Raw genomic sequence first — 70,883 nt, 5'->3', positions numbered from 1 at the left:
TTAATTTCGTTCTAGAACAAGGTTACCCACCTAGCTGACCACGGGAAGCCTGTCAATGTGATCTTTTTGGATTTCAGTAAAGCCTTTGATGCCGTCTTTCAGAGTCTCCTCCTGGACAAGATGTCCAGCGCACAGCTGAGTAAACACACAATGCAGTGGGTGAGCAATTGGCTCACAGGCTGGGCTCAAAGTGTTCTAGTAAATAGGGTTATGTCGGGCTGGCGCCCAGTCACTAGTGGGGTTCCACAGGGATCCATCTTGGGGCCAGCACTCTTCAATGTCTTTATAAATAACATAGACTCGGGACTTGTGGGATTGCTTAGTCATTTTGCTGATGACACAAAACTGAGGGGAGCTGTCAACACTCTGGAGGGCAGAGAGGCCCTGCAGGGGGATCTGGACGAATTGGAGAACTGGACAATCACCAACTGCATTAAGTTCAACAAGAGCAAGTGATGGATTTTGCACCTGGGACACGGCAATGCTGACTGCACATATAGACTAGGGGACAAGATGCTGGAAAGCAGCTCCGCGGAGAGAGATCTGGGCGTTCTGGTCAATGGCAAGTTCAACATGAGCCACCAGTGTGCCCTGGCAGGCAAGAGGTCCAAGTGTGTCCTGGGACGCATCAAGCACAGCATGGCCAGCTGGTCAGAGAGGGGATTGTCCTGCTTTGCTCTGCACTGGTGTGGCCTCACCTGGAGCACCGTGTGCAGGTCTGGGCACCACAGGATAAAAAGGATATAAAGCTATTGGAGAGTGTCCAGAGGAGGCTACGAAGTTGATGAAGGTTTTGGAGAGGAAGCCATATGAGGAGCAGCTAAAGTCACTGAGTTTGTTCAGCCTGGAGAAGAGGAGACTAAGAGGAGACCTCATTGCAGTCTACAGCTTCCTCACAAGAGGAGGAGGAAGGATAGGTGCTGATCTCTTCTCTTTGGTGAACAATGACAGAACCTGAGGGAACGTCAGGAAGTTCTGCCAGGGAAGGTTTATGTTGGACATTAGGAAAAGGTTCTTCACCTGTAAGGTGGTGGAGCACTAGAACAGGCTCCCTGGGGAGGTAGTCATGGCCCCAAACCTGTCAGTATTCAAGAAGAGACTGGATAATGCCCTCAGACACATGGTGTGAACTGTGGGGTTGTCCTGTGCAGGGACAGGAGTTGGACTCGATGATCCTTGTGGGTCCCTTCCAACTCAGGACATCTTATGATTCTGTCCTCTGCAGCACTTACCCATAGGTGCACACACCCACACTCCCTCCAGTGTGGGCCTGAGTTTTGATTCTGCCCAAGTGTCCTACCTACTCTTGGAGTCGTTACCCATTTGGCAACTTCAGCCTTGGGTCTCTCTACACCCTGGTGTCCTTCTCTTCCAACCAGCCCCCATTGCAGCTGGCCAGCAAAGCACAGGCGTGCATTCACACACACACACTAATGAGCTCACACAGCTAATAGCCAGGAGCAGAGTTTAATAAAAAGACAGGACACACTAATGTGATCAAGCCCAGGCTTTGGACAGATCAGCACCAAGCAGCCCCTCCCCAACTGCATCTGGCCCCTTGCATTCCTCTCCCCATTCACAGGCTTCTTCCTCCCTGTCCACCTGGGTCCCTCCCTTTCCATGCCCCAGTCCGCTCCCCAATTAACAACTGCCACCAATTACTTTTTTCCCAGTGAGGATCCCCTGTGATCACAGTGGTGCCAGCAGGGAAGGCAGCTCTTACGCAGTCGTTCACATGGCCTCGTCCTGCCCACAGCCTCATGGACACTACTGTAGAGACAACAAGACTGTAACAAGCTACACGAGTGTCCTGGGTCATTGGGGAGAGCAACGAGAGGAGGTGGTCTGAGTCAGGTGATCACGAATAGACCAATTGGAGTATTCCATCCCATTCACGACTTCCTGGAGAAAAAAGGTGGAGACCAGAAGGACTCTCTCTCCTCTGCTGGGTCTTCTGCTGCTTTGCTTGGCTTCTTTTTTTCCTGCCGTCCCTGCAAGCTGAGGCCTCATGGCTGTCCCTGCAAGCTGAGGCATCGTGACACACTGAATCTAGTCCTGGTTGGCTGCAGGATCCTGCCGGAGTAGCTGCTGGGAATTACAAGACTGGTTCTGTAATATTTGTTCTGCTTTATTTTTCTCTGTGTTCATTTAGTAGCATTACTAAAATGCTTTCAAATTTTCCAGCTTTCTTCTCTCTGTCCTTCTTTTCCTTTCCTCTCAAAATCGCCTGTCCTTAGTGAAAAAGGGGGATGAAAGGGGGGGGCGGAAAATGGGAGGGGGGAAGAGGGTTAAGGAAAATACATCTGCCGTGGTTTTTGATTGTCTCCTCGTGATCGAACCATGACAACGAGACCTTAGGGGTAGCAGAAATGCAAGAGCACAAGAGAACATTGTGGAAGGGAGGAGAGACCAGCACTGCAAAGCCATGTCCTACTGCTGTCCATGGCCATGGCTCCAGGGAAGCAGCAGCCACAATGACAATCAGGCAGCAGAGAGACAGCCCCTGCTGAGGCAGCAGGATGCAGCCTCTGGTCCCACGGGCTGCTCCTCCGTGTGGCAGCTGGAATTTTGACTCCATAACCCTTTCTTCCTGCTGGGGTTGTATCCCCAGCTCAGGAGAAGATTGGAAGAGATGAGAGCTCAGACAAATTATTTCATGCTGGCTTCTTGATTTACAGAGTGTCAAGGATTGATTGCAGGGCAACAATAAACCATGTCAGATGCTTTGTTAACTGCCTCTCCCCACCAGACCCTTTCGGCCCCCCTCACCACTAAGTACAAGTGATAGGAAGGCAAAGAGAAACAAAGAGATAGAGTGTTGAAAAAAGTTAAAAATGTTTTACTAATGCTACTAATAAAATAGAGAAAATAATACAAAATATACAAAACCAATCTTGAAATTCCCAGCAACTCAGCACCGGCTGCTTCAGCAGCAGCAGAGCAGACATCCAGAAGTCCTGGGTTGGACTCTGCAGCAAACCAGAACTGGATTCAGTCTGTCCCTAGGCCTCAGTTTGCAGGGACGACTTGCAGGGTCCTTTCCAGTTGCCGGCCATAGTCGAAGAGGGGAAAAAGGGATGAGACCCTCATGATCTCCCACTTTTATATGAAGTATCACGTGAATGGGATGGAATACTTAGTTGGTCAGTTTTAGTCACCTGTTCACTTTACTCCTCCTTGCCCCTCTCACTTATGGAACGTGCATCCTTATTAGCAACCTTGCATTCCACTGCTATGTCTACCAAAATGTGTATCCAACTTCAGAAAAGTGCAGTTACTAAGAAGGGCTTAACTGAAAGAAAAATTCACTAGAAGAGAAACTTGTCTTGTTTTTAACAGAACCAGGACATTCCACCCCTTATTACATGCCATTCACAGCATGCTTAGGCCTTATCAATACAATCTAATTAATTACTACGACCATATATACATACGTGTATACATATGTACATATATACATAGATGTAATTCATCATTCTCTTAGCCCATGGACCATCCTTTTGAGAAGTTCATTAAGTTCATTTAGTTAATGACTTTAAGCTTCATTTACCATAACAGCCTCCCAGGGCAGGAAAAATGGTATATTTAGTGCATCTCATGCCCATGGTTTGTGGGTTAAAGACATCAACTTCGAAGAAGTTGTCAGGTCCCACTCGAAGAAGCTAGCTCTGGTTTCATCATCACTGTCTTGGTCTGAAAGACACCTATTGAACACTGTTAGTATGGCATATAGCATCATGTAGCAATTAACAACATGCAGTTCAGTATTGAATATTCTCACCTAAAATCAAATCCCCTTGAGGTACACACCGAACTTCTCCATCCTTAAGCATCACCCACCAGGTGCTACCAGGACCTTGGGCAAAAAAAATCCCATGAATGGGCTTGCCTTTGCCTGAGGCAGGAGTAACCCAGACTGCCTTTCCTAACATATTTTTCATGTGTACTACAGGGACTTTATCTCCTTCTACAGTATGTAGAATTTCCGATTGTGCAGGCCCAGCTCGATTAGTTGATCCTCTAGTGTTGACCAACCAAGTGGCTTTTGCTAAATGTGAATCCCAGTTTTTAAAGGTTCCACCACCCATTGTCTTTAGTGTAGTTTTTAACAGACCGTTGTACCTTTCAATTTTCCCAGAAGCTGGTGCATGATATGGAATGTGATATACCCACTCAATACCATGTTCTTTGGCCCAGTTGTCTATAAGACAGTATTTGAAATGGGTGCCACTGTCAGATTCAATTCTTTCTGGCGTACCATGTCGCCAAAGGAGTTGCTTTTCAAGGCCCAAGACAGTATTCCGAGCTGTAGCATGGGGTACGGCATATGTTTCCAACCATCTGGTGGTTGCTTCCACCATCGTAAGTACGTAACACTTACCTTGACAGGTTTGCGGAAGTATAATATAATCAATCTGCCAAGTCTCTCCATACTTATATTTTAACCATCGCCCCCTATACCATACAGGCTTTAACCGTTTGGCTTGTTTGATTTCAGTGCATGTTTCACATTCATGAATAACCTGTGAAATAGTGTCCATAGTTAAGTCCACCCCTCAATCGCAAGCCCATTTATATGTTGCATCTCTACCTTGATGCCCTGAAGCATCGTGGGCCCATTTTGCTAAGAAGAGTTCATCTTTATGTTGCCAGTCCAAATCCACATCAGCTACTTGAATCTTAGCAGTCTGATCTGCTTGCTGGTTGTTTTGATGTTCTTCAGTGGCTCAACTTTTAGGCACATGAGCGTCCACATGACATACTTGTACGGGCAGGCTCTGTAGCTGAGCAGCAATGTCTTGCCACAGTGTGGCAGCCCAAATGGGTTTACCTCTGCGTTACCAGTTGCTTTTCTTCCATTGCTGTAACCACCCCCACAAGGCATTTGCCACCATCCATGAGTCAGTATAAAGATAAAGTATTGGCCACTTTTCTCGTTCAGCAATGTCCAAGGCCAGCAGGATGGCTTTCACTTCTGCAAATTGACTAGATTCACCATGTCCTTCAGTGGCTTCTGTGACTCGTCGTGTAGGACTCCACACAGCAGCTTTCCACCTCTGATGTTTTCCTACAAGACGGGAGGATCCATCTGTGAACAGTGCATACTGCTTTTCCGTCTCTGAAAGTTTATTATACAGTGGTGATTTTTCAGCACATTTTACTTCCTCCTCGTCTGGCGACATCCCAAAGTCTTTACTTTCTGGCCAGTCCGTAATCACTTCTAAGATTCCTGGGTGATTGGGACTCCCTATTCGAGCTTGTTGTGTGGTCAGTGCAAACCATTTACTCCACGTAGCATCGGTTGCATGATGCGTAGAGGGAACCTTCCCTTTGAACATCCAGTTCAGCACCGGCAGTCGAGGTGCCAGGAGAAGCTGTGCTTCAGTACCAATCACTTCTGATGCAGCTCGGACCCCTTGATATGCTGCTAGTATCTCTTTTTCAGTCAGAATGTAGTTAGCCTCAGATCCTTTGTATCCTCAACTCCAAAAACCTAAGGATCGACCTTGAGTTTCTCCTGGTGCCTTCTGCCAGAGGCTCCAGGTAGGACCATTATCTCTGGCTGCAGTGTAGAGCACATTTTTAACATCTAGTCCAGTTCGAACTGGTCCAAGGGCCACTGCATGAGTTATCTCACGCTTAATTTGTTCAAAGGCTTGTCGTTGTTCTGGTCCCCACTCAAAATGGTTCTTTTTATGAGTCACTCAATAGAGAGAGCTCACAATCTGGCTGTAGTCAGGAATATGCATTCTCCAAAAACCTACAACACCCAAGAAAGTCTGTGTCTCCTTTTTATTACTAGGTGGAGACATAACTGCAGTTTTGTTGATCACCTCCATTGGGATCTGATGCCGCTCATCTTGCTGTTTTATTCCTAAAAACTGGATCTCTCGTGCAGGTCCCTTGACCTTACTACGTTTTATGGCAAAACCAGCATCCAAAAGAATCTGAATTATTCTCTCACCTTTCTCAAAGACTTCTTTCTCTGTGTCGCCCCATATGATGATGTCATCAATATACTGCAAGTGTTCTGGAGCTTTACCTTCTTCCAGTATGGTTTGGATCAGCCCATGGCAGATGGTAGGACTGTGTTTCCACCCCTGGGGCAAGCGATTCCACGTGTACTGGATGCCCCTCCAGGTGAAGGCAAACTGCGGCCTGCATTCTGCTGCTAAAGGAATAGAGAAAAATTCATTAGCGATGTCAATGGTGGCATACCACTTGGCTGCCTTTGACTCCAGTTCAGATTGCAGCTCTAACATATCAGGCACAGCAGCACTCAATGGTGGTGTAACCTCATTCAGGCCACGATAGTCTACAGTTAGTCTCCACTCATCACTAGACTTAAGCACTGGCCAAATCAGTCTGTTAAAAGGTGAGCGAGTCTTACTGATCACACCCTGACCCTCCAGCTGACGAATCAACTTCTGAATAGGAATCAGAGAGTCTTGATTAGTGTGATATTGTTGACGATGCACCGTCGTGGTAGCAATTGGCACCTGCTGATCATCAACCATCAGCAGGCCTAAAACAGAAGAGTCTTCTGAGAGACCAGGCAAAGCAGACAGCTGTTCAATATTCTCAGTGTCCACAGATGCTATGCCAAATCCTATCGATACCCTTTTGGGTCCTTAAAATATCCTCTCCTCAGATAGTCTATGCCAAGGATGCACGGAGCATCAGGGCCCTTTACAATGGGATGCTTTTGCCAGTTTTTCCCTGTTAGGCTCATTTCAGCCTCTACTACAGTCAGTTCCTGGGATCCCCCAGTCACTCCAACAATATTGATAGGTTGTGTTCCCTTATAGTTGGAAGGAATTATCGTGCACTGAGCACCAGTGTCCACCAAAGCTTTGCACTCCTGGGGGTGTGTTGTACCAGGCCATGGTATCTGTACAGTCCAATAAGCTCTGTTATCCCTTTCCTCCACCTGGCCTGAGGCAGGGCCCCTCTAATTTCTGTTTTGCACAGTCTCTGGGTGTGAATTAGAGGTTCCTTCATGAGTATCAGAATCTCTTCTGCCTTTTCTGTAAACTGGAGCAGTCATTTTCCTAGGAGTTTTTTCTTTTAACTCACGTACTCGTTCCTGAAGTTCTGAGGTATGTCTTCTATCCCACCTCCTCATGTTTTCTCCCTGGTCATGTAGGAAGAACTACAGTGTGCCTCTCTTTGTGGACTTCTTCTGTCCTCTCTCTTGGGATTGGAAACACCTTTTCCTAATAGCTGAAACATAGGTTTGTACAGGCCGTGAGTGGAAACTGTCTTCTCTGAGTGCTTTGATTTCTTGCTTTTCAAACCAGTCATCAGATTTTTCACACAGTTTCTCCACAGTCGAGACACAAGCCCGTAGAGAACCAGCAAGGCTGTCCTCAAAGTCCTGGAGCTGCTCAATCACATCAGAAATCCTTTGTCTACCACTAGCTGTCCAGATCATTGATGCTAATGACTTAGCATATGCAGGCGGTGTGCTTTGTAGAAACCCGTGCCACACAGGATTTTATCTGGGTCTGTCCCCTCTTGGCTGTTTGGCTCAAAAAAGATGATCTCCCATGCAGCTAATTCTCTCAGGAACTGGATACCTCTCTCCATAGTATTCCATTTCCCTGGATTACATATAACATCTTCCTTGAAGGGAAACCTTGCCTCCATAGCTGTCAGAAGTTGCCTACAGAGCGTGGAGGAGTCATTCTCTCTTGAAATTGTCTTATCAAGGGTGGCATCCCTTGACAGAGATACCAGCTGCCTGGCTTCCCTACCTTCTAGTTGCAGACCATCAGCTCCATTATCCCAACATTGGAGCAGCCAGGTTACAACATTCTCGCCTTCACGACAACTGAAGTCTTTTCGCATATCTCTCAGCTCACCTGGAGAAAAGGATCGAGTGGCTATCACTGCCTCTTCCCTTTGTGTTGATGATGCCCCTTGTGTTGGTGATGCCCCTTGGCCATCACCTGCAGCATGAATGGTCTTTTTTGTGACTCTTACAACTGGCAAGTGATGCTGACATGGGCTCACTATCTCTTGATTTATTTCCAGAGCATAAATGACTGTCACTGCCATTGGCATAGTCACAGTGCCTGTTGTGGAGGTTGCAGCAGCAGCAGTGCCCAGTGTGGGGGGTGCAGTAGCTGTCTTGTCAGTCACTGAGGCTGGAGAAGCGGCAGTGCCTGGTGTTGGGAGGGCAGCGGCTGTGAGGGCTGGAGCAGCAGCCTTGGCTGTTTTGCCCTGTGTGAACGGTGGGGGGCAGTAGCTGTAGCAGTTGCCTTAGGAGATGCCATAGCTGCTGAGCCTGTCACCAAGGCTTGAGCAGACACAACGTATATGTCAGGAGTTGAAATAAACACAGTCCTCCTATTTAGCCTCATCTCTCTTATCACTCGCATGAACTGACACACATTCAGCAAATATTCAGCAAACCTGACAATATCAAGAGAGTACGATCAAATCCCCAAAGATACTCAAAATTGTTAAAAACATCTGTAATCCGTCCTAACATAAAAGGAAAGGTGTTGTTAGTTAGCTTTTCAATAGATTGGCTCATCCAAATTGAAAACACATAGGTGTATTTCTCTTTAATCTCTATTGGAAATGTCTCTAAATACAACAGTAATGAATATATATTCATTACCGGCTGGAGTATAATAAAATAAACCAGTGCCTAACCACACAGCAACATCATCACCATATACCAGTTTCCGGACATGACAGAAGGCACGAACCTATTAGTGAAATATGCCCAGCACAAATACAGTACTGCAGAAGACACTGTAGAGAGTAACTCATGCAACTTATGCCACGGTATCTTTAAAACAATGTAATTGAATCTGTTTTAATACTACTAGATGATGTCTGAAGGACAAGGACCTGTGAGTACCTCACCCCTATGAGTTGGCACCGTGCCAAGAAAAATTGAATCTGCATCGCAGCAGTAAAAACCCCAAAATCTCCAAATTCTATCCCCTTTTAGTGCCAAATTTTAGTGTTTTTTTCAAGCCCCACGTTGGGCACTACACAAATCACACAAGCCAGCACAAAGGCCATCAGGTATTCCTGGAAGTTCCGTGAAGGCCAGTGGGACAAACAGTGTCTCTAGGTCACTTCACTTTGGGAGCAACATCCCATGGGAAACCACCTGAATGCAGCACTGGGATGTGCTTCCCTGAATTGAGATCCCTGTGTCCATTCCTCATTACATGGGGCATCTCAGACAAGTGCAGAGCAGGGAGACACACCACAAGGCTGAAGTGCCTCAAATCAGTTGGGAGCGGCAACGGGAAGCCAGAGAGTCACTGTGACTCCTGCCTCTGTGTGGAAAAGGAAAGACTGTCTCTGAACATCCCTGGGTGCACAAGGAGTCCACAAGACCAGCTCAGATGAGGACGCCTGACAGACCTTGGCATTTCTGTGTGTGACTCCAGGAACAAACCCCACTGGCTCAGTGAGATTCATCTCAGCTGCCTTGGGCAGGCTCATTGCAATTGTTCCTGTCTGCTATGTCACCCTTGCCTGTGATTCCAGATTGTCCTCTCAAAAGTGACAGAACAATCAGAGAGGATCTGAAGTCCTTGAAAAAGGCAGCTGTCAAACACATCTTCAGGAAAGTCAGGAAAGAGATTTATGAGAATTACAGGCTGGTCAGCATGTCTCTGTCCCTGGGAAGAGGTCATGTCTTCCTGTAGCCATTTCCAGGCACTTGAGGGGCAAGAAAGGGATTGCTCAACCAAAATTGGCAGGGGAAAGAATTGCATATTGTGTACATGGAAATTTGTAAGGCCTCAGACATGTTGTCCCATGGTGTCCTTATACCCAGATCGGGCCTGTCAGCTGAAGAAGTGGATGCTGGGTGGGAAGTTGGCTGAACGATCAAGCCCAAATATCATCAGTGATACAAAGTCCTTCATGCAGCCAGTTACCAGTGGAATCACTCAGTGACCAGCACTTGGACCAACACAGTTGAACATCTTTATTCTCCCTCTGTATGATAGGATGCAGAGCACTTTCAGTGCCTTTGTGGATGACACAATGCTAGGGAGGGGCTTTGGACAATCTCACCTGGTTCACTATTCCCTGAGCAGGAGAGTGAGACAAGATGATGTTCAGGGCTCTCTTCAAACCTGAGCTATTCTGTGATTCAATTAACCTTTCCCTTGTAGAGTTTTTTTGAAGGCAGGATAGCTGGAGGTAGAAGAAAAAAAGTAAATAAAGAGGTATAGGAGGACATGCAAATTGTGTCACATAAACAGCAGTTTCTATGAAGAATGTTTCTCCACTCAAATTGTTAGTAGGAAATATAATTGATAAATTTGATAAAACAAGCACAATTTTGTCTGGTCAAGTCCTGGGCCATAAGGAGGGTGATGGATCGGTATGGCGTTATGAAGTCAATTCTGTCTCAGGAGCTCATAATCCAGTAAGAAGCATGTGGCTGTGAAGGGGACTGAGAGGTTAGTTCTGTCTCTGGATGTGACAGGCCAGCAGCAGGAACACAGCTGGGAAAGTGCCTCTGACAAATTGCCCATACGACCTACACAGGAAGAGGGCTTGGAGACAGGCTGTCATGTCCGTTCTGCCTGAATACATGATGGGACGGCAGCAAACACATGGTCGTGTCTATCAGAGAAGCTGAAAGGCAAGCAGCGGTCCTGGGATTTAGAAGATCATGGTGAGGTGACTTCTCTCTGGTCAGGTGAAAGACCACAAGAAGCCTAATGGGTTGGGTTCCCTGATTGAAGGTCAGTTTCTGAGATAGTTGAGCTTTCTTTGGAAGTGGGAAAAAGAAGGAAAAAAAGATGTCAAAAAGAGTAACATGGGAGGTTGAGACTGGATATCAGAAGGAAGAAATGTCACTGGAAGGGCAGTGCTGTGGTGCAAGAGGTCACCCAAAGGGAGTCTGGATCAGTCCATGGCTTTGTGTTCCAAAAAACAGTCCGTGAGGGTGGAGACACATCAGTGAAGGTGCAGAAATGCTGGGGTGATAACAGGGTGGGGAAGCAAGATGGGTGTCTACAGCCTGCAGGGAAAGAGGGGCAGATGCAGGACTGTGTAGAACAGCCTGTGGTAGAGATGGCAAAGGGCACTGGCAAGGCTGGAAGGCACCAAGAGAACCCAGGTCTTTGACCCCTTGGCCGTGGCAGTTGTCTCTGTCACTGAGGCCTATGAGATGACATATTGTCCTCATGGAACTGGGGCATCGTTGCCTCCTTGCAGCCCCACAGGGAAGATGGAAGTTGTTGTACCAGTGTTGTCCTTTCCTTGGCCTTGCACACCCACATCCCTCAGTCCCAGGAAGAGCCCTGAGCTCTGGGTGAGGGATAGGATCCCCCGTGCCATTGCCTGGAGGTCATGGCTTCTTTCTGCTTCGGAAAGCAAACCAAGAGCTTTCTGAACATCAGGGCCACCCGCACAGAGTGGCTGTCGTCAGCCTCCAATTATCTGCTCTAACAAGTCCCTGAGGACTCTTTCTCAGTAACAGCCCTCAGTGGGACCCTTTAATGCTTCAAGGAACTTTGGGGTTTTGCTTTTGCCTTTGTCTCCTTGAGAGGTTTCTTCAGTACCTGAGGTTCATGGACTCAGCCTCAAATACACCATGGGCTCATTAAAAAGCCAGCAGCCCTAACAAGCCATGTCTCCTCCATAATTTTCTTTAAATATTGAAGACTTGTAGAGATAATTAGAGAGGTTTCAGGAGGGCAGGTAAAGAGGACATTTTCAATGAGCATTTTGAAGAATGGATAGAGGAATCGTCCCATGGATGCTGATGCAGAATGTCTCCTAAGGAGGTGTGGACAGGTGAGAAAAGCAGTCCCTTGAGGTTAGACATGGGATGGACAACCTTGCTACTCACCTCTCCAACCTCCCTGTTTTGGTTATTGGCCCCCTTGGAGTTACATCACTTTTCTTTACATCAGGCTTCACCGCTGAAATTTGCATCTGATTGTTACAGCTTCTTTACAGAAATTCCTGCCAGCTTACCTTAGACAACTGGACAAGCACAGAGATGACTTTTTTTTATTGGAGGAAAGAAAAAGAAAGAAAAGTTAAAAAGCAATCAAACAAACCAACCAGAATAGAACTGAATGAACAATAAAATACAGTTCTCTGCTGTAGCGCATTTAAGCGACTTCCAGGGAGGTCCATCACCACAACTGAAGAGTTGCCTACAGGGAGTATGAGAGAGACGGCTGAAAGATGATTCTGCTTTACCTCCCTGAAGCTCAAAGCAGGGTGAGAGGGCTTTGAACGTGTAAAAAGTAAGAGGAGGAAAAAATTCTAGAGAACAATGGAAAGTGCAAATGGACAGGCTTCTGGAGAAATGATTTTGGACATTGTGAGTTGAATAAAGACAGGTAGAAACACCTGGAGTTCAGAGACATAAATACACAGCTTGATAGACAGAGTACTGGCAATGAAAGCACAGGCTAAGGTAGGTATTTCTTCAACCACAATTCATATGCATTCTCCTCCTGCATGCTGGGGCTCCTCCCCCAGCACCAGAGGAGATGTGTAGAGATGGGAGCTAAGAGAAATCATTCTCTCCTGGTTTCTTTAGTGAGTTTATCTAAACAGGCAGCCCAGATCCATGTGCACATGGGGTCTTTGGGTCTTGAAAAAAACAGATAGGAAACGGAGAATAATAATATCACAAGTTTAAAAACAACCAACCAACAAACACAAGGCATCCTTTATTTCCTTGTTCCTCATGCTGTACATGAGGGGTTTCAGTGTTGGATGTACCACTGAGTAGAGAACAGACACCATGAGATCAAGAGATGAGGATGAAATGGAAGGGGGCTTCAAGTGAGCAAATATGCCAGTGCTGATAAACAGGGAGACCACAGCCAGGTTGGGGAGGCAGTGTGCCGTCCCTGATCAGACGAATTCCTCAGCACAACCCTTAAGATCTGCATATAGGACAACACAACGAAAACAAAAAAATACCAAAATACAAAAGCACTAAGTGTGATGAGACCAACTTCCCTGAGGTAGGCATCTGAGCAGGAGAGCTTGAGGATCTGTGGAAGTTCACAGAAGAACTGGTCCACAACATTGCCCTTGCAGAGTGGTAGGAAGAATGTATTGGCTGTGTGCAGCAGAGCACTGAGAAACCCACTGGCCCAGGCAGCTGCTGCCATGTGGACACAAGCTCTGCTGCCCAGGAGGGTCCTCTAGTGCAGGGGTCTGAAGATGGCAATGTAGCGGTCATAGGCCATGATGGTGAGAAGGGAACACTCGGCTCCAAGGAAGAAGAAAAACAGAAAGAATCGTGCAGCACAACCCAAATAGGACATGACCCTGGTGTCCCAAAAAGAACTGGCCATAGATTTTCGGACAGTAGTTGGGATGGAGCCCAGGTTGAGGAGGGAGAGGTTGAGGAAGAAGAAGTACATGGGGGTGTGGAGGTGCTGGTCACAGGCTATGGTGGTGATGATGAGGCTGTTGCCTAGGAGGGCAGCCAGGTAGATGCCCAGGAAGTGCCAGGAGTGCAAGAGCTGCAGCTCCCGTGTGTCTGCGAATGGAGGAGAAGAAACTGGCTGATGGAGCTGCTGTTGGATGTTTGTTGTTTCTTGGCATAGGGGCTCTGTTCAAAAAAGGAAAAGACAACTTAAAATTAGGACAGACACCACTAAGCAAAGCCACTCAATTTTTTATGAAATCACCCCAATTTTAATGTATTTCCTTCCTCTGTTCCCACTGGCTGAGTGTGCTGTGAGGAGCAGGACCTCTGCCCCTATGATGCCAAGCAGACAGCTTTGCTCTGCTGCAGTGGGGACATGGGAGCTGATTTATGACAGCTCCGAGATTCACAAACAATGTCAGGTGTAATCCACTATTAATAGAAAAGTTCAATATCTGTACTCATGCCTCTCAAGAGTGTGGGCTGTAGAGGGAAGGATTAGCATGCCTTTATTATAATTTTGTCTCTGTTTTTGTTTTATACTGTCACACCTGGTGAGGGGTAGAAATTTTCCTTTTTATGACTGAAAATATGAAGAGTCTTGAGATAGAATAGGAAAAAGGGCTCAGCTTTCTGTGGTTCTGGGCAGAATTTGGAGAGCAGCAGTGTCCATCAGGATTTTACTCACCTGCCCAATACTGCCTTGAAGATGATGTCACACACAAATTAAAATACCCAGACTGCACTCCTATGGGAGTAAAGGAGTACTGTTTGAAAGGGCAGATCTACAAACTCTTCTCTGTCCCAGCCCAGAGGTGGAGATATGATGGAGAGAGGAGGACATGACCCCTCACCAAGAAACGCAAAGGAATCTGAGAGGACAGTGCTGACCCCCAGGGAAAGGCTCAGCACTCCTGGGATCCTACAGCAGAGCTGGGCCTTTCTGGTGGCAGCTTGTGAGCCCAGCAGGACAGGCAGAGCAGAGTCAAGGCTCCTGAAGATGGCGTGTCCCAAAGGGAGAGTCAGATCATTGCCCAGCAGACAACGCCCAGTAGACATCTCCAGAGAAGGACCAAAAGGGCTCCTGAACACACCCTGCTCTGCTGCCTGGAGCTGTCCCTGCCTGCAGCTGTGTCTCTGTCCCCAGGTATCCTCCCTGTCAGTGTCACAGACCCCATCCCACCGGTTGTGTGCTCAGCTCTGCCCTGCAGACCCCTGCCAGCAGCCGGGCACTGCCCAGGGGCAGCTCTGTGTGGGCCGGCTCTGATGAGAACATCAGACCAGCCCTGATGAGGCTGGAAAACTGATGCTGATCCTACTTGCAAGCCTTGGTGTTTTTGTTTCTGATATACACACATTTATTTACCTCTAAAAGAAATGGATCTGGAATTTCAGTGCCTCCCCTGAGTTGAGACATTCATTTCTATGTCCCATTGCCCACCCAGAGATTACAAATCTGAAATACCATTATCCTGCCCTTTAGAGTAGCCCTCTCCTTGCTGTGCTTCTTTAAATATCGCCTGGGAATGTCCTGCAGTGATCTGGAACTGTGAGCTGCCCTGACCCAGGCAGCACCCTCTCAACAGCAGGATCCTGCCCTACCAGAAGTTGCTCTTTCCACCCAGAGTTTCTTCCCACAGCATTGTGGGGGTCTCCCCGGGCAGGCTGAGCGCTGACCCTGGCAGGCGGCAGAGTCCCTGCCCCGGCACAGCCCTAGGGTGCAGTGACCCTGCTCTGCAGGACAGCCCTGGGCACTCCTGGCTGCAAAACTGGCTTTCAGAGCAAGAACAAGAGCCCCCTCTCTACAAATCCCACAAGGTGTGGATGTACCAGTTTTAGGAGATGCCTCCAGGAGCTACAGCTGCATTGCCCTGCACCCAGAGACTTACCATGGCAAGGGCTGCAAAGATTTCTCCTCCAGTGAGCTCTCAGTCATCCTCCAAATCCTGATCACCTTTAATTTCCCTCTGCCTTGCTCGTCTCCCTGAGACACCCAGGCAGACCCCTCAGCCCTGCTGTATTTTGCAGAGGAGCTGCTCCTGGGCAGAGCTGTCTCTCTGCAGCGCTGCCACTTGCCATGAGACTTCTCTGCCCCAGGAGCCCAGCCCAGCTCAGCAGCAGAGGAATAGCCCAAGACACTTTAATGACCTCTCTGGTGGGTTTGGTGCTGAGTTCGTGAATGTCAGGTGGTGATAGCGAGTTGAAGACACCTCTCAAGAAGTCAAAGTCAGATTCAAACTCCAAAGTTTCTTGTAATGTTAATGGGTCCCACTGAGGAACACTACTGAAAAACTGTCCCAGGGTCCGGTTAGAGCAGAAAACTGAAGGCAGTGATGACAGGTCAGGAAAAGCAAAGTAAATGTGTCTCTGATGCTGAGTAAAGCTGGATGTGTTTCATTAATCAAAGGCCCAAGCCCTGACCCCCAACCCTGGGAAGGGAGATCCTGTCCTTCAGACATTGCCCAGGGCTCTTCCCGGGACAGTGTGATGTGGGGCTGTGCAAGGCCGAGGGCAAGACTATGGTCCAACACCTCCCAGGTTCCTGGGAGGGGACAAAGGGGCCATGAGGCCCCTGTGCTGTAAGGACAAGGTGTCTCCTTGCAGGCATCAGAGTTGGAGACAACAGCCATGGGTAAGCGGAGAAGGAGCTCATGTCTGGTGGAGTCTTTCAGCCTCTTTACATCCCTTGATCATCTCCACGACAGCCTGTCCTATGCTGTGGAATCACCTGCTCGTCTTTCCCTGCAGGCTGGAGACATTCACCCTGCTGGCCCCTCTTGTTCTTGTCTGAGCATCTTCCTTCCTTTGCTGATATCTGTCCAATCCTCTTCAGCTGTTCATTGAAGCACAAAGGTTTGGGCTGATGCAAACTCCCTCTGGGTGACCTGCTCCACCACAGCAGTGCCCTTCCGGTCATATTCCTTTCTCTTCATGCCCAGCCTGGACCTCCCCAGCTGCACTTTGTGCCATTATTTCTTTCTCATGCTGTTTCTCACTATGAAGAAAACCTCCACCATCTCTGAAACCACCCTTCTGGCACTCTCAGGCTACTCCTACGCTGATGCAGTCTCCCCAGCGCTGTTCAGCCAAAGCAGCCCAGGTCCCTCAGCATCCCACACTATGTGTACTATGTCCTGAACCCTTCCTTGGCAGAGCCCTACACTCTCCAGTTCCTCCCTGCTTCTCCAAACTGGGAAGCTGCACACTGGCACACACCTATGTGTGTGGGGTCACACCAGTGACGAATCGAATGGGATGTGAACTCCAGTTGTCTGGGTCCCCACGCTCCTCATAATGCAGCCCCGTGTGCAGCTGCCTTGTTCATGGTGAGTGTGCACCATGGGCTTGTGTGGAGGCCCTTGTAGTGCCCAGGCCCTTTTCCTCAGGGTCACTGCTCAGTGTGTCAGGTCCTGGTCTCTCGCGATGGATGGGGTTATTCTCCTGCCCCAACACAGAACTCACCACTTCTCCTTTTAAAAGTTAACGGATTTCTGATGGTGGAACCCCAAAGTTTCTCAAGGTCTGGACTGTCCCTGGATTGCTGTGGCTGCAGCCCCTCAACTTCCAGGCAGGGCAGGGACCACTCGCCTTGAGACCCCTTGTTGCACTGAAGGAAAAGGGGCCCTGGCCTCCAGGACTCTCCTCAGCCCTTCAAGAGGCCACTACAATGGCAGCAGTAGCAGGGTTCCATCAAGAGTTTATTCAAGAAAAAGGAAATAATTTCCATTTTTCCTAGCACAGTCTTTCAATGCTGCTTTCTCTACCTTCTCCTGGTGCCTCTCTCTGACTACTGTGCCTCACTGTCGGTGGCACCAAACTGTTAGGGGGCATGACCATGTGCCCCCACAGCCCCAGGGCCTTGTCATTAGTGACCTCACTCACAAGGACAAACTCAGCTTGTCACTTGCCACATAAAGAAGCTCCACACATCCAAGCAACTTCTTCACTTTGAGGGAATCCCACTCTTGATCCTTCCAGATTGTCTCTTTGGAAAGCCTGTGCCCACCCATTGCACCACTCCAAACTGTGTGACTTGTCCTACCACACCTTGGCAGTTACTCCATGGATGTCAAACAGCATGGGCTGCAGCTTGTCCTGGCTGTGCCCTTGGCTGATGGCATCAGTGCACATTTGGATTGTGGCACCTCAGGTGTAGCACCAGGCCAAGCTCTGACTTATCGTAGGGAAATCTGGTTGGTACCAAGAATCCAGGTCCCCGTCTGTGCAAAGGTTTGACTTCAGAGCAGATAAATGCCACAGTGCTTGGCAGATAAAAAGTTAGGGCTGAAATTGGATGACAAGAGAGTGAGCAAACCCTGCTGTCCCCAAGGACAGAGAGAAACAGGTCTGGGAATCACAGACCTGGAAGGAAACGTGTGTTTTGTGAGTGGTGTCTCTGCTGCCCCTGAGGAACTTGGGCAGACATGTCACTGATCTCTAGGAATGACAAGGTGCTGCTGACAGGCCCAATCTGAAAGTGGTTTGTCTTTTCCTTGATTGTGTTATCAAGGCGGTGAGTACAGGCTGGTGAAAAGAAAAAAAGGAAATTTGGAAGTGTAGCTTTATGGATGGAAACCCCAGTGTGATGTGCTTCCTATTTGTGGGCTGCCCCACATCTACTGCAAAGAGAAAGGACAGATCTTGCAACTCTTCAGAGGTAGGAACGAGTTTCTTGCACAAAGTCACCGAATCTGTCTGCAATACTATCTGGGGTGTCTGTCCCACACTCACTGTGAATGGGGATGGCTGCCCTGGACAGGACCATCGCTGGCCATGCCAGATGCATGTAGCTGTGTGTGAGAGCCTTGGCACCTCATGTAACAGTACAGGCCTGTAACTGGCATTAAAGGGAATAACTGCCCTGAATTTGATTCGTCAGTAGAATTATAGAATAATTTCGGCTGGAAGAGACCTTCAGGATCATCGAGTCCAACCATAGCCTAACTCTAGCACTAAACCATGTCCTTAAGAACTCCATCTAAATGCCTTTTAAACACCTTCAGGGATGGTGACTCCACCACTTCCCTGGGCAGCCTGTTCCACTGCTTTACAACCTTTTCCATGAAGAAATGTCTCCTAATATCCAATCTGAACCTTCCCTGGCGCATCTTGAGACCATTCCCTCTTGTCCTATCACTTGGTACTTGGCAGAGGAGACCAACACCCTCCATGCTACAACCTCCTTTCAGGCCGTTGTAGAGAGCAAGAAGGTCTCCCCTCAGCGTCTTTTTTTCCAGGCTAAACACCCTCAGGTCCCTCAGCCGCTCCGCATCACACTTGTGCTTCAACCCCTTCACCAGCTCTGTTGCCCTTCTCTGAACTCGCTCCAGCACCTCAAGGTCTTTCTTGTCCTGAGGAGGCCAGAACTGATCCCTGGATTCGAGGTGTGGTCTCACCAGTGCCCAGTATAAACAGGGATGGTCACTGCCCCTGGCCTGCTGGCAACACTATTTCTGATACAAGTCAGGATACTGTTGACCTTTTTGCCCACCTGGGCACACTGCTGGCTCATATTCAGCAGCTATTTACCAACACCCACAGGTCCTTTTCCATGGGGCAACTTTCCAGTCATTCTTCCCTGAGCCTGTAACAGGACCTGGCACTTGGTCTTGTTAAACCTCATACAATTGGCCTCAGCCCAATGATCCATCTGGTCCAGATGCCTCTGTAGACCCTTTCTACCATCCTACAGATCAACACTGCCACCCAATTTGGTGTCTAAGTGTGCACTTGATCACCTTGTCCAGATCATTGATAAAGATATTGAACAGAAGAGGCCCCAATACTGAGCCTTGGGGAACACCACTCATGACTGGCCACGAACTGGATTTGACTCCAATCACCACAACTCTTTGGGCCCAGCCATCCATCCAGTTCTTTATACAGTAAGGAGTATACCTGTCCAAGTCATGAGCAGCCAGTATTTTTATTTTATTTTATTTTATTTTATTTTATTTTATTTTATTTTATTTTATTTTATTTTATTATTTTGTTTCATTTTATTTATGAATAGACATGGTATTTTAAATGTATATGTACCTCTATACATTTATATATGTATATATATTTTATATAGATATAGAAACATGTATAAAACCAGAGAAATTAAATATATATATAGCCACAATAACATACATATAAAATGGATAAAACCTTCTTTAATAAGACTTAATGGAATCAAGAAGCAGAGTTTAAATGAGAGTAGAAAGAAAAGTACAAGGATGGGTTGACATCCCCCACTTTACCAGGTGTAGAAACAGCCCACAGATGTCCGGGCTTGGAGGAACTTCAAGAAGTTTGGGAGGACACAGACAAGCTAGATCATGGCCAAAGGCTATGTGCTCCCCCCAGGAGGCCACCAAGGGGCCATGAGCACAAATCCTTTAACATACAAAGAAAAGCCCAGTCCTGTGAGCTAGACTGAAAGGCCCTCACATCGCAGCCCAGTACAGCAGGACAGGCCATGTGGGATTACTGGGTCAGACTCTGAACTCCTCTTGGTGCTGCGAGACACAGGCAAACTGTCTGCAAACATGGAAAACCAGGACAAAATTCCAGCTTCAGAAGAATGTGTGCATGGGCACAATACGGAAAAGGCCACGTGAAGCAGAGGAACTTGCCGGTGAATTTGTGAATCACAAACTGCATTTTGAGGTGCCAAACAGAGGAAGGGTGGTGGGGAACTGCTTTTCCCCATGACTGCAGCAGATCTTACAGCTGCCTGTAAGGCCACTGTGGGGTGAAGGCTGGTGATAAATAGGTTTCCTTGTCCTTAGGTTCATAACATGATTGAATGTTGCAAAAAGCTCTGACTGACTGAGTGAGGGGAGAAGTCAGAAGTGAGCTGGGACTTGCCCAGGTCCAACTGAGCCACACTAGCCAAACCCAATATGCTGTGTGTGTCATGTCAAGCGGTGGGGAAGGGGGTGGTGTCTTGAACACTGTAGGACTTGAGCAGGGTGCATATGGTGTGGAATAAGGGGTGGAGATTGTACTGGCTGGGATGAAGCTAATTTTCTTGTTGACAGCCCCTGCTGATGGTGCCCAGAACAGCTTTGACAACACACTGACATTGTAGCAGTTGCTGAGCAGCACTGTCACAGCCTCAAGGCCTTCTCTGTTTCTCACTCTACCCTAGCAGTGTGGAGACTAGAAGTGGCAAGAGGCTGGATGGGGCGAAGTAAGGACAGCTGACCCCAGCTGTCTACTCAGACTGACTGCTCTGCTCTAAGAGAGCTGAGGTCTGAACCAAGGCAGGCATCTGCCCCCAGGGCAGCGGCTTAGGGCCCAGCACCATTGCCAGGCTTGGGCTCCATGGGATGAGACCAGGACAGGGCTGTGGAGCTCTGCTCCATCCCAAACAACCTCATCCCATCCCCACAGAGAGCTCTGCGGAGCCTCATCCCACCACCCAGGCAGGAGCTGCCTGGATGTCCCCAGCAGCAGCAGGCCTGGATGTCCCCAGCAGCAGCAGGCCTGGGTGTGAGCTGCAGACAGGGCCTGGGCTTTGCTCTCGCTTCTTGCCAGCACAGGGCTCAATCTTGTCCTGTTTGGTCAGAAAATTCCCCCTTGCCCTCCTCCCTGAAGGCTGCCGTGCTGCCTGGTGCCGCTGATGGCTGTGGCTCCTCTGCTCTCCCCAGGCCCAGCTGACTCTGCATCCCTGCGGCTGGTGGGTGGAGGGAGCCGGTGCGACGGGCGAGTGGAGATCTTCCAGCGCGGGACATGGAGCAGAGTCCTGGATGACCAGTGGGGCGTGCAGGAGGCCAGCGTGGAGTGCCGGCAGCTGCAGTGTGGAGAGGCAGAAGAAGCCTACAATCCCCAAAAGCCTGAGCGAGGGACAGGCCCTGTGGGGCTGCGAGGGGTCCGGTGTGCAGGACATGAGGCCAACCTGACCCTCTGCAACACCTCCCTGCCTGAGAGTGTACTGGCAGAAGGGGTCGTGGAGGACGTGGGAGTCATTTGTTGGGGTGAGCAGTGCCGCACGGGCCTCCAGATGATGGGGTAGGGGAGCAGCCACCGCTGACAGCAACTGGGGTTTCTCCCCACTGCAGGGAGCCGGCAGGTCCAGCTGGTGAATGGGCCTGGGCGCTGCGCAGGGAGAGTGGAGATCTACTACCAGGGCAGCTGGGGGACCGTCTGTGATGATGGCTGGGACCTGTCTGATGCCGCCGTCGTTTGCCACCAGCTGGGCTGTGGAGGGGCAGTGGAGGCAGCCGGCTCTGCTCGGTTCGCAGAAGGCTCTGGGCACATCTGGCTGGACGTTGTGAACTGCTCTGGGGCCGAAGCTGCTCTCTGGGACTGCGCTGCTGGGCCCTGGGGGCAGCATGACTGCGGGCACAAAGAGGATGTGAGCATCATCTGCTCAGGTCTGTGCCGGGAGATGTGCTGGGAACTTGGTTCCTGGGGAGGCCGGGACACAGGGAAAGCCGGGCATGGCCAAGGCTGTTCCTGGCTGAGCCCCTGGCTGAGCCCATCCTACGGACACCCATGCACGGGTGCCCTCAGTCCCACTGGGTGTCCCTGGGGACCTCAGCTGTGCCCCAGGGTTGGCGGGGAGAGCAAGGGTGTGTGTCCATCAGGGACTTCTCTCTGTCCCTGGGTGCAAAGGGGACTTGCTGGCCCTGGTTCTGCCTGGCGGGGGGCCTGGGGAGCACAGACGTGTCCTGGCTCCCGCAACCTAGACCAGCCTGTTCCTCTTGCTGCCTTTCCTCCCAGAGTTCATGGCCCTGAGGCTGGAGAACAGTGACGGCTGCTCTGGGCGCCTGCAGGTTTTCTACAACGGGACGTGGGGGAGTGTTTGCTCCAACTCAGTGACTCCTGACACGGTGTCACTGGTGTGCAAGGAGCTGGGCTGTGGGGACGGAGGATCCCTGGAAACAGGCCTGCCCTATGGCAGGGTGTCTGGCCCTGCCTGGCTGGATTACGTGCAGTGTGGAGAGAAAAACATCTCCTTCTGGCAGTGTCCTTCCACTCCCTGGGACTCACAGTCATGTGATGACCTGCAAGAAGAGACCCATATCACCTGCAATGGTAACTCTGAGCCACTTGGGCACGGGTGTCACTCAGTTTCTGCTCCCCTCTGGGCATGGCCAAATGCAGAGAAAGAACTTGGAGGGGCTTTTCCTTTCCATGTCAGACCCTCTGCTGCTGGTGGTACAAATGTGACCACAACTCTCAGAACCCCGCACATACAGCAGCAATTGCCACCCAGCAGTGTCTGGGGGAGGCAGAGACTTCACCAAGTGAGGTCTCAGGAGAGACCAGAAAGGGTTCAGAAGAGCCTTCCCTCCATGGGCACCCTCCTGCTGCTCTGTGACCAAGATGGCACACAGAGGCCCAAGCAGAGCTCAGCCCCGCTCTCTTCTGCACAGTTCTCTGAGCCAGCCGCTTCACCACAGTGTTTCCTTCTTCAGGGGGACGCCCAGAAATGCCCCTGGAGCCTTCGGCCCCATGCCCCAACTCCACCAGCTGCACAGGTAGGGAGCTGCTCCTCTGTGTGCTCCTCTTGCCTGGCAGGGCTCTGTCTGCTGTCTAAGTGCCATGGGAGCTCTTTGCCTTGTCCAGACAGGGAGGAGATCCGTGCCATGGGAGGAGAGGACAGGTGTTTGGGCAGAGTGGAGGTCTGGCATCATGGCTCCTGGGGGACAGTGTGTGATGACTCCTGGGACATACGGGATGCCCAAGTGGTTTGCAGGCAGCTGGGCTGTGGCCCTGTGGTGTCTGCCCTGCATGAGGCTGCTTTTGGTGTGGGGCAAGGCCCCATCTGGCTAGAGCAGGTCAGGGCAGGGAACAGAGTCATCTCTGCAGGACTGCTGGGCCCGGCTTGGGGACAGACATGTTTGCCGGCATAAGGAAGATGCTGCCGTGCACTGCTCAGGTAGGAGGCAGGGCTGGGACCCCTTGCTCAGGTACTGGCAGGGAGCTGCGGAAGGCCTTTTACCCACTTGGTCCTGGCATGGCCCCTGACATCCTGAGAGCAAGAATGTTCATGTGGAGTGCAGCAGCCTAGTGCCAAGCAGGGAACAGCCTCAGTGGAAATGGGTGTCCTTGGGTCACTGCCCGTGGGGCCCTGCAGCTCCAGGGCCATTCCCCCTGGCCTGCCTGTGTCATCCTGCCTGCCACCCAGAGCACAGGCCCTGGGCCCTGTCCTGGCGTTTCTAGCACTACAGGAGGGGCAATTGGGGTGGGATGTGTCAGGGACACCTACAGACACACACTCACTCTGCTGGAGGGGAGGCTCTCTGGTACGTGCACTCCCACCCTCTAAGCCCAGCTCTCCTTTTCCTCCTCTGCAGCTACACCCAGGACAGCAGCATCCCCACCCCAAGCAGGTAACTTGTCCTCCCCCCAGGGCTGGATATCCCTGGGGCCAGGCTCTCACCCACAGTTGGGTGGAAGGGGCTCCTTGCTGGAGTGTGAAACTCCCAGGAGGAGGCACTGGGTTGGTTGTGGGATGGTGGGGAAGGTTGTAATTTACTCAGCAGGATGGAAGCTTCTCCATCACTCCCCTCTGGGGCTCTCCACCCCCAGCTGCCTTGTGTGATGGGGGTCAGGACTGATGCTGCCTCTACCTCTCCCAGGGCTGGTTCTTCCCCTTCCATGTTCTTTCCCATGCAGATCCCACCTGGGGCCATCCAACCAGCAGTGGGAGAGTTTCAGTGCCCATCATCATCTGCATCATCCTGGGGGCCCTACTCTGCCTGCTCCTGGCCTTCCTGGCTGGGCAAGTGCTAAGTGCCAGGGCTGGACGCAGAGGTGGGTCCTTCCACAGAGGTCCCAGTGATGCCTCCCGGAAGGGCTGTGGGTGCTGCAGGGTGTCAGTAAGGGGCACAAACAGAGCTGAGGGGATGGGGCTGTGTGCTGTCACTTGTCCCACGCACCTCCTCATCGACTGTTTGGCCACAGGGCACCATCAGCAAGGGGTGGAGAGAGCCCAGAGGTGGTGGGAGCTAGCGATGGGGCAAGGAGAGAAATAGCAGAGCAGGACCAGGGGAGATGTTAGCCTGGGGGAGACAACCAAGGCTGGCAATGCTCTGGGTAGTGCCGGAGGGGCTCTGGGGCAAGGGAGAAGATGGGAGGAGCACAGGGAAGCAGGATCCTTCTCCATGGGGGTCAGGCCCCCTGGCTGACCCTCTGCCCAGCCCTGCCCACCCCTTGGCAAGGCAGGGGCCATGCTAGTGGACTCATGGGGCAGATAAGGGTCAGCTCCAGGTGGAGAGGAAACATGGGAACTGCTCTGGGGTCAGACAAGGGGGGCGTGACCCAGGCACCAGAGGGGCCACGAGCACTGTCTCTGAAGGGATGATGTGAGGGTGATGCTGCTCCAGATAATCTCCACAGTAATGTGGCCCTCACTGGGGATGTGACAGCTGTAGTTGGACAGCACAGTGGGGCTGTACTGTTGGAACAGTCCTGGGCTGGTCCAAGGAACAAGTTTGGGGGAGCACAGTGGGGTCTCATTATCCCTCTGCCTGTCCCCATGTCAGCCCTGCCTCTGTCCCCAGGCTCCAGGAGAGCCCAGGAACTCTTCCCTGAGGCTGTGTATGAGGAGATCGGTTACAGCCCAGCGTGGGAGAAGCAGGAGAGGTTTGGTCACTCAGGTGGGTGTTGGTCCTCCCTGGAGACACATCTGTAGGATCCTTTCCCATGGCCCCAGCCCAGGGCTGATCCCCTGATGCCCCCAGCCTGTGGTTCCTGCAGTGCTGGGGCTGTGTGGTCTGTGGGTAGAGCACCCAGGTCCTGGGCTCGGGAGAGGAGCTTCCTCTCAACCAGCTTTGCCCATCGCAGCTGGACAGCCCCTCTCTTCCTACTGCTGCACCCCACTTGACGAAGGAGGGAAAAGCTGTCCTGGGGCAGCCCTGGGAGCACTTTTGAGACAGGGTTTGTCACAGGGGAGCAGGGTGAATTCCCAGCCCTCCTCCCCATGCAGCCCCAGCTCTGTGGGTCCCCCTTTCCCAGCAGCACTGACCACAAACCAGATCAGTGGGCTCGCTCCATAACACCCACTGTGCATCTCTCCAGGCTCCTATTCAGAGCAGTCCCTGACTCAGCTGCAGCCCTACCCTGGGTACCGTGAGGAGGAGGATGGTCTGGGATCAGCACCAGGTAACGGAGCAGGAAGGGGTTGATCTGCCTGCAGACAAGTGATGGACAGAGGTGTCACTTTGTGTCACCATCAGAGATGGGGAGTACCTGAGGGTCTCTTGTGCTGCTGCCAACACCAGTGCCTCCCATTCTCTGCTCTGCACTATCTTCTCACTGTCACCATCACCCCTCTCTTTTCAGATGTTCTTGTTCTGCATGGGGATGACCCAGAAGAGGGCTATGATGATGCCATGGAGGTTTCTGACCCTGGGAAGGACATTGTCCCTGGGCAGGGAGCTTGGGAAATGCCCAGGGTGCCAGAGAAGGGAGCAGGACCCAGGGATGCACCCAGAGGTGAGAGGGAGATTTAGCACTGCTGATTCCTGGGGTTCCATCTCTGCTGCCACTCTAGTTGCTGCTGTACTGAGACAAAAACCTCCTGGGAAGGGGGAACCTGCCCCAGGAATTTTCCATGGAGGGACTGAAGGGTGGGAGAAGGAGCTGAATGTGGTGAGGAGCAGGGAGGAAGGTGATGTACAGACCCCATGGGGTGAACTGCAATGTCCCACCTTGCTGCTTGCAGGTGGAAGCCTGTGCTCCCAGAGAAGTGCCAGGGTCCCTGGAGCTGAAGGAGACATCATGTCTCTGTCCCCGGAGAGCATGGGCTATGATGATGCTGAAGATGTCTCTCTGGCACATCCTTGTGAGGACTCAAAGGCTGTGACACCAGAGATGGGTGCGCAGCAATCCTGAGCCCCCGACCAGGAGAGCCCATCCCTGCTGTGCAGCTGGGTGCAGCTGGGAAGGAGGAGAGGTCTGTGCAGCTGGGAGAGCTGTGAGCACCAGGGTACCAGCTCCCTTTGCCCATGGGCAGCAGAAACAGCCCAGAGTTTCCTCCATTTTTTTCCCATTTTTACACTGTGCATCACATTTGTTCTTATTAAAAGTCTTGGTGGACTTTGAGTTGGTGTGTGTCTGCCCAGGTGTCAGGAAATCGTCCTGAGTTTGATTAGGAGCAGCAGAGAACAAAGACATGGTGGTGGGGAAGGGACTTGTCTCAGGGACGGCAGGCTTGGTGTCAGGCTGTGGGGCTGTGAAAGCTCATAGTCCCTGGGGAATAATCCTGCTAACAGAGATGTTTCCATCCTGCTCGCCACAGGCAGTTTCTAGTCAAAATGGCTCTCTAATAGGTCCCCAGGGCCCATTTCTTCACCCCGAGATCTCCCAGCTGGTCTTTCAGGCCCTGCCTGCGTCATGCTGGTCCCACAGTGCAGAGGCCATGACAGAGCTGCCATGTTAGGCTAAGTCCTGGGCTGTGACCCCACAGAAGTGAACCCTAAGGTGGTTGTGGTGTCCTTTAAACTCCAGGTGACCCCAGAGGTGATGATGTCCCACAGATCTCCTCCTGCAATGGTCAAGAGGCACATGGGTCCCCAAAGCCCATCCTCACCAATGACTCCCCTGTTCTTTCTCGAGAACAGCCTAGAAGGACTCTTTTGGAGCAGTGACAGTCATGCAGGAACTACCCCTGCAGCCAAACATTTTCAAGCTCATGCTCAAAGCTGAAAAGAAAGTAAGTTTGCTTGGACAGACAGTTTCTCCCTCTCCCCTCCTCTCAATTGTGCTCAGTCACAACAAAAGCCAGACTTCCCTGGAATATTTCCCTGGGTCTGGGCTGAGAAGGTAGAGAGCACAGAAGCATGTGCAATGCTCAAGAAATGCAGAGGAAGGTAAACTTGGAAAATAAAAATGACATTTGGTGGTTGAGCTGGGACTGTTTGGAAGTCACAGTGTCATGGCTGGGACCCCAGGGGAGCCACTACTGGTATTCCTATCCTGAACTGTGTGCTGGCAGCAGGGAGGAACTGATGCAGAGGGATGTTCCTGTGGGGCCTCAGATGGATTCCCCTGTGCTTTGCATCTCCCTGCTGATGCCCAGAGAGGAGCAAGTCTGTGTTTCACCAAACATTGCAGCAGGAGGGCGAAAAAGGGAGGCAAGAAACTCTGCTCAGGACAGCGTGTGACTGAACAACACTGGTGCCCATGCTCCACAGGGGACGAACCTCAGCACAGATTTGCCAGCTGTCCTTGGCACATCAGAGGTCTCGCTGTGACAAACCTCCAGTGAGAGGATGCTGCCACTCAGACCTCAGCTCCAGAGAGTATCTGGCCCTGGGGCTGGGGGACGGTGACCTCCCCCATGGCAGTATGCTTTGTTCTGGCAACTGAGGTCCAGGTGAAGGAGATGTATGGGGAGGGGAGCCATCTGTGCACCATTGAGAATGACAAAGAGGAGAGAGACAGGCTCTTTACAGAGACCTCACAAAGGAGAGATCCTGATTGTTGATTAGAAGGAGGGACCTTCCCCAAAAGAGAGACCACCCCAAAAGAGCACTGAATGGAGAGTCCTGCCCAGGGGGAGGCTGGGAACTTGTGGTGCAAGAAGAAGGCTCCCTCTAACCCACAGATCTGTAGGGCATGGGCAGTGCTCTGGCAAGAGCTGGAAGAGCAAGGAGGGCCAGGGCAAGATGGAAGAAGACATATGGGCTCTGCAAAAATCAAAGGGAGAAGATCATTGCTGAAACCCAGGGTTGGTCCAGGGACCTGTATATCTTCACTTTAACTCTCTCCCAGATGAGCTACTTCAGCTCTGCCCCAGTAATCCTTGTGAATGGCTACTGGAAATGGCTAAACCCCTGTCTGCCAACGGGAAGCAGTGAATTAATTTGTTATATTACTTTGCTTGTTAACACAACTTTGCTTTGTTATCAAATTCTCTCTCATCTTGCATGAGAGTTTTTGTCACTCTGCCCTTCCAGTTCTCTTCCCCATTCCTCAGGAGAGAGGAGTGAGTGAGCAGCTGGGTGGGGGCCAAGCTACCAGCTGGGGTCAACCCACCACATTATGGACTTATTTCTACTGTCACTAAAACCAGTTACATGCTCTAAAATACTTCTTCTTGATGTTGATAAACATGATTTCTTTAATTTGGTTCCTGTCATTCAGTCTTACTTGACAAGATAGCTGCACTTTCATGGTATGTAACCTCTGGCGTAGAGGCTTTAGAATACTGCTTTTTCTTTAATTGATGACTGTTATCATTTAGTAGTAACACCTCTCAAAGAGTATTTCCACTAAATCATTTCCAACCTCTATATTTAATGCCCATTAACCATGTGTGAGTATGAAGAGTTGTTTTTTTATCAAAAAATGCCAAGGGACTGTGGGAAACTACGGTGGGTCCATGGATTCCCTGACGGAGGGTATGGGAACAGAGACTGGCCTTGAAGATATTAAGGTCTACCTGTGAGAAAGATGGGAATAAAGGGTTATCTGAAGACATTAAGGTGTACCCGTGAGAAAGAAAGGATGTATTCGTGAGAAAGAAGGGAGTAGAAGAGTAACATTGATGATAGCTAAATTAGCCAATGAGATATTACTACTGCAGCCTGTAACCAATAGCAAAAAGACACACGAGTTGGGAAAGACTATATAAAAATGCACTTATGGCAATAAACGGTAACTACTTGCATCTCAGAACTTGGTCCGCATCATTTGCCTGTCTCAACTGCGACAAGGGACAGACCCCAGATTGGTGAAAAGCACAAAGCAGGCCACTGGCTCTGAGCTCCCTCCATTTGCCCCATATTTCAGCACTGAAAGTGAAATTACGCCCGGTAGTGGCATTCTTTTGATTTGATTTACAGCCTACAGTACAACAAGGGTCACAAGATAGGCTAGGACACCACGAGAGGAATAAAATTCCTTTGGTCAAACAGGTGGGTGCTCCTGGGAATCCCAGGTGCTACGACATGCCAATATTTGTGTTCAGGGAGCTGGTCAAGTGACCCATCTCTGTTTCTGAAATGGTGTCTGAGTTTGCTCAAGTAACCTCTGACTTGATCCCCATCCACAGCTGGTTGTTCTCCTGACTCCTGCCTCCAGGAACAAAGGCCTGAGAGATCTTGCTGTTGAAGACAGAGAAGAACCCATTAGGTACCTGAGCCCCATCTGCTCCTGCTCTTACTAAATTCAGCATTTGGCCCACATTAGGGGAGGAGTGGTTGATACCCCAGAAGTCTGTGCTGCCGTTCAGTGAGACCTGGACATGCTGGAGAACTGTGCAGAGAAGAACCTAATGAAGTTCAACAAGGGCAAGTGCCGGGTCTTGCACCTGGTGAGGAATAACCCCAGGCACCAGTACAGGTTAGGAGCAGACCTGCTGGAAAGCAGTGCTGCAGAGAAGGACTTGAGAGTTCTGGTCGTCAACAGGTTGACTATGAGTCAGCATTGTGGCCAAGAAGGCAAACAGTACCCTGAGGTGCATTAAGGAGAGTGTGACCAACAGGTCGAGGGAGGTGAATCCTCCTCCTCTACTTTGCTCTGGTGGGGCCCCATCTGGAGTACTGCCTCCAGTTCTGGGCTCCCCACTTTAAGAAAGACAAGGAATTACTGGAGGGAGTCCAGCAGAAGGACACAAAGATGCTGAGGTGTCTGGAGCATCTTTCGTATAAGGAAAGACTGAAAGAGCTGGGTCTGTTCAGCCTGGAGAAGAGAAGGCTGAGAGGGCACCTTATTTATGCTTATAAATATCTCAAGAATGCGTGTCAAGAGAAGGGACCAGACTCTTTTCAGAGGTGCCCAACAATAGCTTGAGAGTCAACAGGCACAAAATGGAGCATAGGAGGTTTTATGTAAACATGAGGAAAAACTTCTTTATGGTAAGGATGCCAGTGCAATCTGCTCTAGGTGAACCTGCTTTAGCAAGTATGTCGGACTAGATCATCTCCAGAGACCCCTTCCCACCTCAACGATTCTGTGATTCATAGCTTCATCTGTGATGGCTCTCGAGGGGCCTACTAAAACCCTCAGAAACTTGGAGAATTTTAATCACATTCTAAGTATTTCTTCAGCGATTTGTTCGGTCTTCTTTCAGAATCTGCAGTTCAGGAACCTGCCACCAGAGGGGTCATTGAAATGCAAATACCCTAACTTGCCAAGGCTCTCTGCGTATTTTTCTTTAACTCTTCCATTCTTGTGTGGTTAATTAGAGAGATACCTGAATATAGTCTAAATATGAATATTTCCATAAGAAAGAACATTTGTAAAGGAATTACTCTTTTTGCAATTTTCTATATTTTCTTACTTACAGAATAAACAACATCAACAGTCACCAATTCATATTGACGCAAAGTGTCTCATAATGAAGTCTGGATATGTAGGAAAAGCAAGATCTTTCTGTCAGACTCTCTATAGACACTCTTCATCCCAACCCCCCATTTGTCATTGGTCATGTGAGACTTGCATCACTTGTGTTAAAATCAATGCTTTTCCCACTCAATTTGGAGCTGAACATCTCAGCATCAATTCCCACCAGCTTTACTTGGAGAAGTGGCTGCTCACAAACACAGCATTTCTCTTAGTTAACAGAACAACAGCAACAAAAACAAAAACCAAGGAAAAAGAGTCATTCAACAGAGAATAAAATCCATTCCTCAGCTTTCTCTTAAGTCCAAGTTGCCTCCACTAAATTCCACATGTACATTTGAATGGAAAATCTCCAGCAAGTTTAGTAGGAAAGGGCAGACAGAAGTAATGAAGGAGTTGGCTGAAGACACAGTCAGGCAGACAGGCGCAGCACCTTTAACCTGCCTGAAACTTAAATCAGCATCTAGTACATGAGAGACATCTGAGGGAATGGAGAGTGAGAGGAGGAGGAAAACCAGATGGACACAGGAAAATGCGTATCTGCAGCGAGTCACACAGAATCACAGAATCACAGAATGTTAGGCATTGGAAGGGACCACAAAAGATCATCTAGTCCAATCCCCCTGCCAGAGCAGGAACACCTAGGTGAGGTTACGCAAGAAGGCGTCCAGGCAGGTTTTGAATATCTCCAGAGAAGACGACTCCACAACCTCCCTGGGCAGCCTGTTCCAGTGTTCCGTCACCCTCACTGAGAAGAAGTTTCTTCTCAAATTTAAGTGGAACCTCTTGTGTTCCAGCTTGAACCCATTACCCCTTGTCTTACTCTTGGTTGTCACCGAGAAGAGCCTGGCTCCATCCTCGTGACACCCACCCTTTATATATTTATAAACATTGATGAGGTCACCCCTCAGTCTCCTCTTCTCCAAGCTAAAGAGACCCAGCTCCCTCAGCCTTTCCTCATAAGGGAGACGCTCCACTCCCTTAATCATCTTCGTGGCCCTGCGCTGGACTCTCTCCAGCAGTTCCCTATCCTTCTTGAACTGAGGGGCCCAGAACTGGACACAATATGCCAGATGACGTCTCACCAGGGCAGAGTAGAGGGGAAGGAGAACCTCTCTCGACCTACTAACCACCCCCCTTCTAATACACCCCAGGATGACATTGGCCTTCCTGGCCGCAAGGGCCCAGTGCTGGCTCATGGTCATCCCACTGTCCACCAGCACCTGCATGTCCCTTTCCCCTACACTGCTCTCTAATAGGTCATTCCCCAACCTATACTGGAACCTGGGGTTGTTCCTGCCCAGATGTAAGACTCTACATTTTCCCTTCTTATATTTCATTAAATTTTTCCCTGCCCAACTCTCCAGCCTATCCAGATCTCGCTGGATGGCAGCACAGCCCTCTGGCGTGTCAGCCACTCCTCCCAGCTTGGTGTCATCAGCAAACTTGCTGATAGTACACTCAATTCCCTCATCCAAGTCGTTGGTGAATATATTGAATAATACTGGTCCCAGTACTGACCCTTGAGGCACTCCACTAGATACAGGCCTCCAACCAGACTCTGCCCCATTGACCACGACTCTCTGGCTTCTTTCCTTCAGCCAGTTTGCAGTCCACCTCACTACCCGATCATCCAGTCCACACTTCCTCAGCTTAGCCGTGAGGATGCTGTGGGAGACGGTGTCAAATGCTTTGCTGAAGTCAAGGTAGACCACATCCACCGCTCTGCCATCATCAAGCCACCTTGTTATGTCTTCATAAAAGGCTATGAGGTTGGTCATGCATGACTTCCCCTTGGTGAAGCCATGTTGACTGCCCTTGATGACCCTCTTACCCTTGATATGTCCTAAGATGGCACCAAGGATAAGTTGTTCCATCACTTTCCCTGGGATGGAGGTGAGGCTGACCAGTCTAGAGTTGCCCGGGTCCTCCTTCTTGCCCTTTTTGAAGACCGGAGTGACATTTGCTTTCCTCCAGTCCTCAGGCACCTCTCCCGTTTCCCAAGACTTGGCAAAGATGACGGAGAGTGGTCCAGCAGTGCCTTCAGCCAGCTCCCATGGATTTATGGATGTCCAGATTGCTTAAATGCTCCCTAACCCAGTCCTCATCAACTGAGGCAAACTCCTCCATTGCCCTGCCTTCCTCTGGGGCCTCAGGGCTACGGGGCTCCTCAGGACAGCCTCTGGCAGTGTAGACACAAACAAAGAAGGCATTTAGCAACTCTGCCTTCTCTGTATCTTCTGTCACCAGGGCACCCACCCCATTCATCAGTGGGCCTACATTGCTTCTGGTGTTAGTTTTATCTGCCATGTATTTGAAGAAGCTCTTTCTGTTGTCCTTGACGCCTTTTGCACGTTTAATTCTAAGGAGGCCTTAGCTTTCCTAGTTGCCTCCCTACATTCTTTAACAACAGCCTTATATTCTTCCCAAGTGGCTAGCCCCTCCTTCCATGATTTGTAAACTCTCCTCTTCCACTTGAGTTTGCCCAGTAGTTCCCTGTTTAACCACACAGGTCTCCTGGCTCCCCTCTTCGACTTCCTGCGCGTCAGGATGCTCTGATCTTGAGCTTGGTAGAAGCAGTCCCTGAATGTTAACCAACTATCTTGGGCCCCTTTACCTTCAAGCAGCCTTGCCCATGGCGTTTCCCCCAGCAGTTGTTTGAAAAGGCCAAAGTTGGCCCTGCTGAAGTCCAGGGTTGCAATTCTGCTTGCTCTTCTGCTCCCACCACACAAGATCCTGAACTCCACCATCTCATGGTCGCTGAAACCAAGGCAGCCCTCCACCTTTACTGCTTCAACCAGACCCTCCTTTTACCCTTCAACCAGACCAGATCCAGCAGCGCACCTCTCCTAGTCGGCTCCTCCACCATTTGCATCAGAAAGTTGTCATCAATGCACTGGAGGAACCCCCTAGACTGTGGCCGGCTGACTGAGTCGTCCTTCCAGCAAATATCAGGGTAGTTAAAATCCCCTATAACAACGAGAGCCTGTGACTGTGAGGCCGCTCTCAGCTGCCCGTAGAAGGCCTCATCAACTTCCTCACTCTGATCTGGTGGCCTGTAATAGACACCCACAACAGTGTCACCCCTGCCAGCCTGCCCCTTAATTCTTACCCACAGACTCTCAACTTGCTCCTCATCTGCACCTGGACAGTACTCTATACATTGTAGTTGCTCTCTCACGTAAAGAGCAACTCCACCACCACGCTTGGCTGGCCTGTCTTTCCTGAAAAGGACATAGCCATCCATGACCACATTCCAGTCATGTGAGCTGTCCAACCATGTCTCTGTTAATGCCACCAGATCATCTCCTGACCGAACGCAGGTTTCTAACTCCTCCTGCTTATTCCCCATGCTGCATGCATTGGTGTACAGGCACTTCAGGGAGCAAGCCGAGTACACTGATTTCACTCTAGGGGTATGGGGAGCCTCCCGGTCTTTATGGATTCCAGCATGCTGCCCCACTGATGCAAGCCCAGCTACAACCCCATCCCCCTTCGAATCTAGTTTAAAGCCCTCCAAATGAGCCCTGCTAATTCCTGTCCCAGCATCTTTTTACCCCTGTGGGATAAACCTTTCCCACATATCACTGTCCGGACTGGTGTCTTATAAAACCAGCCATTATCAAAGAACCCAAAGCCCTGCCTGTAGCACCAGTCCTGAAGCCAATCATTTACGGACTTAATTTTTCTATTCCATCCCACATCATCACCCAAAAATGGAAGGAGGGAAGAGAAGATAACTTGAGCCCCAGACTCTTTCACCATTCATCCCAACGCCCTGAAATCTCTCTTCATTTTCCTCAGACTACGGGATGCAGCTTCCTCCCCATCTGTCTGGAAGATCAGTAGCAGGTAGTAGCCCGTTGGGTGCACCAGGTTGGGGAGCACCCTGGTGATGTCCCTGATCCGGGCTCCAGGTAGGCTACAAACTTCCCTATGATGAGGGTCAGCTCTGCATATCGGGCCCTCTGTCCCTCTCAGAAGGGAATTGCCTACTACAATTACCCTTCTTTCTTTTTTATTGGAGGCAGTCTTGAGGCATGGAGTCGATCGCCTCTTCCTATGTGACCTTGTAGGCGGCCCTTGCACCACATCCCCACCTACATCTTCTTCAATATCCAGGGCCTCAAACTTATTACGGAGGGGCACCCGGGGAAGCAAAGCAGGTAGGGAGGGGGGTTGCCCGTGACGCCTAACTGGAACTTGCTTCCAACCCTCCTCAGCTTTTTGGTCCCCTTCCTCTGCCCAACAGCGACAGGGCAGGGGCTATCCAGGGTCTTCCCTCTCTGCCCGACAGGGCAGGGGGTCCCTCACCTTTTGGGGGGTTCCCCCTTGGGGCCTTTCTGCCTGGCACGCCAGGGAGTTACTCCACCAGTCGATCTCCCTTTCACACTCCCTGATGGACCTCAGTGTCTCAATCTCCTCCTTAAGTTTTGCAACCATGCCGAGCAGATCTTGCACCTGCTCACACCTCACGCAGGTGGAATGCTGGCCTCCCTCCCCTGGCAGCAGCAGGCTCTGGCACTCCCTGCAGCCGGACACCTGGACAGCCACGGTTCGAGGCAGTAGCTCTGTCTGAGTCGACACAGCCTTTTTGAGGCAAACTCTCTTCCTGGAGGAGACCATGGTCGGCAGCAGTCTGGGACACTAGCAGTAGCTGAGAGGGTTTAACAAGCAAGGAGTGATAAGCTCTGCGTCCTACTGCACGAGCTATCCCACCCGCCGCTGCAGCACAGTGTGGGTGATACTCACCCGCGTCACAAGCTGGTTGTCTCTCCCAGCGCCTGGTGGGCAGCGACGTGTCCCTTCCCTCCCTGAAGCTTTTTCAAGGGGCGGGGGTGTGATCACCGTCACCGTGGTAACACCCACACCACGTCAGCCGCGCTCGCAAGGGCTGCCGGGTCCCGAAACTGAAACCCACCCCCACGCTTTTCCTTACCTCGAGATCGCTCTGACAGCTCCGGCCGAGCTGGTTCCGATCAGCTGATCTCGACAACTGAGTCTGTTGAGATGATCTGAGAAATGGTCAGTTTAATCAGGCCATGTGGAAATACTGGAAAGATAGTAAGATTCAATATACTCCAGCCTGGATGGAGTAGTGGTTAAGCAAGTGCTGGGAAGATCAAGGTTTATTTTCCTGACAGCAGTACACTTCCTGGGAGGTTCCATGATGGCAACACAGATAAACATTCTCTCTATTAAAAGTATACAACCATTTAAGCTAGTTAAAATTAAAATGTTCTCATACTCTGTAAATGTTGAGAAAAGTCCCTCATCTTTGCAGGTCAATCTCAGTTCCTGGCCAGAAGCCTTCGGTGCCTTTCAGGATGCCCTGGTATGCCTGATGCTCGCATCTGGGATTGGGAGTGATCTCATTGGGCCATGTGTGACTGAACCCCTCCAATTGAAACTGCAGATTCAGAGTGGCACTAGGCATCTGTCCTCCTGAAAGTCAATGCACCCTGATTTCCAAACTTGTTCTTGAAAAACCAAAACAACCACAAAACAAACCCCAAACAAACTAGCCCTTCTGCCTCACAACAAGAAAAGTATTTTCCTGGAATCATAGAATGTACCGAGTTGGAAGAGACCCACAAGGATCAAGTCCAACTCCTGTCCCTGCATATGACAACCCCACAGTTCACGTCATGTGTCTGAGGGCGTTGTCCAGTCTCTTCTTGAACACTGTCAGGACTACCTTCCTGGGGAGCTTGTTCCAGTGCCCCATCACCCTCTGACTGAAGAACCTTTTCCTAATGTCTAGAGTAAAACTTCCCTGGCACATCTTGCTGCCATTCTCTCGGCTTCTGTCATTGGTCACTAAAGAGAAGAGCTCAGTGCCTGCCCCTCCTCCTCCCCTTGTGAGGAAGCCATAGACCACGATGAGGTCTCCTCTTCTCCAGGTCAAATAAACCAAGTGACTTTAGCCGCTCCTTATACGGCTTCCCCTCCAAACCCTACACCAACTTTGTACCCCTCTTCTGGACACTCTCTGGTAGCTTAATTTCTTTTTTATCCTGTGTCCCCAGCCCTGCACACAGTGCTCCAGATGAGGCAGCACCAGTGCAGAGCAGAGCAGGACAATCCCCTCCCTGCCTGCCTGGCCATGCTGTGCTGGATGCACCCAGGACATGGGTCCCTCTTGTCTGGCAGGGACACTGATGGCTCATGTTCAACTTGGTGTCGACCAGAACCTTCCTCTCTGCAGAGCTGCTTTCCAGCATCTTGTCCCCCAGTCTGTATGTACAGGCAGGGTTGCCGTGTCCCAGGTGCAAAATTGGGCACTTGGTCTTGTTGAACTTCATGCGGCTGATGATTACCCAGTTCTCCGATTTGTGCAGATCCCTTTGCAGAGCCTCTCTGCCCTCGAGAGTGTCAACAGCTCACCCCAGTTTTGTGTCATCAGCAAACTTACAAAGCAATCCCTCAAGTCCTGAGTCTAAGTCATTTATAAAAGCATTGAAGAGCGCTGGCCCCAAGATGGATCCCTGTGGAACCTACTAGTGACTGGGCACCAGCCCGACATAATCACATTTACTAGAACCCTTTGAGCCTGGCTCATCAGCCAGTTGCTCACCCACTGCACTGTTTACCCAGCTGTGTGCTGGACATCTTGTCCAGGAGGAGACTGTGAGAGGCAATATCAAAGGTTTTACTGAAATCCAAAAAGATCGCATTGACAGGCTTCCCTTGGTCAACCAGGTGGGTAACCTTGTCATAGAACGAAATTAAGTTGGTTAAGCAAGACTTTCCCCTCATGAACCCATGCTGGCTGGGACCAATGACTGCGTTGTCGTTCAGACATTTTTCAGTAACTCCCAGAACAATCTTCTCCATGATTTTGCCAGGAACAGAAGTGAGACTGACAGGCCTGTAGTTGCCTGGTGTCATCCCTGTTGCCATTCTTGTAGATTGGGACAATGTTTGCCAGCTTCCAGTCTTCTGGGACCTCTTCAGATTCCCAAGAGTGTTGAAAAATCACAGAGAGAGGTCTCACTGTGATGTCAGCCAGCTCTTTAAGCACCCTTGGATGAATCTCATCAGGCCCCTTTGACTCGTTTGGAGCATAAGGAATTTTTAAATCTGTAAAAGCAATAATACATGTATTTTGATTTATTAATTTGTTTTATTTTCTATTTTCTATTGGATTAGTCCCTGTAAGCCCAACCAGCCTACCATTTTTTTACCTGTCAACTTATTCAACCATGCAGAATGCAATGCTCTGACTTGTGATCCAAGAGGACATGCTAAGGAATACACTCCTCAATCAAAGTCAAGCTAAACAGCCTTTAGCTCCTCCGCTCATCTTTTGGGAATTTTGCTGCCCATTAGATCCCAACTAAAAGACCTTGAATAGGCCCAAGTCTTCCCCCTGAGATCTGACACCTTCATTCTGCTCCTTCCGTTCCTCAGTCTGCTGGGACCCCCTGTTTCATGGTCACTACAGCCAAGGATGACACTGGTTTTCACATCCCTGATCGGTTCTGGTTTGCAAAGATGTGATCCAGGTGAGTGTCATCTATGTTGGTCCGGCTGGTGGCTTGGCTAAGAAATTGCTCCAACACCCTCCAGAAACCTACTGGTCTGTTTTCATAATGTTGTGTTCCCCCTCTAGTGAATGTCAGGGTAATTAAAGTCCCCAGAAATCGCCCCAGGTCACTGATCTGGAGATTTGCTGGAGTTGCTTCAGTTACACCTCGTCTACCTTCTCCCCCTGACTGCAGGTTCTTTATCTCCCACCATGGTGTCACCCAAATTGGCCTTTCCTCTGAGCCTCACACACAAAGGCTCACCCAACCTGTTGAATCTCCCAGCGAGGAGCTCCATACATCCAAGCAACTCCTTCACACAGGAAGTATTCCTTTTCTGACAATCCCACCCTTGTCCCTTTCTAGCCCCAGGACTACAAACCCAGAATGAGATGCATCCATTGACTCAGATGAATCCCTTCCCTCAGGATGGTTAAAGGAGATCCCTCTCTGTCACTGTCCAACTGTCCTGTCTAATGATGAGACAAGGAAAAGAGAGTGTCAGACCTAACTGTGTGTCTGAGAGGAGAAAGGACACTTCTGGAAAGAAGAGTCTCTGCAGAGGTGAGAGAGGGGACACCAGTGATTACTTACAGTGATTACCTACTCTTTCCAAGAATGGTCCTCTGGAGTCCCAGTGACACCCAGAGGGAGCACAGGAGAGGGCTGGGGGCAGTGAGGAAGGGCAGTAAAGTGCTGCCTTGGGCTGCTCCAGTGCTGCTGAGCTGGGCTGGGCTCCTGGGACAGAGGGAGCTCATGGCAAGTGGCAGTGCTGCAGAGAGACAGCTCTGCCCAGGAGCAGCTCCTCTGCAAAGCGCAGCAGGGCTGAGGGCACTGCCTGAGTGTCTCAGGGAGATGAGCAAGGCAGAGAGAGCTGAAAGGTGGTCCAGACTGGGAGGATGACTGAGACCTTACTGGAGGAGAAATCTCTGCAGCCCTTGACACAGTAAGTCTCTGGGTGCAGGGCAATGAATCTGTACCTCCTGGAGGCAACTCCTAAAACTGGCACAGCCACAGCTTGTGGGATCTGTAAGGATGGGGCCCTTGTTCAGGCAATTTTGAACATTTGTGAAGCTGATTGTACACCTAGGGGTGCTCAGGGCTGTCCTTCAGAGCAGGGTCCCTGCACCCCAGGGCTGTGTGCCGGGGCAGGGACTCTGCCACCTGCCAGGGTCAGCGCTCAGCCTGCCCGAGGAGATCCCCACGATGTTGTGTGGAGAAGCTCTCGGTAGAAGGAGAGACCCCAAGCAGGGAAGGGTCCTTCTGCTTTTGAGAGAGTGCTGCCTGGGTCACAGCTGCTCACAGCTCCAGATCACTCAAGGACATTCCCAGATGATGTTTAAAGAAGCACAGCAAGATGAGGGCTACCTGAAAGCAAAGGATCCGGGTATTTCAGTCTTCTACTCTCAGTTTTCTGGTTGTACAATGGGACATACAAATTATTTTTTCAGTTCAGGGCAGGTACTGAAATTCGAGATTCATTTCTCTTAGAGGTGAATAAACCTGTGAGACAGCATCAGGATGACTTTTTCAGCCTCATCAGGGCTGGTCTGATGTTCTCATCAGAGCCGGCCCACACAGAGCTGCCCCTGGGCAGTGCCCGGCTGCTGGCAGGGGTCTGCAGGGCAGAGCTGAGCACACAACCAGTGGGATGGGGTCTGTGACACTGACAGGGAGGATACCTGGGGACAGAAACACAGCTGCAGGCAGGGACAGCTCCAGGCAGCAGAGCAGGGTGTGTTCAGGAGCCCTTTTGGTCCTTCTCTGGAGATGTCTACTGGGCGTTGTCTGCTGGGCAATGATCTGACTCTCCCTTTGGGACACGCCATCTTCAGGAGCCCTGACTCTGCTCTGCCTGTTCTGCTGGGCTCACGAGCTGCCCCCAGAAAGGCCCAGCTCTGCTGTAGGATCCCAGGAGTGCTGCGACTTTTCTTGGGGGTCGGCAGTCTCCTCTCAGATTCCTTTGCTTTTCTCGGTGAGAGGTCGTATCCTGCTCTGTCCATCACATCTCCACCTCTGGGCTGGGACAGAGAAGAGTTTGCAGATCTGCCCTTTCAAACACTGCTCTCCTGCTCCCATATAAGTCTAGTTGTTTTGGTTAATTAGATTAATTATTGTCTGAAGTCATTTTCGAGGAGGCACAAACTGAAGCTCAGGAAAGATTATTAAGATCCTGATGGACACTTCTGCTCTCTGACTCTGCACTGAGCTAGAGGAAGCGAAGCCTTTTTGCCTGTCTCGTCTCAAGACTCTTCACATCGTCAATCACAGAAATGAGGATCTCTACCTGCAAAAAAACCCACTCACCTGATATGGTGGTGGAAAATAAAAAAAACACAGATAAAATAATTATAAAGACATGCTGATTGTCTCCACTGCAGCCCAAGCTCTTCAGCGTCATGTGCACAGATATTAAACTTTTCCATTTAAAGTGGATTGCACCTAACATTCATTGTGAATCTCAGAGCTGTCACAAAGTATCTCCCATGTCACCACTGCAGCAGAGCAAAACTGGCTGCTTGGCAGCATGTGGGCAGAGGTCCTGCTCCTCACAGTACACTCAGCCAGCACAAACCAGAGAAAGGATGTGCATGCTATCTGGAGGGCTGGGGGTATTTCTATGAAAAATGGTGTGGCTTTGCTCAGAGAAATATGTAATAATTTTTCCCATTCCCTTCCTTTTTTGAACAGAGACTCTATAGCAAGAAATCAAAAACATCCAACCACAGCTCCATCACACAGTTCCTCCTCCTGGCATTCACAGACACACAAGAGCTGCAGCTCCTACACTTCTGGCTCTTCCTGGGCATCTACCTGGCTGCCTTCCTGGGCAACGGCCTCATCATCACCACCATAGCCTGTGACCAGCACCTCCGCACTCCCATGTATTACTTCCTTCTCAACCTCTCCCTCCTTGACCTGGGCTCCATCTCTATCACTGTGACCAAATCCATGGCCAGTTCCCTTTGGCGTACCATGGCAATTTCCTATGCAGGATGTGCTGCCCAGGTATTTTTTTTCCTCTTCTTTATCTCAGCAGAGTATTGTCTTCTCACCATCATGGCCTACAACCGCTCCGTTGCCATCTTCAAACCCCTGCACTACGGGACCCTCCTGGGCAGCAGAACTTGTGTCCACACGGCAGCACCTGCCTTTGGCACTTGTTTTTTCTATGTCGTGCTTCACTTTGCCAGTACATTTTCTCTACCGCTGTGCAAGGACCAGTCCTTCTGTGAAATCCCCCAGATCCTCAAACTCTCCCGCTCACACTCCTCCCTCAAGGAAGTTGTGCTTATTGCTGTCAGTCTCTTAGTGGGATTTGTGTGTTTTGTGTTCATTGTGCTGTCCTATGTGCAGATCTTCAGGGCCGTGCTGAGGATCCCCTCTGAGCAGGGATGGCACAAAGCCTTTTCCATATTCCTCCCTCACCTGGCCGTGGCCTCTCTGTTTGTAAGCACTGCCATGTTTGCCTACCTGAAGCCCCACTCCATCTCCTCCCCATCCCTGGACCTAGTGGAGTCATTTCTGTACTCGGTGGTGCCTCCAGCACTGAACCCCCTGATCTACAGCATGAGAAGCAAAGAGATCAAGGATTCCTTGAGGAATATATTTGAACGCATACTACCTCAGCATCATTAAGATACCCCATACACCTTATAAGACTCACAGGATATCCCAGGAAAAGTCAGGACTATCTTTAGTTCTTTTTTATATTTTATTATTTTATTTTTATGTTTCATTATTTATGTTTAATTTATTATTTATGTTTAATTTAATTTTATGTTTATTTATTTATGGGTTTTTTTCTTAGCTGTGATAGTATTAATTGCAATGAAACAGTATTATTCATCCCACTTTATGGCATTCAGCGTATTTTTCCTGAGCTACTATCCCAATGTACTGTCATGGTTTAACTCCAGTAGGCAGCTCAGCACCACACAGCTGCTCACTAACTCCCAAATTTAGATGGGGGAGTGAATTGAAAGTGTAAAAGTGAGACATGTCTTGAGATAAATGCACTTTAATAGGTAAAGCAAAAGTCATGTGCATAAGCAAAGCAAAACAAGGAATTCATTCACTGTTCAGCCATCTCCTGGAAAGCAGGGCTCCGTGACACTTAATGGTTACTTGGGAATATAAGCACCATCACTCTGAATGTCCCTTCTTCTGCTCCCAGGTTTTGTTGCTGAGCATGACATCATACGATGTGGAAGATCCCTTTGGTCGGTTGGGGTCAGCTGTCCCAGCCCTGTCCCCTCCCAACTTCTTGCCAATACCCAGCCTACTCACTGATGGGGAGGTGTAAGAAGAAGAAAAGGCCTTGACGTTGTGTAAGCACTGGTCAGCAGTAATTAAAACATTCCTGTGTTCTCATCCCAAGTTCAAAACATAACACTGAATGAGCATGTAGAAATTTAACTCTATCCCAGACAAAACCAGTGCATGCACCTACAGAACCGCTCTTCCTGTGTAAATCAAGAAGCCAGCAGAAAATCATTTGTTTGAGCTCCCATCTCTTCCAGTCTTCTCTGGAGCTGGGGATACAGCCCCAGCAAGAAGAAAGGGTTAAGGAGCCAGATGCCACATAGAGGAGCAGCTCATGCGGCCGGAGGCTGCATCTTGCTGTCTCAGCAGGGGCTGTCTCTCTGCTGCCTGCTTCTCATCAGGGCTGCTGCTTCCCTGGATCCATAGCCATGGACAGCAGTAGGACACAGCCTTTTCAGTGCTGCTGTGCTCCATTCCACACTGTCCTCTTGTGCCCCCCCTAAGGTCTCGTGTAGCTTGTGACAGTCTTGTTGTATCTACAGTGGTGTCCCTGAGGCTGTGAGCAGGATGAGGCCATGTGAACCACTGCTTAAGAGCTGCCTTCCCTGCTGGCACCACTGTGACCACACAGGGTCCTCAGGCCAAGGCCAAAAGGCTGGATGCCCCTTCCAAATCTGGTGTCAGGAATATACCTAAGGAGCTACTCCCTCAAAAGGACTTTTTCTCTTCTGGGATTCCTAATGGATTCACAGTGACAAGCTCGAAATCCCCAGGTGACATGTTAGAGACCAAAGGCTGGAGGAAAACCTCCCTTCTCAGCTACTGTCCTGGTTTTGTTAAAAAACAAGTTTCTCTTTTAGTGAATTTCCCTGTCAGCTAAAGCCTCCTAAATAACTGCAGTTTTCCTGAAAGCTAGATACATGTTTTAGTAGACATAGCAATGGTATGCAAGGTCATTGATAATGATGCATCTCACGAGATGCGCAAGCAGAAGGTGAACTGAAATTTGACCAACTAAATATTCCATCCCATTCACGTCATACTTCGTATAAAAGTGGGAGATCACTAGGATCTAGTCTCTTTTCCTTATGGCTGACATTGGCAGAGGACCTTGCGAGCTGTCCCTGCGAACTGAGGCTTAGTGACAGACTGAATCCAATTCTGGTTGGCTGCAGGGTCCAGTCCAGGACTTTGGGTGCCGGCCCCACATCTGCCAGAGCAGTTGCTGGGATTTTCAAGATTGGTTTTGTATATTTTGTATTATTTTCTCTATTTTTATTGGTAGCATTAGTAAAACATTTTTAATTTTTCCAACTCTCTTCTCTCTGTCCTTCTTTCCCTCCCAATCACCTGTCCTTAGTGGGAAGGGAGGAGAGGGAGGGGCTGAAGGGGGAAGCAGGGGGGAGAGGAGGTTAACAATACATGTGCCACGATTTTATTGTCACCCCACAATCAAACCATGACAGCTACATACATCAATGCAGACAACACCTGCTTTTGGTCTGATGGCCAACGGTCTCCTGGAGAAGAATCGGGAGCTGTCAGGAGATCACAGAATAGCAGAATGGTAGGGGTTGGAAGAGATCTCTGGGGATCCTCTGGTCCAATCCACCTGCTAAAGCATGTGCTCTATTGCTGGGCACCACTAAAAAGAGTCTGGTCTCATCTTCTTGACATCCACCCTTGAGATATTTATAAGCATTGATAAGAACCCCTCTCAGCCTTCTCCAGGCTGAACAGACCCAGCTCTCTCAGTCTCTCCTCATAAGAAAGATGCTCCACACTCCTCATCACCTTTGTGTCCCTCCACTGGACTCCCTCCAGTAATTCCTTGTCCTTCTTAAACTGGGGAGCCCAGAACTGGACCCAGTAAGTCCAGATGCAGCCTCACCAGGGCAGAGTAGAGAGGGAGGATTCATCTCCTTCGACCTGTTGGTCACACTCTTCCCAATGCACCCCATGTACCATTGGCCTTCTTGGCCACAAGGGCACATTGGTGACTCATGGTCAATCTGTTGTCCACCTGAATTCCCAGGTCCTTCTCTGCAGAGCTGCTTTCCAGCAGGTCCACCCCTCAGCTGTACTGGTGCCTGGGGTTATTCCTCCCCAGGTGCAGGACCCTACACTTGCTCTTGTTGAACTTCATCAGGTTCTTCTCTGCCCAGTCCTGCAGGCTGTCTAGGTCTCGCTGAATGGTAGCACAGCCTTCTGGTGTGTCAGCCCTTCCTCCCAGTTTGGTATCATCAGCGAACTTGCTGAGGGTGCCCTCAGTCTCTTCATCTGGGTCACTGATGAACAGGTTGAACAGGTCTGGACCCAACACTGACCCCTGGGGAACCCCACTAACTACAGGCCTCCAAACAGACTCTGCACCATTGATCACGGCCCTCTGAGCTTTGCCATCCAGCCAGTTCATGATCCATCTCACTGTGCATTCATCCAGCCTGCACTTCCTGAGCTTGCTTTTGAGGATGTTGGGAGAGACGGTGTCAAAAGCCTTGCTGAAGTCAAGGTAAACAATGTCCACTGCTCATCCTTCCTCTACCTAGCCAGTCATACCATCATAGAAGGTGGGCAGGTTGGTCAAACATGATTTCCCCTTGGTGAACTCATGCTCACTGCTCCTGATAACCTTCTTTTGCTCCACATGCTTGGAGATGGCATCTAGACAAAGTTGTTCCATCACCTTTCTAAGGATGGAGGTGAGGCTGACTGGCCTATAGTTTCCTGGGTCATCCTTCTTGCCCTTTTGGAAGACTGGAGTGATGCTGGTTTTCCTCCAGTCCTCAGGCACCTCTCCTGCTCTCCAAGAGGTGATGGAGAGTGGCTTAGCAATAACATCTGCCAACTCTCTCAGCACTTGTGGGTTCATCCCATCAAGGCCCATGGATTTGTGAATCTCCAGTTTGTCTAAACAATCTTTAACCTGATCTTCCTTAACCAAGGGAAAGTCTTCCTTTTGCCAGACTTTCTCTCCTGTCTCTAGTGTCTGCGATACCTGAGGGCCAGTCTTAGGCAGTAAAGATGGAAGGGAAGAAGGCTTTCAGGAACTCTGCCTTCTCTGTATCAACTGTCACCAGGGCACCCTCCTCATTCAGCAGCAGATCTATATTTTCCCTAACCTTCCTTTTTCTGCTGATATACCTGAGCCCCACTTTGTTATCTACCTCAGTAGTGTGACCCAGCGACTTTGTGAACACAGAGCTATGCTCTAATTAAGCAAAATAAATGTACTTGCAGTGTCTTTTCTCTCTGACACACAGGCATCTAAAAAATGAACCAAATATTCTTCTCCATACATTCCCTACCAAGTGAGAGGGGAAAAAAAAAGGACGTAAAACCTTCCAAGGAGAAAGGTCAATGGGGCAGTCATGGAGGCTCCCTCCTACCAGGAACGGGGAAGGTTCCCATCCCTTAGACTAGTCTCTTCCTCCTCTCTCTCGTGACTTGCATGGTGTTTGTGCTTGGGAAAACCCTCTTCATTGTGTAGGTGGGGACAAACCAGCATTTGCACGCCTGCATGGGCTTTTTCTTGGGGCATTTGTTCTCCCAGGACACCTTCTGCACATCCACCATGCTGCCCCAGCTGATGGCCAGCTTTGTGGCTGGGGACAGCACCATCTCTGCTCATCATGGTGTTAGTGCTGTTTCCTGCACCTTGTGCTTGTACAGAGCATTCACTACTGGTGACCACATCCTACGATCAGTACAGGGCTGTGTGACATCCCCTGCCCTCTACAAGACTCATGAACTGGGACATCTGTCTCCAGAGGGCAGACACGCTTTGACTAGAGGTTTTTCTGTCATCTACAGTAATTGTTTCAGTTGTGTCCCAGGTAAGGTCTGTGTGGCCCCAGTGGAGTGGAGCACTTCTTCTGTGATTTATCACATTGCTGGAGCTCTCACACAGTGACACTGAGACACTCGTGCTCTCTCCTTTCCTAACCTGCTTTTTAGATCACATCATCCTCTTCCTGTTCACATGGTTATCCTGTGTGTGCATCAGATCTCCGTGGTCAGGCAGAGGCACCTCTGGGGTGGTGAAAGGCTTGACCTTCCTTCAGTGATGCTGAGAGGGCTGTGAAGAGGCCTCTCAAGCGTGGAAGGACAATATGTCCCTTTGGGTGCTGGCTGTGAGATCACTTCTGACTGGTCAGCCCACGGGAGAGAGATACTCTGAGGTCATGAGGGTCATCAGAAAGCTTCCCCCAACAAGATGACACATTTAGGGAGGTCAGAAAGAGCCTGTGCAAGAGAGATGGGAGATTTGGGGGAAGGAAGAGAGACTTTGCCAAAATACTTGAAAGAAGAGGTAAAATGGAGTTTGGTGATGTTGTTGTGAAAACACAGACTGTGAAAACATTCCTGTTTAGCCCTTTGTCATGGTTTAACCTGAGCTAGCAATCACAACCATGATAGCTGCTCGCTCACTCCCAGACTCTACCCCCAAATAGAGGAGAGAATCAAAAGGGAAGGGAGAAACTTGTGGATTGAGATAAACACAGTTTAATAAAATAATGAAATAATACATAGATACCACTACTACTAGTAACATATGTAAAATGGAAAATGGAATATAAAATAAGATACTCAATGCAATTCCTCACAAACTCCATCTGCACCAAGCAGGGAGAGCACCCTCGTCGCAAACAGCTGATCTGAGGGGAAGAGGGAAAAAGCCAAAAAGGCCCAGAAGCCCTTGCAAAATGGCAGGATGGCAAAAGGTCAAACTTAAAGAAACTCCCAAATGGAACTCCACTGAAACAGAGTAGAAATGGAACAGGTCTCCACCTCCACATCCGGAAAACCCTATGCCCCTTAAACATGAAACCTGATGCTGAACATTCTCATTGGTCAATCTGGATGGCAGTCATGGTCTGTCCCATCCATGCCCCACTTCCGAGGTGCTTCACACCTGTGGGCAGATTGCTCAGAAAGACCTTGGCTCCCACACAGCAACTAAGATAATAAGCTCTTTGTTCCAATTCAAAACCACTGGAAAGTTACTTGGAGAAAAACGTGTTCTCTGTCCCGGAGTTTTTCTCAAACTAAATCCAAGCAATGACCATGTTTGCTGCAAAAAAGAAAAAGCTTCTAACTGCATGAAGAAAATTAACTCAGTTTCAGTCAAAACAACACAATGGGTTTTGAGCAACCTTTTCTAGTGGAAGGTGTCCCTGCCCGTGGCAGGCGGGGCTGGAACTAGATAATCTTAAAGGTCTCTTCCAAACCAAAACATTCTATGATTTGATGGGAAGAGGGACATATACTCCCTTATCCTCTCCTCAAGATAGAATACCTGCCCCAACACAGTAAGGACATCAATACCTGGGCAAAGAGTGTAGACTTTGTTTGTATTAGTATGTTCCCAAGCTCAGCAAAATCAAGAGTTAAGTGGCACAGACAGAAAACTCAGTAATCTGCAGAGACAATTTCCACCAAATAGCTACTATAACTGTAGCACCCTTGATACAAAACTGCCCTTGTCTCATGCCCCACACTGGACACAAAAAAGGAATGTGGTTTAACCTGGCTGCCATGTTTTACTTTCCACTGAGCCACTCAGTCACTCCTCTGCTAGAGAGGACGGGAGAAGAAAAACTCATTGTTCAAGATAAAAGCAGTTTAATAAAGAAAAGCAAAAGCTGCCTGTGGAAGCAAAGGAAACTCAAAAGATTTATTCTCTTCTTGCCATCAGCAGGTGACGTCCAGCCCTTTCCCGGGAAGCTGGGCATCAGTACATGTAGCTGTTGCTTCAGAAGGCAAATGCCTTAATTACAAAAGCTGCCCCCCACCCCTTCTCATGGCTTTTATTGCCGAGCATGACAAAAGGACAAGCAAGCTCCAGCAGGTCTGACTATATTAACACCTGACTGACTTCTGTGGTCAAGAGGAACCTGAGAACATTCCCTACTGTCATCAAGGGAAGACCTGGAGGGGAAGAAAGCACAGCATCATTCAGGTTTCCACTCTCCTGGAAGGGACTTCAGGAGGTCTCAGGTCCAACCTCCTGCTCACAGCAGGTTTGGCTATGGAGTGAGACCACATTGCTCAAGTCGTTACCATGTGGGGGCTGGAAAACATCCAAGGACAGAGACAGCACAAAAAAGCTAGGAAACCTGCTCCAATGCTTCAATGCCTTCATGGAGAAACGTTGATTGACCCCACTGAGGCCACAAAGCCTCCCCATGGGCTCATTAGAGCAGATAACTGAAGGCTGTGGTTACAGGTAAGCAAAGGAATGTGCAGGCAGCTCAGGTTCTGAGAAAACCCTGGGTTTGTTCTATGAAGCAGAAAGGACAAATCCTGACCCAGGCCCAGGGAAGGCAGATCCTGTCCCTCATGTGTGGCTCAGGGCTCTTCGTGGAGCAGTGGGGTGTGAGGGCGAGCAAGGCCAAGTGTAGGAAACCTGTACAACCCCTCAGGGCTTCCCCAAAAAGGGCCCAGGAGGAAACAAAGTCCAGAGCCTCAAAATAAGGTTTGTCCTGGTAGGCCTCTGCAACAGATACAACTACCATAGCCAGGGGGACAGAGACCTTAGTCCTGTGTGGCCTTTCAGCCTCCCCAGAGCCCTTGGCCATTTCACCTTCAGGTTTGCTTATACTGTCCCCTTCAGGAACTTTTTTCCCTTCAGGCTGTTGACATCCATCTTGCTGTCCTACCTAGCTCTCATCCTGGGATTTCTATACCTTCACCGATGTCTGTCCACCAACACTGGCCTTTCTTTGAAGCACAAAGCCATGGTCTGATCCAGACTTTCTCTGGGTGACCTCTTGCACCTCAGCACTGCCCTTAGATTGAGGTGTCTTTTTCCTCACCTCCAATCTGAACCTTCCAAGCTGCACTTTGTGGGGGTTTCCTTCTCTTCCCACTAACTAGAAAAGCTCCATTATCTCTGAAACCCCCTTCAAGCAGTTTCAGGCTACTGCTATAGTGCCCTGAGCCTCCACTTCACCAGGCTCAAGAAGCCCAGGTTTCTCAGCCTCTCCACAAAGGCCCCAAACCCCATCCTGGAAGATCTCCTCTGGAGCCTCTCCAGTTCCTCTCCATTCCTCCAGAACAGAGTCCCACACCTAGACACATTAGTCCAGATGTGGTCACACCTGATAACGATTATTAGGCCAACTGCATGTCCTCACCTTTCTCTAAAACTGCAACAACAAATTCACGCATGAACAGCCTCTTTTACGGCCAGTAGAAATAATGACTTGATTTTTTTTCCTTGTAAGAAAACGCTGGAAGTGATCAGAGGAGCAAAATGGGATTACCCTTCTAGAGATCAGATCTGCAAGACTAGCTGCACCAGCTCACCAGGCAAAGTAACTTCACCATGATCTTCCAAGCCACATGGCTGCTGCTGGCTGTTTAACTCCAGAGACAGAACTGACCTCACAGCCACCTTCACAGTCATATGCTGCCTGCTGGAGTAGGAGTTTCTAAGGCAAGGCTGAACTCACCATAGCATTCTCACCCATCTTCTCCTTTTGGTCAACAAGCTGAACAGATACAGGTCACCTCACGTTCCTTTTCCCATATCACGAGACACTCCTGAGACCTCACGGTCCCTGTCCTGCTCTCAAGGTACCAACTAGCCTAAGTCCAGGTTAGGAAAGGGACTGAAGGTGAGGGATTGAGAGCATGGGAAGGGGGGCTTTGGGTGTTAGGTTTTCAGGCTGGGTTTTCTGGACTAGAGCTCACCTTCCAGGATTAGGGATTAAGCAAAGGCTTAGCAGGAAGGTTCGGAGCTCTGCTGAGGGCGTCTGGTTAGTATTTAGGGTATAGGCTGGCTTTGAATGTTAGGGTTTTGTTAGGGCTGGGGTCACGGCTTGACTTAAGGCCAGAATTTTCATGCTAGGGATAAGTAAGGACTAAGAATTAGGGTGAGTGGTAGGGTAAGACTAAAGGGTTATGTGTTTGCCCTTTGGTTTAGAACTAAGGTTTGAGGTTAAGGGAGTAGCATAGTGGATTCCTTTAGAGGTGAAAGCTAGCATTCAGGGGTAGCAGTTAGGAGCAGGAAAAAGTTGAAACCTCTGCAGAAAGGAACTAAATGAAATCACTGAAAAAGTTTCCATCATGGTTAGTTTTTTGGAAGAATTTAAATGATTTTTTTGATAGTTTTTTTATTAGCAGTATCAAGACCACGTACCAGAAAGCTGATTATACTCTCTTACCTATGTGAATAATTTAGGCAGCCACTTAACAAAAGAAATTTTCTTCTGTATTTATAGTGCAGCATTTTTTCTCCATACTTCTGCCTCATTGTCTTTTCTCCTTCCTCTCCCTATTCCATTTTCAAAGAGCTCTCCAAGGCAAAGATTTCTTTCATCACAGAATAACTCAGGTTGGACACGACATGACTGTCATCTTGTCTGCCCCTCTTGTTCAAGGTAGGGTGAATTAGATGAGGTAGCTCAAAGGCTCCCTCCAGTTTGCCATTATCCACAAAGGAGCTGAAGGTGAGCTGCATATCATCGTTCAGGGAGATAGCGAAGATATTCAACAGTGTTCACTCAAGTGCTGGTCACAGAGGGATACCAACAGTGACTGGTTGCCAGGAGGACTCCACACCACTGATGGCATCTGGGCTTGACCATCCAGCCAAACTCCCACTCACATTATCATCTACATCTGCTATCATCAGTCACAAAGCTGGTCAGCAACAGGGGCTGGGTGGTGGAGCTGTAGCAGGTCTCCAGGATGGACACAGAGACCTTGGTTCGAGGAAGTACATCCCAGTGCTGCATTCAGGTGGTTTCTTGAGGAAGTTACTCTCAACATAAAGTGACCTCAATACACTGGCCTACAGGCCTCCATAGCACCCACAAAAACAGCTGATGACGCTTGTGCTCATTTGAGTTTGTCTCCCCCTACACATGATGTGCATGCTCATATTTCACTTCAGTGCACACCTGGACATTTGACCTAGTCATTTGGTGTCCTTCCATGGAAGGAAGAAGAAAGTCTCTCAGCTGTGGTCAGAGGACAATGATCAAAATGGTGGCTGCAAGAGACAGCCCGAAGCTGTCACCCAGCAGCATGACAGATTATTTCTATGTCTCTCTTGCACACACAGGCTGCCCTGCTCTTCTCCTGCCATTCCTGCACCCTGTCCCCATGGTTCCCACAGCCCCCGAGTTGGGGCTTTTGTTCTCTGGATCAAATGGGCTGTGGTGCCCGGGCTGTGGTGACTCTGCAGGGCTATACAGGTCAGGCTGGGAGGCAGACACAGCTGATGGTAGCCACTGCCACTGACCACTGCCCACACAAGCTCTTAGGTGGCCATGGAGGGTGCTCAGAGGGACCCTGCCTTATTTACCATCTGTGTGGGTGCTGACCGCCAACAAGCAAAACCTGAACCAGCCCTAAGTCTCATGAAAAGAACACTATGACCCTGACCTCATCACACTGAGCCCACAGAGAAACAAGCAAAGCAACGAGCCACTTCCGAGTCTATTCCTTAGGCATGTTCTTGAGAGCAACTTTGGAAGAAGACCTAAACCTTAAGGCACTGTTCTAAGGAGATCCCCTTGCTGATGGAGATGCTGTTCTGTGGCCAGTTCTGTCACGGAAGTGCCCATTGCTTGTCCCTGCCTGAGGTCACAGGACTGCCATATTGCAAAATTGTGACCAAGTCTCAGGAGCCGTCAGCCCTAGTGGCCAGAGAGTTGGTCCAATGGCACTGAAGAGCTCCAGGAGACATCAATCGGTTTGCTTCTTTTCTACACCGAGCTTTAAAGGCTGCTTTTGATAGTAAAATGTGATGAAAACATAACGTTCCTCCAAGAAGACCTCAGGTAAGTCGTTTCCCCAAATTCAAACTTCTTTTCCCAGGGAGGCTGAATTTCCTCCATAGCAATCAAATGATCAGGTTTTGCACACAAGAGTTGGTGTGGTTCTAAGCATCTTTATTTTGTGTATGCTGCCTTAAAGAAGCAGAGTGTTCTGCCTTTTGCTTTTGCCGCTGGAAGTCAGGAGTGGTCAGCGCTGTGCTTCATGTTAGGATCGTTTCATTTTGGTCTTCCTGAAAGTTACTTTTGCCGGGTGCAACTCAGAGAAAAACGCCTCAGTCTCTTACAGGCCCCTGCTCTTGAGTCCGCTCTCAACATCACAGGCAAAGAGCTGCTGCTGCTTTTCTGCACTGGATGTTTGACATCTCTTTGCTTTAGGGACAAGATCTCTTCGATCAAGAGACTGAAACAGAAGCAGAAGCACCAGAAGCTGACATTTCTCCAAGTTTTCCCCCAGTGCCTCGAGTCCCAAAGAGAAGAGAAGAGAACAGCAATGGTGTCATTTTCTACCTCAGGGATCAAGCTGTGGCAGGAATTGTATTATGGAACACCTTCAACAGGATGCCTGTTGCTGGCAAGGTCAGTGCAGGACTGGTGTGCTGAGCAGTGAGTCTTGCTTACGTTGGGGATTTTCTTGTGGACAAATCAATATCTGCCAGTTTAAAATGAGGAAAAAGAAATGGAGATGCTCTGGGTGTGTTGGTACGACACTTGCAAGAAACTTCTAGGTTGGTTGTGCTTTAGTCATTAGCAGTGCGGGTCAGAGTGGCTTCCAATCTGATTCTAAAGAAGTGCTGTTTTTTCTTCAGCTTTCAGACCTTTTTTTCCTCATTTTTGGTGCATATTTTCTTCTAGCTCTCTAAAAAGCATTGAATTGAGGCGTGGAAATGACTTCACAACCTTGAGATTGTAAAGAAGGTGTGTTTATTGAAAGCGCTGGACACACGGCTAAATAATTCCACCTAAGACTTGTGTAAATTTCCAGTAGCTGTGAGCTTGGTGAAATGCTGTAAAGTGTTACATATCCACGAAAGTTCTAGGAACACCTATGCATATCCATAACCTGTCCCCCAGAAGGCAGTTCTTATCACAATGACTTCCGGGAAATCATTTCCACAGCCTCCACCTCCGGCCCCTCCTGGTTGCACCTGCGCAGTGATGGTGAACCGGGGTCTTCTTCGCTGTACACTTTTACCTCTGGCCTGGTGTGCTGAGTTGGCTGGGACTCAAACTGATGAGTTGGTTAGAGCTGGCAGATCTCCTGTCCTGGGCCCAAGTTTCTCTTATCTAGTTGACCCAAGGATGCAGCTAGGGTTTTTTTTATCTTTGCAAGGCCTGTCAAGTCGTCAGCGAGCTCCCATTTCTCATACAAGAAGTTACACAAAGCTGAGCAAGGCTAGGCAATTGTGATGTGGGTTAAGGGTTAGCTCTAGTTCTCCAAGTGTTAGTTCTTGAAGTGTTAGTTAGTTAATCCCCTCTATTGATCCCCCTTTTTCGAAGAGGTTAGTAAATTCTTGTACTAATGTGATGATTCTTTATCTATGTTTTCTCTGAGCACAGCTAAGAAGGCTACTTCTAGCTGAGAAAACCCATCGCTGTCCTTCAAAGGACAAACAGATTTTTAATGTTCAACAAAACATTTGAGTTACTATCACAACAAACAAATGTCTAATGCAAAAGTCAGCCTCCCGGTGTTTGTCTGCTGCGCTGCTGAGCTCTTTTGGGGCAGCTGGCGAGCATACGGCTGGTGCTCCGGCAGAAATGGCATGTTTGAGGCTGCCATGGGAGCTTGCATTCTTCGGCGTGGTGAGCCCGCTCACTGCGGTTGTAGCATCTGTCTTTTCTTTTGGGTTTCTTCTTGCCAAAGTCGTAAGTGGCCTTGGGCCGGTCACCCAGAAGGACCAAAAGGACCAAAAGAACCAAAAGGTCACCCAGAAGGTCCAGAAAGACCAAAACATGTCAAGGTGGCCATCATTTCATTTCTTTGATAGAATTTCAGAAAGGTTTAGGCCACCAGATTAGGGTGAGGAAGTTGATGAGGCCTTCTACGGGCAGCTGAGAGTGCCCTCACAGTCTCAGGCTCTTGTTGTTATAGGGGATTTTAACTACCCTGATATTTGCTGGAAGGACTACTCAGCCAGCCAGCCACAGTCTAGGGGGCTCCTCCAGTGCATTGATGATGACTTTCTCATGCAAATGGTGGAGGAGCGGACTAGGAGAGGTGCGCTGCTGGATCTCGTCCTCACTAACAGGGAGGGTCTGGTTGAAGCAGTAAAGGTGGAGGGTTGCCTTGGTTGCAGCAACCATGAGATGGTGGAGTTCAGAATCTCATGTGGCGGGAGACGAATAGCAAGCAGAATTGCAACCCTGGACTTCAGCAGGGCCAACTTTGGCCTTTTCAAACAATTGCTGGGGGAAATCCCGTGGGCAAGGCTGCTTGAAGATAAAGGGGCCCAAGACAGTTGGTTAACACTCAGGGACTGCTTCTACCAAGCTCAAGATCAGAGCATCCCGACGTGCAGGAAGTCAAGGAGGGGAGCCAGGAGACCTGTGTGGTTATCAGGGAACTGCTGCATAAGCTCAAGTGGAAGAGGAGAGTTTACAAATCATGGAAGGAGGGGCTAGCCACTTGGGAAGAATATAAGGCTGTTTTTAAAGGATGTAGGGAGGCAACTAGAAAAGCTAAGGCCTCCTTAGAGTTAAAGCTGGCAAGAGGGGTCGAGGACAACAGGAAGAGCTTCTTCAAATACATGGCAGATAAAACTAACAGCAGAGGCAATGCAGGCCCACTGATGAATGGGGTGGGTGTCCTGGTGACAGAAGATACAGAGAAGGCAGAGTTACCGAATGCCTTCTTTGTCTCTGTCTACTCTGCCGGAGGCTGTCCTGAGGAGCCCCGTAACCCTGAGGCCCCAGAGGAAGGCAGGGCAATGGAGGAGTTTGCCTTGGTTGATGAGGACTGGGTCAGGGAGCAATTAAGCAATCTGAACATCCATATATCCATGGGTCCAGATGGGATGTACCCACGGGTGCTGAGGGAGCTGGCTGAAGGCATTGTGGACCACTCTCCATCATCTTGGCCAAGTCTTGGGAAACGGGAGAGGTGCCTGAGGACTGGAGGAAAGCAAATGTCACTCCAGTCTTCAAAAAGGGCAAGAAGGAGGACCCAGGCAGCTCAAGACCAGTCAGCCTCACCTCCATCCCTGGGAAAGTGATGGAACAACTTATCCTTGGTGCCATCTTAGGACATATCAAGGATAAGAGGGTCATCAGGGACAGTCAACATGGCTTCACCAAGGGGAAGACATTTGTGAAGACATAACAAGGTGGCTTGATGATGGCAGAGCGGTGGATGTGGTCTACCTTGACTTCGGTAAAGCATGTGACACCGTCTCCCACAGCATCCTCATGGCTAAACTGAAGAAGTGTGGACTGGACAATCGGGTAGTGAGGTGGACCGCAAACTGGCTGAAGGAAAGAAGCCAGAGAGTCGTGGTCAATGGGGCGGAGTCTGTTCGGAGGCCTGTATCTAGTGGAGTGCCTCAAGGGTCAGTTCTGGGACCAATACTATTCAATATATTCCTCAACGACTTGGATGAGGGAATTGAGTGTACTATCAGCAAGTTTGCTGATGACACCAAGCTGGGAGGAGTGGCTGACACGCCAGAAGGCTGTGCTGCCATCCAGCGAGATCTGGATAGGCTGGAGAGTTGGGCAGGGAAAAATTTAATGAAATATAAGAAGGGAAAATGTAGAGTCTTACGTCTGGGCAGGAACAACCCCAGGTTCCAGTATAGGTTGGGGAATGACCTATTAGAGAGCAGTGTAGGGGAAAGGGACCTGCAGGTGCTGGTGGACAGCAGGATGACCATGAGCCAGCACTGGGCCCTTGCGGCCAGGAAGGCCAATGGCATCCTGGGGTGTATTAGAAGCGGGGTGGTTAGTAGGTTGAGAGAGGTTCTCCTTCCCCTCTATTCTACCCTGGCGAGACCTCATCTGGAATATTGTGTCCAGTTCTGGGCCCCTCAGTTCAAGAAGGATAGGGAACTGCTGGAGAGAGTCCAGCACAGGGCCACGAAAATGCTGAAGGGAGTGGAGCATCTCCCTTATGAGGAAAGGCTGAGGGAGCTGGGTCTCTTTAGCTTGGAGAAGAGGAGACTGAGGGGTGACCTCACTAATGTTTATAAATGTATAAAGAGTGGGTGTCACGAGGATGGAGCCAAGCTCTTCTCGGTGACAACCAACAGTAAGAGAAGGGGTAATGGGTTCAAGCTGGAACACAAGAGGTTCCGCTTAAATTTGAGAATAAACCTCTTCTCGATGAGGGTGACGGAACACTGGAACAGGCTGCCCAGGGAGGTTGTGGATTCTCCTTCTCTGGAGATATTCAAAACCCGCCTGGACGCCTTCCCGTGTAACCTCACCTTGGTGTTCCTGCTCTGGCAGGAGGATTGTCTAGATGATCTTTTGAGGTCCCTTCCAATCCCTAACATTCTGTGATTCTGTGAAACAAAGATGGACACAGCCAACTTGACACAGACCAGCTCCAACAGGCAACAGCACCTTCACAGCCACCACACAACCAGCAGCACTTATGCAACCATGAGTAACACAACTGACCCTGTCCTGTTCCTCCTCTCAGACTGATCTGGTGTGAAGTTTGCACAAGTGGTCCATACATCCCAGGCAGAACTTACCCGCCATCTCACACACCTCTGTGGTCCCTCCAGTGTGGACCTGGGCTTTGGGTCTGCCCAGACTCAGAGATATTACCAACTTGGCCATTCCAACCCTGGGTCTCTCCATATCCTGGTTTCTTCCTCCTCCTTGCTATCATCACTTAGAATTGACTGGGAAAGCGTGTACATGCCTTCATACCCAAACACACACATAATAATGAGGCCACTCACACAGCAAATAGCCAGGAACAGAGTTTAATTAGTTTTGAAGTTTAACTCTGACAGGCAGCTCAGCACCACACAGTCTCTCATTGCCTCTCAGCAGGATGGCATGGGGGATCAGAAACACAAAAGGAAACTGTGTTGAGATAAACACTGTTTAATAGGTAGAGCAAATGCTGTGTGTAATCAAAGCAAAATAAGGAATCAGTTCGCTGCTTCTCATTGGCAGGTAGGTGTTCAGCCATCTCCAGGAAAGCCAGGCTTTACCACACATAATGGTTGCTTGGGAAGATAAATGCCATCACTGCGAATGTCCCCCCTCACTTCCTCTTCTCCCAGTATCTATTGCTGAGCACAACATCATACGGAATGGAAGATCCATTTGGTTAGTTGGGGTCAGCTGTCCCAACTGTGTCTCTTCTCAATTTCTTGTGCATCCCCAGCCTACTCTCTGGTGGGGCAGCATGAGAAGCAGAAAAGGCCTTGACTCTGTGCAAGCACTGCTCAGCAATGGCTAAAATATTGTTTCCATCACAAATCTAAAACATAACCCTATACAAGTGACTATGAAGATAATTAACTCTACCCCAACTGAAACCAGTATAATAAGCAGGACAGACCACAGTGATCAGGCAGGGGGTTTGGCCAGACCAGCACTGATCAGCCACCTCCCCACGGGCAGCTGGTCCCTTGAATCCCCCTCCTCCCCACTTTTCCACAGGCTGCTTCTTCCATGATCCACCTTGATGCCTCCCTTTCCCTGCCCCAATCTCCTCCCCAATTCAGAACCACCATCAGTTACTTTTTCCACAATGGTCTCAGGTTTTCTCCTTTTGTACTCAAATTTGATAGTTTGGATGCCATTGCCTAGGTCCTCTGGGACTTCAGTGACATCACTGATGGCTCCACCAGTTCAGATGCCCTGGGCACCTCTGCCCAGGCTCCACTTGCAGCTCCCAATGGCCTCTGGTCTCCTACAGGTTCTATGCTTATGGTTGAACAGTGGAGCTCTGCCTGCAATCCTGAGAAATTTCAAAAATTATGAGCACCTTTAAATCAACTTAAATGATTGAATTCGTTCAATAAAATGTCTGAGCTTTTCCCATAATTTCAAACTGAGAATTTTTCAGGATGTGTATTAACAATAGGAGATGAAATATTGATGTTTCCCTGTCCTTGCATCACCAGTACTCTCTCTCTTACTCTGTGTGTTTCATTTCCCTCACATTCCAGTTATTTCCCTCTGGCCTGATGAAATTCACCATGCTTTTTAATTGTGTTTATGTTTATAATTTTCTATCTATCTGCCCAAAATATTTCCTGTATAGTTCTCCCTTCTGGAAGGTGGACCTCATTGGAGCCAGCTTGGACTGGACATAGAGCTGAGGCATCTTTTTATCTTTTTGGTAAATCTTACCACCTTTTAATTTGTGTGTTCAAAAATAATAAAAACCTTTTTGTGCCTGTTTCAAGCCAGTTCTCTAAGGAGAGCAGGTGGAAATCAGTGGAAAGGGGCTTTAACATCCATTTGCAGACTTCAGTGGAGAAGTCCGATGTAAGGAAAAGTGATGTAAGTCTCAGATGTGTGGTGACAGAAATGGGGGGGTTGGGAGGTGAGGAACAAGGTTGCCCACACTGTGTCAGACCTCAAGGGACTGCTTTTCCAATCTGTCCAGACCTCCTTAGGAGACACTCTGGATCAATATCAATTAGAAAATACTGCTATCATCTCATCCATAAACTGAAAAATAATGAAAAAAGTCCTTAAATATGAAAATAAAAATTATTAAATGCTTCCAGATCTCTTCCTCTTTAACTAGACTCCTAAAACCTCTCTAATTAACTGTACAAGTCTTGAAGACTTTAAGAAAATCATGGTAGAGACACAGATCCTTAGGGCTTTCTCAACTTTTATGAACCCCATGGTGCATTTGGAGCTGAGGCCATGAACCTCAGATACTGAGAGGAGACTGAAAAAAACCTCTCAAGGACATAAACTCAGAAGCAAATGCCAAAGTATCTCACTGTGTTAATTGGCCCAACTGAGGGCAATTACCGACAAACACTCCTTATGGACTTGTTAGAGCAGATACTTGGAGGCCATGACGGTAGATAGGCAAAGGTAACGTACAAACAATTCTGATGCTGAGAAAAACTTTGGTTTGATTTATGAGGCAGAAAGGCCAAGCCCTCACCCCAGCCCCTGGGAAGGCAGATCCTGTCCCTCATGCGTGGCTCTTCCTGAGGCAGTGGGATGCGGGTTGTGATGCTGAGTGAAAGACAACAGCCTGACACCTCCCTGTGGGGCTGCAATGAGGCAATGAGGCCCTTGTTCCATGAGGACAACATGTAACCTCACAGGTCTAAGTGGCAGAGAACACTGCCATGGCCAAGTGGACAAAGATCTCTGTTCTGTGGGTGCCTTCCAGCCCTACCAGAGCCCTTGGCCATATTCACCACAGACTGTCTTACACTGTCCCACTCCTGTCTTCCCCGCAGGCTGCAGACATCCATCTCTCTTCCCCACCCTGCTCTCACTCCAGCATTTCTGTACCTTCACTGATGTGTCTGCACCCTCCCTGGCTGTTCTGTGAAACACAAAGCCAGGGGTTGATCACAGACTCCCTCTGGGTGACCTCTTGCACCACAGTGCAGCCTTCAGGTGACATTTTTATCTGCTCATGCCCTGTCTCCACATTCCAAGCAGCACTTCGCAGCAGTTTTTCTCTCTCTTCTGTTGTTTCCTGTTACCAAGCAAAGCTCCATCATCTCAGAATCCATCCTTAAAGTATGTGACCCTGCCCATCAGCCTGCTTGTGGCCTATCAGCTGACCAGAAAGAAGTATCCTCACCGTGATCTTCCAAACCACATGCCTGCTGTTGGCCTTTCAGCTTCTCAGACAAGACTAAAGACATGTGCCTGCTGCAGATAAAAGTAAAATGATTGTTGCCCTCCAAGCCCATGCACCTGCTTGTGGTCTTTCAGCTTCTCTGACTGTCAGGAGCAGCTACACGCCAGTCCTGCAAGGTGCCCCATGGCTACTCCAGAATAACTCTGCTCTGCCCCCAAGGGGTCAAACTGCTGCGTAGGGTAGGGAGAGGGGTTGAAGGTGATGGAGGTTGAGCATGGGAATGAGATCTATGGGAGTTAGGTGTTCAATTTTGGGATTAGGGATTAGAGCTCGCCCTTCAGGGTTAGGATTTAGACATCTGGTGTTCTGCTTAGGTGTGTGGTTAGTGTTAAGTGTATGGGCTAGCTTCATGAGTTAGTTTTTTTTAGGGTTGTGGTGAGGGCTAAGGTTAAGGCTGGTATTTTAAGGCTAGGGATACAAGGTAGAGATTAAAGTGAGTAAAAGGATAAGAGTAAGAATAAGGGGTTATGGGTTTGGGATTTGGCTTAGAGGTACATTTTGGGGTTAGAGCTTAGAGTAGTGGATTACTGTCAGGGTGAGGACTAGCGTTTAGGGGTAAGGTTAGAGTTTAAGATTACTGCTTAGAACCCAGGTAAGGGCCTAACATGAATGTTTTCACAGTCAGTGTCACAGCAGCATCACTGTCACCTGAAACCCTCAAAATCTTTCATCTTTGTTGGCCAAACCATTCTTTCCTCCCCCAAATCTCCAATCTCTCTTGTCCCAGTTCCCCTTGACCTTCCCAAATCTGTCGTCGTCTTCGGACCATCTCTCTGATGACCTTCATGACCTCTGAGTATTTGCCTTCCTGGTGCTGGTCAGTCAGTTCCTGTGACAGAAGTGACCTCACGGCAGCATCCAAAGGGACACAATGAGCTGCTGTGCTGCTGAGGTCCCTGCTCAGCCCACCCAGCAACCCTGCACCACCCCTAAGGTCGCCTCATGCCTACCAACTCATGCTCCAGAAGAGCTCCATAGGTCCTGGGACACTTTTCCCAGTCCCACACGATGCTTCAGCTACCCCAGGGTATGTTGGAGGCAGTGGCCACCTCTGTGCAAACAACTGAATCAAGCCCTGAACGTAGGAAATAGTTGAGCCCTCTGCAGAAAAGATTTCTATGAAATAGCTGAAAAAGACTTCCTTTCCACCACTGCTAGTATTTTTAAACTAATTTTCATGAAACTTTTCATAGTTTGTTTTTTTGGTTTTTTTGTTTCTTGACAGCACCATGGGCAAGTGTCGGCAAGTTAATTAAACACCGTATCTCTCTGTGAATATTTTTATACAGCCGTTTCCCCAAATACATTTCCCACTAACGGTTTGAGTTGAAAAACACTGCTCAGAGGATCTTCTCAATTCGTATTACCACGTTTTATATCTCTACTTCTTTCCCTCTGTCTTTTTTACATCCTCACCTGTTCTTTGAAGAGCTCTCCAAGGAAAAGATTAATTGAATTATGGAATACCACAGATTGGAAGAGACTCCTTTGCAAGGATCTTTGCAACAGTGTCTTCAACTGGATCAAGCGAGTCTCCCCTTACAAATGTTCTGCTGATTTCTTATAATTCAGCCGGCCTGTTGTCGTACACATCCTTTCTGGCATCTTAAGTAATTAATGTTTACTCAATTTTATTCAGTTTTGCAGCAGAAACTGCTACAGGGATCTCTGAAACAGTCAGATTCTTCACCCAGTATGTTAATAACTACACATGCACAGGAAAAAGGCCCAGGCACAGCAGGATCTGCCTGTCTCCAGGACTGTCTGGAATCCCACCTGGAGAGGTAGGAATAATTCATAATAATTCAGACCAACAGTTAATTCTGAAGGTGACTAATTTTTACTTATTTTGGAGGAGGTTGATATTGAAGGAGGTTGACTGAACTCAATCACTTGGTTTCAAGTTGATCCATAGTCTCAGACCAGTCTCTCCTGTTGTCTCTCTGGATGATGACATGGGAAAGTCCTTGGACCACCCAAGGGACTAATGACTAAAGTACTCCTATTCCACACCAACACAGCTTTGTTTCACCACCTCAAACCCACCATCTCCTCCTCTCCCCCTCCTACCCTTGCATTTTGAATCATCCTGGTTTTAGAGTTGTCTGCCTTACTCCTTTCTATGTCTAAAAACAAATGTAAAGAAGAAGGGAAAAACACCCATCTTTATTGTATATGCGGGGGGGGGGGGTGTGCTTCCTTTTGGTGGATGTGTAGTTTGATTTTAAAAAATATAATAACTTCAGAAATGGCACACAAAAGAAAAGCTACAAATCTCTTCCAGTCACTCTTCTCTTGCTCTGCATTTGGGTCAGGACATTTGATACTAATAGCAATGAGCAACTGTTTGGAAGCAACTGCATTTCAGTGCAGATGGATGTCAGACAAGACTGTGTGGAACCATAACAAGTTTCAGTAATTATTTAGATTACTGGAGAAGACAAGTTATACTTGTTCCCTATTCCACCCTCCCTTCCCCTTTCCTGAAGAAACAGAGAGCAAGAAGCTGTGGAAGAAAGCAGAGGATTACCAAAGAGATGCTTGATACCGCTTACTCTGAAATCAGTAGATACTCAGGGTCCAAAAAGGCAAGTACTGAAAAGTAGCAAGAAGAGCTTTCAACATACATACATATTTGCTTTGCTTTGTTTTGCTTTGCTTTGCTTTGATGGTTTAGCGTTTGTGCAATAGAAGAGATGTCTTAGGCACATAGGTGTGGCATGTTTGGAATAGGTCTACATGAATTTCGAGTTTGCAAGGAGTGGGGTGCAATATCTAACAGGCTGTTTAAAATCCTCTGTTCTGGAGAGAGAATTCTTTATGGGTGTTTGAAAAAGGTAGAAAGAAGACAAGAAATTCTCTGAGGACTCTAGCTGAGATATGATACAGAAAAATCAGGGTGTGAGAAATGCTTGAAGGACTATCTGTATTTGTGTAATATAGGAAGACGGCAAGAAAGGAAAGAAGCAGAGAAGGAAATGTAGAACCTTTCATCCTGCTGTGAAGTTATCACGCTTGCTTTTTGCTATGCTCCTGTCTCAGCAGGACGAACTGAAATTCAGCATGGGACCAGAAAATGCAACCGCAGTTACAGAGTTCATCCTAGAGGGTTTCTCAGGACTTGATCAAAGACTACAGTTCTTTCTCTCTTTGGTCTTTCTGCTCATATGCCTGATAACAGTGGTGGGGAATGCTACCATCATTCTCCTCGTGTGTGTGAATCACCACCTACAACCCCTCATGTACTTTTTCATTGGCAATCTGACCTTCCTGGAAATCTGGTTTACATCCTCCACAAGCATCCAACTGTTTGTAATCCTGAGTTCTGGCAGGAGAACAATCTCACTAAGCAGCTGCTTTGCCCAATACTATTTCTATTTAGCACTGGGCTGTACAGAGTTTGTTCTACTTGTTGTCATGTTCTTTGACCGCTATGTTGCCATCTACCAACCTTTGCGTTATGCTGCCATCATGAAGCCTCAGCTCTGCATCCACCTCGTTTTTGCTGCTTGGGTCACAGGCTTCACACTCTCGAGTTACCATCTGGTCCTCCCCTATATGCTGACTTTTTGTGGCTCAAACAAAATCCATCATTTCTTTTGTGACAGCTCTCCCTTGCTCAAACTGTCCTGCTCTGACACCAAGCTGCTTTGAAAAATAGACTCTGTTTGCTTTTCCTTTGTCATTCTGGGTTCCTTATGTTTAACTCTGGCATTTTACATGTGCATCCTTTTCTGTATTCTACATCTTCCAGCAGCCTCTGGGAGGAAAAAAGCTTTTTCTACGTGTTCTTCCCATCTCACCCCCTTGGCAATTGGATATGGGAGCTGCATTGCTCTCTACACGTGTCCTTCAGGAGATGTTTTCTTGGAGAACAACAGACTTATAGCTTTGCTGAACACCGTCCTGCACCCATTCTTAAATCCATTCATCTATAGTCTTAGAAACAAGCCTGTGATACTGGCCCTGAATGAAGCCATTGCTCGTACAACAACACATCTTTCCCCCTAATCATGAGGTATTTCTGGACAGCAATTCCAGTGATCTGCTATCATATGTTAAATAATACCAATGCATATGTATGTAACCTCCAGACAGAGATACCTCACGAGATTTATAGGATCATAGAATCATTTCAGTTGGAAGAGGCCCTCAGGATCATAGAGTCCAACCATAACCTAACCTAACCTAACTCCAGCACTAAACCATGTCCCTAAGAACCTTGTCTAAATGCCTTTTAAAAATCTTCAGGGATGGTGACTCCACCACAGCCCTGGGCAGCCTGTTCCAACACCTGACAAACCTTTCCATGAAGAATTTTTTCCTAATATCCAACCTAAATCTCCCCTGGTGCAACCTGATGACATTTCCTCTTGTTCTATTTTGTTGGATTGTATTAAGTGATAAGAAAATCCTCTGCACACACAAAGAAGGCACTAACAATGGCAGGAGCAGTAAGTCAGTTAATATTCTGCCCCGGCTGCTTCCAGCACCATCACTGGAGAGCCACCAGCTTGTCACGAGCCCATTTCCAAAACAGGATGAGCTCAGAGGCTCAGTGGCAAGTGGGAACCCAAATTACAGGCTCCTGAGGACTAAACATCTTGTCCCAAGGCTGCCCTGGGAGAGCCATCAGCCTCGTTATCCAGGTGTGAAGCCCATCAAGTGGATTACCTGAGAGCAGCTCTCTGGATCACCATTTAGACTAACGGGATTGTTGCCTAGAGGTGCAGGACACATTATGGGATGCAGGGGAAGAGCATTTTTGGATTACAGAGGACTTTTCACGTGAAGCTTGGGGAAGGACCCCAACCAGTGCAGTCTGTCCTGTCTTCTCCTTAAACTTAATTTCTAAGTCTTTGCTATGTGAGCAAATCTCTTCTTTTCATGAATGTGTGAGTGTAGCAACTGGAGCAGGGCCAGGGGGTCAGACAGCCTGTATGTCATTGGTGCCAGCAATTGAGAGACCAGAGTGACTGGACATAAGAGCGTGCGTGCGCGCATGTATGTGACTGGGGTTATCTGTACCAGTATCTGGAATGCGCCTGTAGCCCTCGAGCCTCATGTGTCCTGGTGCCTGCAACTGGCAAGGGTGATGTCCTGGGGAGGCTACTGAGCAGACTGAGTGTTTGAGCCCAGCTGCTGGAAGGATCCACCCTGTACAGATATATACACAAAATAGACTAGACTACAATAGAATAGTTCAGTTGGAAGAGACCTACAATGATCATCTAGTTAAAATACCTGATCCATTCAGGGCTGACCAAAAGATAAATCATGTTATCAAGGCCATTGCCCAAATGTCTCTTAAACACTGACAGCCTTTGGGCATCGATCACCTCTCTAGGAAGCCTGTTGCAGTGTTTGACCACCCTCTCGGTAAAGAGATGCTTCCTAATGTCCAGTCTAACCTCCCCTGGCCGAGCTTTGAACCATTCGCACATGTCCTATCACTGGACAGCAGGGAGAAGATCTCAGCATCTCCCTGTCTACATGCCCTCATCAGGAAGCTGTAGAGAGCAATGAGGTTGCCCCTCAGCCTCCTGTTCTCCAAACTAGTGAAACCCAAAGTACACAGTCACTCCTCAGATGACATTCCTTCCAGCCCTTTCACCAGGTTTGTTGCTCTCCTTCGGATGTGTTCAAGGACCTTCACATCCTTGTTGTAATAATATGTGGGGCACAGAACTGCACACAGCACTCAAGGTGAGGCCGCACCAAAGCTGAATACAGCAGCATAGTCACCTCTTTTGACCACCTGGCTATGCTGTGTTTGATGCACGCCAGGATGCAATTTACCATCTTGGCTGCCGGGGGACACTGCTGCCTCCTATTGACCCTGTGGCCAACCATCATGCCAGATCCCTTTCTGCAGGGCTGTTCTCCAGCCACTCTCTCCCAATCTACACTTTCACTCAGTGTTACTCTATCCCAGGTGAACAATCCAGCACTTGGACTTGTTCAGTTTCACGCCAATTGCCGGCTCCTGCAGTTGGGTCACAACAACCCCAGGCAACGCTACAGGCTCAAGGAAGAGCAGCTGGAAATCTGCCCAATGGAAAAGGACCTGGCAGTGTTGATCAACAGCTGGCTGAACATGAGCCAGCAGTGTGCCCAGGTGGCCAAGAAGGCCAGCAGCATCCTGGTGTGCATCAAGAATAGTGTGGCCAGCAGGACCAGGCAAGTGATCACCCCCCTGTTCTCAGCACCGGTGAGGATAGACCTCAAATCCTGTGTTCAGTTTTGGGCCCCTCACTACAAGAAAGACCTTGAGGTGCTGGAGTGAATTCAGAGAAGGACAGCAAAGCTGGAGAAGGGTCTGGAGAACAAGTCAGATGGGGAGCAGCTGAGGGAGCTGGGGCTGTTTAGCTTGGAGAAAAGGAGGCTGAGGGGAAACCTTATTACTGTCTACAACTACCTGAAAGGAGGTTATAGCATGGAGAGTGTTGGTCTGTTCTCTCATGTAGCAAGTGGTAGAAGGAGAGGAAACAACCTCAAGTTGCACCCAGGAAGGTTCAGTTTGGATATTAGAAAAAATTTCTCTGTGGAAGAGTTTGTGAGGCATTGGAACAGGCTTCCCAGGGCAGTGGTTGTGTCACCATCCCTGGAGGTGTTTAAAAGATGAGGTTCTTAGGGACATGGTTTAGTGCCAGAGTTATGTCAATGGTTGGACTCGATGATCTTGAGGGTCTCTTTTGACCTAAATGATTCTATCATGTCATTGGGATGAGAAAAATGGTGGGGCAGCTCACGCAGACTGAGTACTGATATGGATGAATGGATGGACGGATGGATGGATGGATGGATGGATGGTCAGATGGATAGAGGGACAGGGACAGAGAGGAGGATGAGCTTCCCTACCAGCCCAAGGGCTGGGGCCAGCCATGGCATGAGGGAACCCAGGACAGTTCCCCTGTGTCCCCTCCTCTTGTTTTCAGGAAATCCTTTACACTCATTGCTGGTAGCCCTCCTGTGCCAGCCCCTCTCCCCAGCAAAAGACTCCAGGCCCAGGGGCTCTTCATGCTGCTCCTGCTACCCCAGGGACAGAGAAGCTTGCCCTGAGCTGAGGAATGCAGAAATAGGTTTCTGTGGGTCATTTATTCCCCTGTTGAAGCACAGAGCACTGGGAGCAGGCTGTGGTGCCTGAAAACCACAGCGAGGCAGTCCAAGGCAGATCACTGAAGGTCCTTCACCATCTCCAGGAACACTGGGCACCCACAGATGGATGCTCAAACCAGCACCATTACATAACATGTTGCCCCGTGTCCTACCTTGAGCCCATGAAAAACCCAAGCACAGCAGCATGGACTTGTGGGGGAAATTTATTCAGGCTGACCACAACTTTGGAAGCAGAGACCAAGCTCCAAACACAGAAACTGAGGAAATCCCCTTTTACGGGGCATTTCAAAAAGATGGACCCAATTTCAGAGATATAGTGATTTTAAAATGGGTCCATCTTTTTGAAACACCCTGTATTACAGAGATGTGACACAGGGCACCAGCTGTATCATGATCCCAGAAACAGATAAACAGGCCTCTGAGTCTGAGAGGCTGGCTTCATGCCTCTGGAGCAGTGCCATGGATGAAGAAATTCCTTGAAAAACATGGTTATCACAGATCAAATGCTGAATGCACAGGAAGTTCCTGAGATGAATTGGAAAGCACTTCTGAAGATACATGGATAACTTATTACTGCTGACAGAAGAATGATTGAATCAGCTTCTTCAGTGCCACTTTCAGCTCCTGGTTCCTCATGCTGTAGATGAGGGGGTTCACTGCTGGAGGCACCAAAGAGTACAGAACAGACACCACCAGGTCCAGGCTTGGGGAGGTGATGGAGGGCGGCTTCAGGTAGGCAAACATGGCAGTGATGGTAAACAGGGAGACCACAGCCAGGTGAGGGACACAGGTGGAATAGGCTTTGTGCCGTCCCAGCTCAGAGGGGATCCTCAGCACAGCCCTGAAGATCTGCACATAGGACAGTACGATGAACAGAAAACACCCAAATCCTAAACAGACACTAACCACAAGAAGCTCAGCTTCCCTGAGGTAGGTATCTGAGCAGGAGAGCTTGAGGATCTGGGGGATTTCACAGAAGAACTGGTCCACAGCATTGCCCTTGCAGAGTGGTAGTGAAAATGTATTGGCAATGTGAATCACTGCACAGAGAAACCCACTGGCCCAGGCAGCTGCTGCCATGTGGACACAAGCTCTGCTGCCCAGGAGGGTCCCGTAGTGCAGGGGTTTGCAGATGGCAACATAGCGGTCGTAGGCCATGATGGTGAGAAGAGAAAGCTCTGCTCCAACCAAAAAGGCAAACGTTAAGACTTGAGCAATGCATCCTGTGTAGGAGATGGCCCTGGTGTCCCACAGGGAATTGGCCATGGACTTGGGGACAGTGGTAGAGATGGAGCCCAGGTCGATGAGGGACAAGTTGAGGAGGAAGAAGTACATGGGGGTGTGGAGGTGCTGGTCACAGGCTATGGTGGTGATGATGAGGCCGTTGCCCAGGAGGGCAGCCAGGTAGATGCCCAGGAAGAGCCAGAAGTGCAAGAGCTGCAGCTCCCGTGTGTCTGTGAATGGCAGGAGGAGGAACTGGGTGATGGAGCTGCTGTTGGACATTTTCTTTTTCTTGACATGGAGGCACTGTTCTGAAAAAGGAAAAGACAGGGACAACTTATGGAAGATTTCACTGAGAAAAGAAAAAGCCACATCTCATAGACCCTCCTCTGATATGCACACCCTTCATATTTTCTAGTAGATCTTCCTTCAGCTCTTTGCCTGGTGCTCTGTTTGGTGCTGGATGAATGTGCCTCCACCCACTGTCTGCCAAGGATTCAGCCTTTTATAAAAGCCCTGGGTTCACAGGAATGCTGAGGGCAGGGGCCAGTGCTAGTGTTTAACTTTCTCAGATAAAACCCTTGCTAATACAGTAGGGCTTGTCAGCATCTGCAGTCCGAGTCCTAAGGAAATAGGAATGCAGAAGGCAGTTTGAGAGGTTTGGTGATTTTTAGAGCTCCACCCCCTTCTCCTCTGGGGAGTGTTCTTGAATTGTAGAAACCCTCAGCATTTCTGTTGCACTCAGAGAGAAAACAAATAACCCTGCAAAGAAAAAGGATTGCCTGTGGCTCTATTTGCAGTGAATGCTTTCCTGTTCCCAGCTGCCCTGAGGTTACACCTTTTACCAGATGGAGACCAACTGTACTAACATGTTATCCTGAAAAGGCACCAGACACTGCTGAGAGAAGAGAGAACCACTAATCTTGGAAGCAGACCACTAAATGTCTCACCCTTTTCACAATGCCTCAGCACCTTGCTTTGAGCCCAAGACACACATGGCTTATTTCACAAACAAAACAGCATTTCCACAGTAATAGCATCTTTCCACTACTCCAAGGGAGTTTCACATAAAAAGAACATGCTATGGGAAAGATTTGCATCCTTGAAGGAGGTCAGAGCCTGGAAGGTCAGCCCAAGAAGACAGACCCCAGTGTCCTAAAGATTACATTTGATTAACAGAGATTCAGATCATTCCCCAGCCCCACAGGCTGCATTGCCCACAGCCCCATAGGTCACAGGAAAGTTGGGACACATGTTCCCATGGACACACCTGCAGGAAAGGACTCACAAGATCAGGGTGTGAATCTGCAGCTGAAACTCCCATCCCCAGAGAACCAGACAGCAAGAGCAGGATCACAACCAGACAGCAAGAGCAGGATCACAACAACAGGAACACAGAGCAGTGGAGAAAGAAGAAAAATGCAGTGAGGGTGGGTGTGAGAGAGGCCAGGGCAGAGGCAGCTGGGCACTCAGACAGCGTCACCCTTCCCCAGCTGTGCAGCCACCTCCCACACACCAACATTGCCGGGCAGCTGCTCTCAGCCCCTGTGCTCTGCAGAGGGAACTGGAGCTCTGGCTGCACAGGAGCTGGTTCATGCCTTGGAGCCCCCAGCCCTAAGGGCAGAGACTTTGCAGGGGTCTGCTCAGAGGAGGGATCTGCACTGGAGGGGAGCATATGAAGTTCTCTGAATTCTTCCTCTCACAAAATTTCTGGTTTTAATTTTGTCTCCTTCCCAGGTCATACCCCTGATGCCTGGGGATTTTCCTCCTGGAAAAGGCTTCCCTGTCCCATGTCCCTGTCAGTGGTCACAGACGCCATCCCAACCTTTGTGCACTCACCTACAGAAACCTGCCTGTTTGCAGGACACTGGCTGTTTGAATGTTCCTGTTTGGAAGTTCAAAAGGGCAGAACAAGCTGATGGGTCCAGCAAAGGTGATGCTGGTGCAGTGCAGAGGCAGAGGAGTGGCTGAAGGCACTTCAGAAGGCTCCTATCAGACCTACTGATCAGTGCAAGGTACATCTAAGGTGTTTCAATGACTAGTTCAAACTGGACAAGTCCTTTTCATTTTCTCTTTCCCTCTCTACCCCACACCGCGCAAGCCCGCCCACCCTCTCCTCCCTCATCCCCCCTCCCCTTCCTCCTACCCCCTGTACTCCGAGCAGGAAACTGAAAACACAGACTCGGGAAATATCTTCAGCTTCATGGTAAATCTTGCCTTGACTTTCCTCTTTCAAAATCTCCTTGGAAGTTTTGTCTTGATGAGCTGTGAGCAGCCATGACCCACACAGCACCCTCTTCCAGCAGAAAGACCCTGCCCTGCTGGGGGTCTCTCCTGCCCACAGACCTTCTCCCCACAGCACCGTGGGGATCTCCCTGTGAGGCTGAGTGCTGACCCTGGCAGGCAGCAGAGTCCCAGCCCTGGCACACAGCCCTGGGGTGCAGGGACCCTGCTCTGCA

The 70,883-nt window shown here is 49.2% G+C and overlaps 2 protein-coding genes and 1 pseudogene across 2 annotated transcripts; 2 read left to right on the top strand and 1 right to left on the bottom strand.

The window, feature by feature from the left end:
- The first annotated feature begins 29,588 nt into the window (after nucleotides 1–29,588).
- Nucleotides 29,589–41,856, top strand: LOC135990107 (olfactory receptor 14A16-like). The gene is made up of 2 exons (XM_065637527.1): nucleotides 29,589–29,801; nucleotides 40,909–41,856. The coding sequence occupies exons 1-2, from the start codon at nucleotides 29,589–29,591 to the stop codon at nucleotides 41,854–41,856; spliced, it is 1,161 nt and encodes a 386-aa protein (XP_065493599.1).
- A 21,255-nt stretch (nucleotides 41,857–63,111) lies between these two features.
- LOC135990012 (olfactory receptor 6E1-like) lies at nucleotides 63,112–64,095 on the top strand (annotated as a pseudogene).
- A 3,678-nt stretch (nucleotides 64,096–67,773) lies between these two features.
- LOC135990106 (olfactory receptor 1G1-like) lies at nucleotides 67,774–68,538 on the bottom strand. Its single transcript, XM_065637525.1, has 2 exons — nucleotides 68,262–68,538; nucleotides 67,774–68,093 (listed from the first exon to the last, which is right to left on the bottom strand). Exons 1-2 carry the CDS (start codon nucleotides 68,536–68,538, stop codon nucleotides 67,774–67,776), a joined length of 597 nt encoding a protein of 198 aa, XP_065493597.1.
- Between the last annotated feature and the right edge of the window lie 2,345 nt (nucleotides 68,539–70,883).

Source organism: Caloenas nicobarica, chromosome 6 (genome assembly GCF_036013445.1).
Source record: "Caloenas nicobarica isolate bCalNic1 chromosome 6, bCalNic1.hap1, whole genome shotgun sequence".
In the NCBI taxonomy this organism is placed as follows: domain Eukaryota; kingdom Metazoa; phylum Chordata; class Aves; order Columbiformes; family Columbidae; genus Caloenas; species Caloenas nicobarica.
This window is presented reverse-complemented; position numbering and strand designations above follow the sequence as displayed.

What these genes read in the sequence shown, in the direction of transcription:
- LOC135990106 (XM_065637525.1), bottom strand. Translation starts at nt 68,538, where the DNA reads ATGTACTTCTTCCTCCTCAACTTGTCCCTCATCGACCTGGGCTCCATC. An exon ending in GGCAGCAGCTGCCTGGGCCA is followed by an intron (nt 68,094 to 68,261) that starts GTGGGTTTCTCT and finishes GTGTCTGTTTAG; the next exon opens with GATTTGGGTGTTTTCTGTTC.
- LOC135990107 (XM_065637527.1), top strand. Translation starts at nt 29,589, where the DNA reads ATGCTGGAGAACTGTGCAGAGAAGAACCTAATGAAGTTCAACAAGGGC. An exon ending in AAGGCAAACAGTACCCTGAG is followed by an intron (nt 29,802 to 40,908) that starts GTGCATTAAGGA and finishes TTTTTTGAACAG; the next exon opens with AGACTCTATAGCAAGAAATC.